General features: G+C 38.1%; 1 protein-coding gene across 1 annotated transcript; it reads right to left on the minus strand.

Annotated features, from left to right (window-relative positions):
* Positions 1-6,193: 6,193 nt before the first annotated feature.
* On the minus strand, positions 6,194-49,070 carry PLA2G4D (phospholipase A2 group IVD). The gene is made up of 20 exons (XM_074289367.1): positions 48,933-49,070; positions 39,018-39,090; positions 36,915-37,051; positions 35,452-35,583; positions 34,644-34,684; positions 33,875-33,917; positions 32,371-32,434; positions 31,213-31,349; positions 30,311-30,418; positions 30,081-30,118; positions 29,736-29,874; positions 26,878-27,014; positions 26,074-26,296; positions 17,751-17,868; positions 16,495-16,632; positions 12,759-12,866; positions 11,870-12,061; positions 11,401-11,567; positions 8,235-8,421; positions 6,194-6,997 (listed from the first exon to the last, which is right to left on the minus strand). The coding sequence occupies exons 1-20, from the start codon at positions 48,975-48,977 to the stop codon at positions 6,789-6,791; spliced, it is 2,436 nt and encodes an 811-aa protein (XP_074145468.1). The 5' UTR covers positions 48,978-49,070; the 3' UTR covers positions 6,194-6,788.
* Between the last annotated feature and the right edge of the window lie 11,878 nt (positions 49,071-60,948).

Below are 60,948 nucleotides of genomic sequence, written 5' to 3' on the forward strand. Positions count from 1 at the left end.
TTTAAAAGGTGTTGTTTGTTCGATTTGCATAACTTTATATTTGGGGATGATTGAGATCTCCATACTCTCCTTACACTCTGTCAAGTTTGAGATTGATTAAGGACTTAACTAAATGCGCTATAGAGATCCTTTACCAGATCCTTAAGTAAGAGGCAATTATAAATTGTGCCACATGATCTCATTAAAACTCTAGCACAAGGAGCTGTAAGATTAATCTAGATTTAGAATTTGCATTCAACAGGCACAGACTTAGAGGATGGGTACAAGTTTATTCCTGTTCAAAACCTTGATTCAAACAAGACATAAGGGAAGAGAAAACTTATAGCTAAAAGTAAATACACAATCAACAACACAGTGATCACCAAAACAATAAAGACATAAGAAATAAACAAAAACAACATACAACATACATCATCACCTTCCAAGAAAGTACCAATCCCTGGGTTGCTTGGTTGGGAGAATCCCAAGTCACAGACATTTGGGTCTCAGAATGGGAGGGTCCCAAGCAAGGTATACATTCTCTCCTGAGTGAGATTCTCAAAACCCCTTTCCCACTAATAGGTTTTTAATAGGCTGAGAACAAAGAAAGTTCTATACTAGTATTCTCATTTAATATGTGAGTCTTGAGATGAAGCAGCTTTCCATTTCAAAGGACCCACCAAGGAGAATATTTTTCATTACTTTGGGATGACTGTTTACTCAGGTTTCCAAGGCAAACATAAGTTACCAATAAAGGAAACTTAATAATCGATGCACAGAGAGGATGGGCTTCCTTTCCTGTAATTCCTGGAATCTCATTAGATAACTACAATCTTCTCAGCAAAAAGTTACACATGGGAAATGGTCAAGACTCACAAGGATTCCCTACTCACTAGGATTCTTTACAGGAACTTGAGAGAAAGCTTTTGGAAGAACAATGCTACAGCCTTCCTGTGATCCCAGAGAACTTTCCAGAACCGGGGATGTAAACAACTGTGCCAAATCACCCCAACTAATTGGCTAATAGTGGGAAATAATGTAAATGGGAACTGAACAGAAAATGTGCAGTTACCCTTCCTGAATCTGGCTAACCAGTAATGCATTAGCTTAGCACTTGAAAACCTTAGAGAATATTCCAAACCAAAAATGACTCAGTACAGCAAGCCTTGAAAGTTGAAATGACAACTCCCTTATTGGCTTCTGTGGACAAAGTCAAAGATTCAGAAGGGAATGACTCTGCCTTGACTTATTTTCCTTCAAGACCTTGCATAAAGGAGCTCTATTAATAATTGATTAATTCATTAAGAAGCTCTATTTTTTTTACTAGACTTCCCTTTTTTGTGAAGAGAAGAGTGAAACACTACCTTCTCTCCTTCTGCTCAACCCTGGGCATCATTGCACTGTTCCCACATGATAGCTAGAATGGGGGAGATGCAAGTAGATGAGCTTGTACGGAGGCCCTGAGCTGCATGTTTCAGAGTGTTACAGAGCATCCTGGGGCAGAATTCCCTTTAGACACCTTTTAGCCTTCCTTCTACCTTAACCCATCATATGCCCTATAGTATATATACTTATACCTTTATATTTAACCAGATATTAAGGCTACTCTGACTTTTGCTGTCAATAAAGGCTTTGAAAATCAAAACAATTTTTTCTTTCCTTTTCTGAAAAAAATGACACCACCAAACTTGTGATAGTTGTGTCCAGATTTGGAGGTGACCTTGTGAATTTAAGAAGTCCAGAGATCTCAAATCAATCTGGTGGAGTTGACCGGTAGTAAAGGAAGTTTCTGCCTCAGAGAAGACCACTGGTAAGAGGAAAAGGCTAAGCCCTGGACTTGGAGAAGAGAGTATAGAACTGAGGGGAAATGTAACAATGCCAATTTAGCCATCTCACAAGCTATTTTATGTTCCAATATTTATAACAGCTATAGAGTAAAAGTTGTTGATCAATGTACATTATGAGTCTCTTGAGCCTTTTAGCATTTCTTTTATGCATAGGAAATAAATACCTATCCCATAATTGATTCATATTGTACAATGAGTACCTTTCCACTTCCTCTTTTTGGAAGAGCTTAGAAAACCCAAGCTTTGAGCAATTCCTGTACCTCTTCTTGGTATCAAAGTAAGGGACAACCAAAGATTGTGAGGAAAAGAGTCTGTTCTTCCTTCTAAGTGATTAGCTCCTCACAAGGACTCCATTCTGATGGTATGTGAGATAGAGGGAAAGTGATGGGAGAGGTCCAGAGTAGAGGAGTCCTTTAGTGGAGGAAGGAGAGGGAGTGAATGCTCTAGAAAGCCTCTCAAGATCCAAGAGTAGCTCTTTTTACTAGGATACTCTAGTGCCCAACTTCTTAAACTGTGGTTCACAATCCCATATGGGGTCTCATAACTGAATGCGAGGGTGATTTATCATCAGTAAATGTCTGATTTGTAAATAGGTATATATATACTCAGGGTCACATAAAAATTTCTCAGGCAAAAAGGGACATGAGTGGAAAAAGTTGAAGAAGTGCTGGCTGGTGTACCTACTCAAAAAGGAAATAAGGTAAATTTGGAATGACTTATTTTAGTGAACCCATGCTAGGTCCCAGTGGTCATTGCCTACATGCCTAAGTGTTCAGAAAGCATACATTTAATAATCTGTTATACAATTTTATAAGGAACCAACATTGTTTTCATAATATGTCACTTTGTTCCTTACTTTTTTTTTTTTTAAGAAAAGTAAGACAGGGGCAGCTAGGTGGCACAGTGGATAGAGAACCAGCCTTGAATTCAGGACGACCCCAGTTCAAATCTTGTCTCAGACACTTAACACTTCCTAGCTGTGTGACCCTGGGCAAGTCACTTAACCCCAGCCTCAAAAAAAAAAAAAAGAAAAAGAAAAAGAAAAGAAAAGAAAAGAAAGACATCTATTCATTTTCTGTTCATGGTAAGCCTTTTATTCCACAAATTTCCTGAAAGATTACAAATAGTAGCTCTAAAGTGACACCTGTAATTTTTGCAAGATAACAGCAAGAGTATCTTTCATTTAGGACAAAACTATTTATCAGGGGCTGCTTAATGGGTAAGTACAACACTGAATTTCAGCATGTCTAAAAATGAGCTTGTCTGCTTATCCAGTGTTGGCATTCTTTCCCAACTGTTTGAATCATATGAATTGGGTACTATCATTTTTCCATTCCCATGGGCTAGCAATCTAGGAATCTTCCCTAGTACCTAACACACTCTTCTGTACATAACAGTTACTTGGCAGATGTTTTAGCCTATTGAATAGATCCCTGATTCTTTCCTATTCTTCATCCCTTAGATTTAAACTGTCACCAACTCTTTCAATTTTTTCCCTTTCAAAATGTCTTTCAGATTTATTTTTTCCTCTTTCAGCTTTCACCAACAGAGAGAATGAAGCTGGTGACTTTGCACAGCTCTCCCTCATTTAAACTCACTTGCATGTTATGGAATCACATCATTAATGCCATGGTCCTCTTCAAGAATAAAGGACAAACAACAACAATAATCTAACTAAACCTGTTTGTTAAGGCTGTCCCCACATGACTGCTGAATTAAAAGGTAATGGTCTCTTGTTCCAGCAAAGATCTCATAATTTTGCTATCCTCCTCAAGAACCCACAATGGCTCCCTTTTGCCTTACACAAATCCAAGCCCCTCTACCTGGCTTTTCCCCCCCCATAATCTGGCACTAATATTCTTATCTTGTCTCATGACCCACTACTTCCCAGCACCCAGTTTTTTTTTTACTCATATCAAGTCCTCCATGCAGGCTATGCTCATCCCCCACCTTTGTGCCTTTACTTATGCTGTTCCATCCATCTGATATGCCCTCTTTTCTCTCCAGTTATACGTATATAAATCCAAACTAATTTTTAAACTCAGTTTCCACTACCTCCATGAAGCTTTCTCTGATAATTTGAACCTACACTAACCTTGTTTCTCTGAATTCCTAACAGCTTTAAAGTTTCTCTACATGAAATAATGTGGGATAGTGAAGAGAGCACAGTGAAAGGTTTCAGGGGGAAGAGGGTCAGATGGTCATAAGACATGGTCCAAGACATTACTGAACTTTTATTCTAGCTGGGATAGATTAAAAACTTTTGAAACAATTAGAAGACAAGTAAGTATTAAACTGTGTGATAATCCTTTAAAGATGTTAGGAATTCAGAGAAAGGAGATTAGTGTAGATTCAACTGCTACTTATTTCTATGCTCTTAGGCAAGTCACTTTTCCTATTGGGACCTCAGTTTCCTCATTTGTAAAATGGGGAGGCTACACTAGCTGATCTGTAAAACTCCTTCCAGCTCCAAATTCTATAATAACCAATTAATCAATAATCAATCAAAATTATATTATCTATAATGTGCCAGAACATAATAGTGCTCAATAAATCCTTGATGGATTGATGGACTATTTCTCCAGTTCTGCTTTTGGAAACCATAGCCCAAAGAACTGGCACAGTAGAGTCAACCAGAAAACACAGCACCTGTTCACCCAGAGGTGGTGATAGAGGTAGTGCTCATCCATCTATCCACCAGGAAGTAATGTGTGCAAGAGGCTGAGAACCTCATCAGCCTGCCAGAAAGGGTTGAACAACCTGTTGGGGCCCCTTCTGTCTCTTCTATAATTATAACTGTTCTAGTTAACTCTGGGCCCCACAGCTGCAGGAAGAACCTTATGCAATCATCTTCAATTCCCCTTAGGGGAGGGCAGGCTCAGTTTGGGACACAGAATAGCAGTCTTCACACTGAACAAAGGAGGGTTTGCAACATCTCACACCCTTCGGTGTGGTTGGGTGGATCCAGGGTGTTTCAGTCAATAGGCTGAAGAAAGAGCCAAGAAACAGAAGTTGGGGGAGTTGGAAAGTTAAGAGAAAGCCCAGGGGAAAAAAAAAAAAAAAAAGATTCCAAGGATCAGTAGTGGATAACGAAAGACAAAAAACAATGCACCAGATTCAGCCCAGAAAAGTTCTCTAGAAAGATCTCTCCAATAACACATCCTCTCTGGAAGTCACTCACCTTTAATGGCAGTCTTGACTCACCTGCTCATGCCCAGAGCCAGCTTTGTTTAGTAGAGGCCTTTAGCCTCAGGCATTGTTCTAAGGGCCCAACCCAAGACTGGGGGCAGTCAAGAACTCCCCCTCCCTGACATAAACACTAGAGATTAGAGATTTTTTTCTTTATACTTCTTTGCTCTCTTACCTTCAGCTTACCTGAAACTTATAATATGGGGCAAATAAGAAACCTATATGTACAGAAAGAAAGAGAAGTTTAAGATGGGAGGGGGAGAATGGGATTTTAAAAAACAGAAACCAAAGGCAAAGGAAAGAGAGACCAAATTTAAAAGAAACCTAGACCCCTATTGACTCTGACAAATATGAAAAAAAATGCTAATGGGCAGCTAAATGGTGCAGCAGATAGAGCATCAGCAAAACAAATTCCTGTGGTAGCCATGTCAAAAAAAAATATCCTTCAAGTTGCACTCTGACCTCATCATCTGTATATGGAAATGAATAACATGGTTTATCGTGAGTCTTCTGGAATTGTGGTCAATCAATGCATAGATCGGTCCTGCTTGTTTTAATTTGCAAATATTGTGTAGTTTCTGATTTATGTATGTTACACACACACACACACACACACAACACATACACACAAATGTATGCTTCTTGAGGACAAGGATTATTTAATTCTTTTCTTCCTTCCTTCTTTCCTTTCTTCCTTTCTTTCTATCTATCTATCTTTCTTTCTTTCTTTCTTTCTTTCTTTCTTTCTTTTTTTTTTTTTTTTGGTTGTTTTTGTATCTCTAATCCTTAAAACAATGTCTGGCACAGAGTAGGCACTTAATAAATGCTTGTTACTTGCTCAAGCACAATAATTAAGAAGTTTTTCTTTGCTTTAAATTGAAATATACTTCTTTATGTATTTGTCTCTCCCCTATTAAAATATAAGCCCATTAGGATTGTTTTATTCATTACGCTGATATTTCCAGCACCTATCTCTAAGACTAGCACATAGTAGATGATTTAAAAATGCTTTTTTATTTGATTGATTAATAGGATCTTCAAGGAAGTCCTGGTGCCTGTCCAACTAGTGTCTCTGACTCAGAGCCATAATAAGGAATTTTTGCAGCTGGGGCTAGTATGAATAATAAATAATCACAAAATATACCCTATGGGCAAGAAGAACAAAATGTACTCAGAAATGACCAGAAAACCATTATATTGTTCCACTGTGGGGAAAAAAGACCAAAGGTAGGGAAGGAAGAAGAGTTCCTATCAGTATACCTCCTGGTACCTTCCTATTTTAATTAGTTAGTCTAAGTAGTTCTTAAACTCTACTTTTCACACAGCTGTGGAAATCCTCTAAATTTAGCACTTTCTAAATTCATTGCCCTGGAACAAAGTGTGGATCTCTTTGCCCTAGTTATAAATCTTCTCCAACCAATACTACAAGCTTATAGTCCCCACATTCATACCAGGCCCAGCTCCTGTCTGTCTATATATAAAGTTCATTCTGCACATGGATGGAAATGAACAGATGAGGACAACAAACTATATTTTTGTCAGCTGCCTCACATGCCAGGTCTATCCAAGAAAAACTGCTTTGGATCCAGGTAGAGATGTCTTTCTGTTCAATGGACCAACTGCAGAACTGACTATGACTCCGTAGACATAGGAGCCTTTGTCAAAGCAAGGCAAGATCGAGGATTTGGGTGTATCCAGCCTATTGGAACTCGAGGGGATGAGATGGAGTCTGAAGGCCTTTGGGTGCTTTCTGACCTCCAGGGAATGTCCCCATCAAGGGCGGCGCTGTTTGCGATGCCTCAGGGAAGCCTTCAGAGCCCTTAGGATCTCCCCGCGGTTGTTCAGAACATTGTAAGCATTGAGATAAAGCAGCCGGTCAAAGTCATCCCCACTGTAAGTCATGTTGGCCAGGGAATACGGTGACAGGTAGCTCGTGAGGTCGACTTGGCCTCCAGCAAGCTCCTCAGGTCTGCGCTTGACACCTGTGCACAGGGGAGAGATGGGGACACGAGAAGCAGGACAGGGAGATTTCCCAAAACCTTGCATGTTAATGGGAAGCTAGTTAGGATAAGACCCCTGAGAATCCAATTAGGGAAATCCAATTAGAACTAATTAGGATTACATCTCTGGGAATTCAATTAGAAACCCCTAAGGAGCAGAGAAACAGAAGATTTCTAGGGACCAGGACTAATGCTGTAGCCATGCTCATTCTTCCCAGTTTTCTATGTCCATGAAAATAATGATTCTGTACTGCTGCTAATAGATCACTAGGTGACACAGGGCATAGAGGACCAGGTAGGAGGACCTGAGTTTAAATTCAGACTCAGACACTTGAGACTTACTGTGTGACCCTTGTCCCCCCACCAAAAAAATAGATCACTATTCCATCAATTTTCTTCTATTTGTAGACTGAATCCATCCTTCACATAAATGCCAAAATGATTTTCCTAAAGGACACATCTGATTTTAATCCTCAGTTAAACCTCAGGGGTATCCTATTATTTCTAGATTCAAATACAACCTCCTCTGTTTGTCAATGACAATGCTTCAAAATTCTGAAAAATGAGAGTTAGGCTCCATGGTCTCCAAGGTCCTTTCTAGGTCTTAATTTTTCCTATAATCCAGTGCTCTACCTCCCCAAATCCCAAATGACCTCATACTTATTTTCTGAATATTTCATTTGTTTATGTGTGTGTGTGTATATATATATACATGCATGTATATAAATATTTATATATGTAGATGCACATATAGATATGCTTAGCAAAGTATAGGTTCTTAATAAATGCTGGTTGATTGATTCATTGCACTCAAACTGCTTACCTAGCCCACCTAGGAAAAAAACAGCGTCTTCCAGAAGGGACAGCCCCTCTCCCCAGAGTAGGATATTATAGTTCTAACCCTTGTTTCCAAACCAAAGTCTTCTGTTCAGCTCAGAAAATTCTAGATTTAGAGTTAGCAGTATTTGATCTAATCCTTTCATTTCAGCTGAGGAAACTGAGACCTAGAGAGCTCATTCGACCACTAGTATCAAAAGCGACATTCAAATCCAGGTCTTCCTGACTCCAGGCCAGTCAGTAATCTCTCTGTTCGGGCAGGCTGCCTCCTCTACTTCATATGAAGGGATAGCTTGCTCTGGGACAAGGACAGATACTTTCCTGGTCAAGGGGGAGACAAGGCTGGGGCCGACAGGGCAGGGAGAGGTTGGGGTTGGCTTACCAGGGGCTGAGTGTTCTCTGAAGGAAAGGTTGACCAAGGGAAAATGCAACACCGTGGGGGCTTCAGGGCAGTCAGGGTCGGAGAAGATGTGGCACTCCTTAGGCTGCAGGCTTTCCTCCTGGCTCAACTCCACTCTAGGGAAAGGGATCCCCTGCCCTCGGCAATATATCTCCATCTGCTCCAGCGTCTGGGGAGAGAGTGGTGTTGGAACAGGGACTGGCTCAGGATTGTAGCACTAGAGCTAAAAGGGACCGCAGAGACCATCTGATCCAAACTTCTCATTTTACAAATAAGGGAACTGAGACCCAGAGAGATGGAGTCGTTTCCCAAAGTAACACAGGTAGGACTTGAACCCAGTTCCTTTGATTTCAGAGCCAGTACTCTTTGCATTATATCACAGAAAATCTAGCCTAATTCCTTCATTGTACCAATAAGGAAATTGAGGTCCAAGAGGAACAGTGGCTTCTCCAAGGTTATAAAAATAAATTATTACTAATTATGATACTAAAAACAATAAATTATTATATATCAATAACCATGACATAATTACCATTATATATTAGAATAATAAATTGTTACATTATATCTATATTATATAATACAAAACATATAATATAAATATATATGCAATAATATACAATTGTATTATACTAAATCATATATTCATATTATAATCATATATTATAATAATTCCAACATATAATACTACATATTATCATATATTATATCTTTACATATTACATATATATTACAATAATAAATTATTACATATAATTACAATGTGAGTTGTATTTATTTATAATTTAATACATTTTGTATTATGTATAATTCATATAATAAATTCATACCTATAAATATTGATAATATATAATTTATATAACAAATAGTAATTTATTACATAACAATTATAATATTTATAATTCATTGCATCAATAGATTATTCTATATAGTAATTAGAATAGAACTGTTTTATTGCAATAATAAATTAGTATATCATAATTACAGTATATAATTACTATTACATATCATAATAATAAATAAATAAAATTAGGAAATAAAAGGCAGAGCCAGAGTTCCTGATTCACATCAGAACTATGAGCCCCATTTTAGGTTGGATTTGGCTACTAATTGAACAAGGACGACTAGTTCAACAATTTTAGAAAACGCCTAGTTTACATTTCAGCTTAAATTGGTTCTCTTGGTTTACAAACAAAAATTACTTTGGTTTGATCCAAGAGTGGGAAAGGAGTATGAGATGTGCACTCAGAAGACCTCAAATCCTCCCTCATTTACCAGTTCTTTAGGACTCCAATAATAGGTATATTAAATAGATATACAAGTCAAACATTTACCAATATTAAATCATAATTTCTGGTCAAGTTTTGGAAGCTTTGCTTTAGCAGAGAATGTGTCATTCACTCTCTCTGAAGCCCTAGAGCCTCTGGATGTGTAACAGGCATTATCATGTGTATTGTCTAATTCCAGAGTTATGGTGAAGATTAAATGAGATGAAGTTAGCTTTATAAGCCCTAAATCCCTCTGTATGTAAAAGATACTGTCATCAAACATGACCCAATTTAAAACAGTGTTGGGGTCTGACCCATTATTCACTCTCTGATGGATTACTTCAGCTTGATTGAGTAATCCATTTCCTTCTTTGGTTAATCTAGCAGTAGTTAATAATAACTCTTTTTTTTTTTTTTTTTTTAATAGACGAAGTTTTGTAAAGAGCTTTCTTCATAGCATACCTCCCTGGGAGGGAGGTATTGTGACTACTATTATCTCTGTTTTATGGATGAGACCTAGAGTGGTTTAAAAACCTGCCCAGCATTACAAAGCTAGTAAGTATGAGAGGCAGGAATCATCCCCAGCCAGATTTTTAGACCACTGTTGCCACTTTGTCACATTCACACCCACCATCTTCCTCAGGGGAAGGGGGAAGGAAAGGGGAAAGGGAAGAAGCATTTATACGTTTCTACTATGTGCCAGGCACTGAGCTGAGCACTTTTTACGAGTATTTGATCTTCACAACACCCCTGGGGGATAGATGCTATTATTACCACCATTATTACCACCATCACCAGACTGAGACAGACAGCAGTGAAGTGATTGACCTGGAGTCATACAACTATTAAATGTCTGAGTCTGGATTTTTAATAAGAATAATAAATCTGGTCGACATTATAAAGCACTTAAGTGTTTTACAAATATTATCTCATTTGGTTTTCACAAGAACCCTGAGATGTAAGTGCTATTATTATATTATCCCCATTTTACAGTGGAGGGAACTGAGACAGACAGAACCCAGTCTCTGCAGAGAATTGAACTCAGTCTTCCTAATCTCAGAACCAACACTTCCTCCCTCTTGCATCTACTCTGATTACAAACAGAATGGGAAGTTAAGTGATTTGCCTCCCCACCAACTCCAACCCTAAGGCTGACATTAAGACATAATGATCCCTGACTTCTTTTCCTAGCTCTGCCTTTGTTGACCTCATGGCTCTTGGAAAAATTCCATTGTCATAGAATCATAACAGAATTGATTTAGTGTTAGAAGAGACTTTAGATGCCAAATCCATTCCCTTTATTTAACAGATGAGAAAAATGAGGGACACAGAAGTTCACTGACTTGTTCAGTCACACAGCTGGTGTCTGAGGTAGGATTGGAACTCTGATCTCCCAGCTCAGCACCCTATTTTCTACACCAAAGATATCAAACTCGTGACCAAATGGTGGCAAAAAGCCTATACAATTCACATGTGTTGTCCCAAACAGATTAAAATGAAATTGGAAAGTGTTTTAACAAAATAAATTATAAAATACAATACAACCTAGAAATGTTAATCCATTATTTTCTAAGTCAATACCCAGTGGGGGCAAGAAATAGTTTCTGATGTAAAATCTGTATCTTGTTGCCTCTCTGGCCCATAGCCATTCCTATAGGTTTAACTACTCACTTTCCCCTCACCCCCAAATTCTCAGCCTGGAGCCCTGACAAAAGAGCTCATGTCAGAGGGTCTAAATGGACCCTCACCCTTCCTGGGGTATCAGGGTAGGTTCTTAGTCAGTGGCACAGCTTCACCTCAGAAATCTAATGTAAGCTGGGAACCCAAAAGGAAAATGGGGGAGTGGTCTCCGGTGGGTCATAGAGACTGAGAGAAAGTACCTCAAAGGGAGAGTTGAGGGAATAGCCAAATGAGAGGATGAGGTCTGGGCTCCGACCTGCCCGCAATAAGAGTGGACAGCTTGTGTTGATGAAGTAGGCAGCATCTACCAGGCAGAGCTGGGGTTGCAGAGGGGTCAGCTGGCTGGGGTCAGCATCTAGGTGGCAGTCTGGGTGGGGGAAGACAATGAAAGTTAGGGATAAAGAAACACGACCCAACTGCCTCAGAGACCGGTCCCCTGCCTACTTCATTCTTATTTTTCCCCAACCTCCTCATTTTGCTTTGGTCTAATATAAGTTCTTATTGACTTGAGGATTACTACAACACTCATAACCCACAAGCAGGAGGCCAGATGCCCCCAGAACTTTCATGACTTGGAAATCCCCAACCCAGAACAGGAGCTTGGACTTTGACCTCCTCCAGCCTATTGGCAGCTTTCCTTAGGTGGCAGGAGAACAGCTGTGTCCTCACCACCCCAGGTGCAGAAGTTTCTCTGGCCAGAGTAGTCCTGGTGCAGATGAAGGCCTCTCAGGAAATTATGACATTGGTGATGAAGAGGCCGCCCAGTCAAGAGGCCCTGAAGAGCCTGGGTGAGAGCAGTTCTAGGTGACAGCCATGACATCTCAATCCAGGAGGTCCTCCGAGAGCCAGGTGGTTCCTTTTCTGCATCCAGAGACACCCAGAAAAAAAGAAATTCCTAATGTTTCTGAGGCTCTTGGGAATCCTGAATACCTAGTTGATTTTTGTTTGTTTGTTTTGCTTTACTTTTTCTCAATAGTATTTTATTTTTCCAAATATAAGTAAAGGTAGTTTTCAACATTCATTTTTTAGCTTTTATTTTTTATTTTTGATAACACATTTGGGATTAAGTAACTTACCCAATATTACATAGATAATAAGTATTAAGTTTTGAGTCTGAATTTGAATTCATATCCTCCTAACTTCAGGACCAGTATTCAATCTAGTTTAACATCTACCTGCCCCCAATATTCTTTTTTGTAAGATTTTGCGTTTCAAATTTTTTCTCTCTCCCTTCCTTACTTTTCCCTCCCCAAGACAGCAAGCAATTTGATATTTGTTATTCATGCACAATACTATTAAATATATTACCATATCTGTCATTTTTCTTGTACAAGAAAAAAAAAATGGACCAAAAGGGTTTTTTCCCCAGAAAAAAAGCAAACAAACAAACAAAAGGTGAAAATAGCATGCTCTGATTCCACCTTTCTTTTTGCCCTGTCTCTTCAGTCCTCTCAGCCCTAACATCCAATGTTTATCAGAAACATGTCACAACAAGCCGCTTATCCCATCAGCATCTACCCAAAGTCCCAGCCTTTCCCTCAATGTCTCTGTTTCTTACCAATGTTTCTGGTCTTATCCCGGATATGCTGCTTCCAGGTTTCTTCCGAGCTGGTGAGATCATACCAGGCATCCATCAAATTCACAGAGAAAATGTTACTCCATATGCCTGAGGAAAGCCCCAGACCCACCCACCCACAGGAGAAAGCAAGGTCAGTTCCAAGCTCTAAGCCTTTCTATCCAGAGCAAGGAAATGGCACCCCTCTCCCCTAACTTCAGCCATTAGGAGTAAGCTCTTAGTGGTCTAATAGGAGACAAATCCATCATTTTGCTTTGGGCTTTCCTCCTCCCAGAAAATAAAAGACCTCCTGGATGTTAAATATTCCCTTTCTGCCTTTGCTGATCTGATCCAAAACAGTTGTAGGATTGGGTCATAGACGTGAGTGTTCTGGAAGGGTTACTCAGAGACTAATCCAAACTTCTTTTTACTAGGAAACTGAGGTTCAGAGAAGATAAATTAGTTGCTTGGGGTCATATGTCAGAGCTGAAATTAGAAACGAGACCATAGGATTTGGAAGGGACTTAAGAAGCCATGTAGTCATACTACACTTATTTTACTGCTGAGGAAACTGAGGCTCTAGGAGGTTGTGACCAGCCCTCGGTGATCCAAATAATAAATTTCAAATGCAGGATTGAACCCAGACTCTGATTCCAGAACCATAGAATCTCAGAGTTGAAAAGAAGAGGGCATCTAATCAACCTAGATTTGATCAAGAAATGTACTCAATCTGCCTCCTTGCTCTTAGTTTCTATGGAACTGTTTGTTTTGGGGTTTTGTTTTTTTTTTGGTCTGATTGTGGATTCCTGTTGCACAAGGTTTAGGGAACCAGGCCTGGAATCAGGAAGAATCATGTGGACAAGTCACCTAACCCTTTTTGCCTCAGTTTCCTCATCTGTAAAGTGAGCTGAAGAAAGAATTTACTAATCACTCCAGTGTATTTGTCAAGAAATCCCCAAATGAGGTCATGAAGAATCATCCATGTTTCCAAAAAGAAAAGAAAAATAAAAACTGAACAAAAGTCATTCCTTTGCCACTTGGCTATGCTATATATTTCTGGCCACAAGCTGCCCATAGATCTCATCTGCCCCTACCCTCCCTTCTACTCCATCATGGGAAAGAAGAAAGTTTTTTTCTTATCTGGGACTGAAAAAGACAGACATCCCCCAGGGCAGGAAAATATAAATGATGTGAAAACAAAATAAATCAATAAAACTTAAAAGATTCTCCTGAGCTACAAGATCCTGTGATTGGTTCTTTCACCCTTTATGAAGGTCTTTATTATGCTGTATTCTTAGAAGTCCTTTTTCCTCCTCCTAGCTCCTCTTTTTTTCTGTCATTTGCTTTGTTTAAAGCATATTTCCTAGCTGGTTGTAAAGCTTGGCTCCATCTTTTGATGAAGTTCCTTTTTCTCTCCTATTATATGCTAGAATCCTGGCTTTGTTGTCCTTAATTGTTCCTTAGCCATCTCTTGAGTTTTACTGCCTCAGCCAATTAGAAACAAAGTTCCTCATCTTTTCCTGTATTAATGTCTATGCTTCTGATAAATATGGAAATATGTTTAGAAGAATTGCACTGTTTAACCTATATTGGATTACTTGCTGTCTAGGGAAGGAGGGGGGGAAGAAAGGGAGAAAAACTTGGAACACAAGGTTTTGCAATTATGAATGTTGAAAACTATCTTTGTATGTATTTTGAAAAATAAAAAGCTATTATTGCATAAAATAATTTTATTATTATTAACTTTATGCTTCTTTCTGGCCCATTCAGTGGAATAGGACATTTTTGTTGTTCAGTTATTTCAGTTGCATCCAATTCTTGTGATCATATTTTGGGGTTTTCTTGGCAAAGATATTGGAATGATTTGATATTTCCTTCTCTAATTCATTTTATAGATGGAGGTATATAGAGCTAAGTGACTAGTATAAAGTCACACAGCTAGTAATTGGGAATTGAACTCAGGAAAATGAGTCATCCTGATTCTAAGTCCAGTATTCTATTCACTGTGCCATCTAGCTGCCCCAGAATAGAACTTAGCACAGTACTTTACCCCTCCCAGTTGTATGCTAGAGCCAGCTCTTGCCAGTTCATGGGAACCAATTATTAAATTGTCAGTGTTAAAATTAATGTATCTCAGAAATCACAATAATATAGATTAAGACTTAATTTATTATTTCATTAATTGATGTAAGAAAGACCTAAAAAAGTAATGGAAAATATTGATAATACAAATTAAACTTAAAAGTATGCCATGCACACATTTGAGGAAAGGAATAAAGCTAATTGTTAAACATTTACCAGCATAACCCTTGCAAAGACTTAACATTTATCGAATGAAAGAAATAAGTAATTGATTGATTAATGAAAGGACTTTCTGTGTGTGTGTGTGTGTGTGTGTGTGTGTGTGTGTGTGTGTGTGTGTGTGTGTGTGTGTGAAAAGAAGTGTCTTGCATGCCCTGGACTTAATGAATAGCCTTTCCTGGCTCAAGGTCATCAGCTCTACTTACTTTTCTAAGTTCTTTCTGATGATGACTGAATCATCAAGATCCAGAGGAAGGTGATTCCTTCCTAGGGCTCCCTATTGCTATAGGATAAAGTCTGTAATCTTTTAAATTGGCATTAAAAGAACTTCATAATTTGACCCCTTATACCCAACATTATCTTCCACTACTTCCCTTCATGTTCAAACCATTCTTTTATAGGAATCTAGAGTGATCTAGTCTGTTTATCATTCCCTGAGCATGTCATACAAATTCCCCCCTCCATCCCTTTGCTCACAGGACTCCCCTCCCCCAATTATTATCTACTTGTCCAAGTCTATTCATGATCCAACAGAAATGCCCTCTCCTTCGGACTTTGCCTAGAAATTCTAGCCTGCAGTGATCTCTTTCTTCTTTGAGCTTCTATAACAAATACTTGCAATAAATATTATTCATAGATATTTTGGATATTTCCTGCTTATTTACTTTTTCTGCACATTTGTTCGTTCATTCAACAAAGGGTTTAAAACACTGTCCCTTCTCTCAAGTGCTTTGTGTATAGCAAGTACTTAATAAAGGACAGTATCTTATATTCTTTCTGTCTCAAGTATCTAATATCTTTTGTATCTTGATCCTCAGTACCTAGGATCCAAGATTTAGAGTTGGAAGGGACATCAGGAGCCATCTCTGACTCTAGAGCCTCTTTCAACTATACTATAGAAACAACCAATAAATGTTAGTCACTAGGCCACCTCTTTTAGGAAGCTTTAACTCCCTCACCTTTCCCTTTAGACTCCATATGTCATTTTGTTTTGTTCATCTTTAATGCACTTAACATGTAATATTGGGTATTGTTAAGTATCTGTATTGATGTCTTATTGCCCTACCAGATGGGAAGCTTGTGGCTTCTCTGACATCTTGTGTTCAGCACACAAAAGGTTTAATAAATGTTCATTGTGTAGATAATAGTAGGGTCATGCATGACTTGAGAGCCAGGATTGGCTCCATCTGTGATCCCCTTCCATTCTCTGTGTTAGAAACTTTGCGAAGGCTAATGGCAAATGAGCCCAGATTTAGCCTTTTCCTTGGAAAAACTCCTTCTCTGACCTGCCCTTTCTACTCCAGCCAATAGCCTTCTTCTCTAGAAGCAATTTTAAAGGTTGGGTTCTGATTCAAAACCAGTAGCTACCTTTTCACCTTATACCTGTAATAAAGAATCTCCCTGACTGGTCCTGAATTCAACTTCCAAGACCCCTTACCTTCTAGGAAGCAGATCCTGGACTCTGGGAGCTTCTTCATCAATCGTCCCATGAAGAACTCGGAACCAAAGAGCTCAGAAGGGATGAAAGCCCCGTATTTCAGGAAACCAATCTCATAAGGGGAGAACTCCACCCATTCTGCATAAGGGGGAAGAGACAGATAAGGAAGCTGAAGAGGGGAAGAGGAAGGAAAGAAAAGGGAGGTGCTGTCCAGAACCGGGCAATGAATGACAAAGGCAACTAACTCTGTAGGACCTACCCTCCAAAGTCTTCTTCCTGCCTCACAGGGGTCAGGTAGCTGGCATTTAAGGATTTAGGACCCCAGAGTAGATCACTTGATCTATTCCCCACATCCATCCCCATGCCCATAGAAAGTCTTATAATCTATTAGCTTACCTTGCAAAATATGTGTGTCTTTGTGTGTGGATGGATTATGAGGGAAGAGGAGTGGCCAAGAAGGGAAAAGATATGTGTATGGGTATGGGTGTGGGTATGGCCATCACCCTGTTCAAGCACTTATCACTTTTCACCTGAACTCTTGCAATAGCTTCCCAATTGGTCTCTTCTTTAAGTCTCCCTTCTAATCTATCCTCCACAAAGCTGGCAAAATTTCTAAAGCACAGGTCTGACTAGGTTACTCCCCTGTTCAATAAACTTCAACAGCTTCCTATTGCATCTAAGATCAAATGTAAACTTCTCTATTTGGTATTTAAGGTTCTTCACAGCCAGGCTCAATCTACCTTTATGGACTGATTATACATTATTCTGTTTCATATATTCTTATAGTTCATCCAAATTAGCCTTCAGGCTATTTCTCACCCCCAGAAATCCTTCTTCTGCCTATTTATACATACACACTGTTCTCCATGATTGGAATGCATTCCCTCCTCACTTCTAATTCTTAAGAATTCCTTGTTTCCTTCTCAAGCTTTGGTTTAGTTGTCTCTTCCTACATGAAACCTTTCCTGATCTTGTTCTCCCTGTCCTCTCCCCCCACTGCTAGTGCTTCCCTTTCAAAATTAATTTGTATTTATTGTATAATTTATATGTATATTATCTCTTGCAATAGAATTTCTAGCATTTCCCTAAGGGCAGACTATTTCTTTTTCTTTTTTTTTTTTTTTTGTCTCCCCAGCACCTGCAAAAGTATGTGGCACATAATAAACATTTGACAGATGCTGGATGATTGAAGGTTTGATTGTGTATTTGTGGGATTGGGGGGGGGGAGGAAAAGATTTTGATTGGTGGTATTTTACCTTTGAAGTCCAGAGTCCCCAAATTGTTCTCTTTGACATTTAGACCAAGGTATAGTGGAAGTGGATTCTGGCCCTGCTCCAGTGAGGCCCTCTGCTCTGACAACTTGTGTTCAGTTACCTATAGAGGGGAGAGTAGCAGAGATGAAAAAATGGCTGGGGAGTCAATCCTATAAGGAAATGAACTCATATCTATGATAGAACCCTTGGTTGGATCTCCTTTCAAACTATTGAGAGGATAAGACTAGAGAGTAGGATCTGGATGGAGGATCCCCTCTATTCTATTAATCTTTCTTCTCCCCTAGTTTGAATAGCAGAATCCCTAGGGTAGAATTGAAATGATAGATACCTATAATCCTTTATCCCAAAATGGACTCTTTCCCCCATCCCCTGGTGTTTGGAGAAAAGCCTCTAATTCAGAATATAAACTCTGTGGAGACATAGGATAGCACTTTTTGATCTAAAAGTATACCATTTTCTTCATCAAATTCTCTTCATCTTCAAATTTTACCTCTTCCAGGAAGCCCTAGGACCCTGAAGTGGGGAAGCCTTTCTCAGCTCCTAATTGCTTTATTCCTTATTTCCAAAGCAGTTTGTAGCAGTATAACAATACTTAGGTACCATCAAAATTTAGACCTAGAAGGGTCTTCAATAGCTTCATTGACTCCCTCATTTTTCAGACAAGGAACCTGATGCCCAAACTAGGAAAGGGATTTGCCCAAATATGTCAAAGAACCAGAGAATCTCAGCATTGGAAAGGACCTCAGAGGCCAATTCATTCAATTCATTTCTAGACAAGATTCCACATTCCAATGTCCTTAACAAGTGGCTATACAGACTGTGCTTGAAGACCTCTAAAGGGGAGAAACATAAGCTACCAAGATAGTCCATTCCATATTTTCGATAGCTGCAATTATTAGGAAGCTTTTCCTGACATCAGTTCTGAATTGCTTTTCTTTCTTTTTTTTATTATAGCTTTTTATTTACAAAACATATCCATGGGTAATTTTTCAACACTAACCCTTGCAAAACCTTCTGTTCCATATTTTCCCCTCCTTCCTCCCATCTCCTCCCCTAGATGACAGGTATTCCAATACATGTTAAAATATATGTTAAATCCAATATATGTATACATATCCATACAATTATCTTGCTACACAAGAAAAATCAGATCTAGAAAGAAAAAGCCTGAGAAGGAAAACAAAAATGCAAGCAAACAACAACAGAAAGAGTGAAAATGCTATGTTGTGGTCCACATTCAGTTCCCACAGTCCTCTCCCTGGGTGTAGATGGCTCTCTTTAGTACTGAATAATTGGAAGTGGTCTGAATCAATTCATTGTTGAAGAGAGCCACATCCATCAGAATTGATCATCATAGTCTTGTTGATGCCATATATTATGATCTCCTGATTTTGCTCCTTTCACTTAGTATCAGCTCATGTAAGTCTCTCCAGGCCTTTCTTAAATTATCCTGTTAGTCATTTCTTACAGAAAAATACTATTCCATAACATTCATATACCATAATTTATTTAGCCATTCTCCAATTGATGGGCATCCATTCAGTTTCAAGTTTCCTGTCACTACAAAAAGGGCTGCCACATTTTTGCATATGTGGGTCCTTTTCCCTCCTTTAAGATCTCTTTGGGATATAAGCCCAGTAGTAACACTGTTGGATCAAAGGATTCACAGTTTGATAACTTTTTGAGCATAGTTCCAAATTGTTCTCCAGAATAGTTAGATTCATTCACAATTCCACCAACAAAGTATTAGTGTCCCGGTTTTCCCACATCCCCCTAACATTCATCATTATCTTTTCCTGTCATCTTCGCCAATTGACAGGTGTGTAGTGATATCTCAGAGTTGTCTTAATTTGCATTTCTCTGATCAATAGTGATTTGGAACACTCATATGAGTGGAAATAGTTTCAATTTCTTCATCTGAAAATTGTCTGTTCATGTCCTTTAACCATTTATCAATTGAAGAATGGCTTGATTTCTTATAAATTTGAGTCTATTCTCTATATATTTTGGAAATGAGACCTTTATCAGAACCTTTGAATGTAAAAATGTTTTCCCAGTTTATTGCTTTCCTTCTAATCTTATCTGCACTAGTTTTGTTTGTAGAAAAAATTTTTAACTTAATATAATAAAAATTATCTAATTTGTGATCAATAATGATCTCTAGTTCTTGTTGGTCACAAATTCCTTCCTCTTCCACAAGTCTGAGAGAGAAACTATCCTATGTTCTAATTTATTTATAATATCATTCTTTATGCCTAGATCATGCCCATTTTGATCTTATCTTGGTGTATGGTGTTAAGTGTGGGTCAATGCCTAGTTTCTGCCATACTAGTTTCCAATTTTCCTAGCAGTTTTTGTCAAATAATGAATTCTTATCACAAAAGTTGGGGTCTTTGGGTTTGTTAAACACTAGATTGCTATAGTTATTGACTATTTTGTCCTGTGAACCTAACCTATTCCACTGATCAACTAGGCTATTTCTTAGCCAGTACCAAATGATTGTTGATGACTGCTGCTTTATAATATAGTTTTAGATCTGGTCACCTTCATTTTATTTTTTTTTTCATTAGTTCCCTTGAAATTCTTGACATTTTGTTCTTCCAGATGAATATTGTTGTTATATTTTCTATGTCAGTAAAATAGTTTCTTGGAGTTTGATTGGCATAACACTAAATAAATAGATTAGTTTAGGCAGTATTGTCATCTTTATTATATTTGCTCAACCTATCCAAAAGCATTTGATATTTTTTCAGTTGTTTAGATCTGATTTTATTTGTGTGGAAAGTGTTTTGTAGTTTTGCTCATATAGTTCCTGACTTTCTCTTGGCAGATAGATTCCCAAATATTTTATACTATCAGCAGTTATTTTAAATAGAATTTTTCTTTGTATCTCTTGCTGTTGGATTTTGTTAGTGATGTATTAAAATGCTGATGATTTATGTGGATTTATTTTGTATTCTGCAACTTTGCTGAAGTTGTGGATTATTTCTAATAGCTTTTTAGTGAATTCTCTGGGGTTCTCTAAGTAAAATCTCATCTGCAAAGAGAGATAATTTGGTTTCTTCATTACCTACTCTAATTCCTTTAATCTCTTTTTCATCTCTTATTGCCAAAGCTAACATTTCTAATACAATAGTGAATAGTAATGGTGATAGTGGGCAACCTTGTTTCACTCCTGATCTTATTGGGAATGGTTCCAGTTTATTCTCATACATATGATGCTTATTGATGGTTTTATATAGATGCTGTTGACTATTTTAAGAAAAAGCCCATTTATTCCTATACTCTCGTGTTTTTAATAGGAATGGGTATTGGATTTTATCAAATGCTTTTTCTACATCTATTGAGATAATCATATGGTTTTTGTTAATTTGGCTATTGATATAGTCAGTTATGCTAATAGTTTTCCTGATATTGAACCAGCACTGCATTCTTGGTATAAATCTTACTTGGTTATGGTGTATTATCCTGGGGAGGATTTTTTGTAATCTCTTTGCTAATATTTTATTTAAGATTTTTGCATCAACATTGTTGGAGGAATTGTGAATTCATCCAGCCATTCTCTAGAGCAATTTGGAACAACGCTCAAAAAATTATCAAACTGTGCTTATCCTTTGATCCAGCAGTGGTACTACTGGGTTTATATCCCAAAGAGATTTTAAAGAAGGGAAAGGGACCTGTATGTGCAAAAATGTTTGTGGCAGCACTCTTTGTAGTGGCAAGGAACTAGAAATTGAGTGGATGCCCATCAATTGGGGAAAGGCTGAATAAACTGTGATATATGAATGTTATGGAATATTATTGTTCTGTAAAAAATTACCAGCAGGAGGATTCCAGAAAGACCTGGAGAGACTTACATGAACTGATGATAAATGAAAAGAGCAGGACCAGGAAATCATTGTATACTTCAACAACAATACTATATGATGATCAGTGTGGCTCTCTTCAACAATAAGATGAACCAAATCAATTCCATTTGTTCAATAATGAATAGAACCAGCTACACCCAGTGAAAAAACTCTGGGAAATGAGTGTGAACCACTACATAGCACTTCCAATGCCTCTGTTTTTGTCCACTTGCATTTTTGATTTCCTTCACAGGTTATTTGTACATTACTTCAAAGTCTGATTCTTCTTGTGCAGCAAAATAACTGTATGGATATGTATACATATATTGTATTTAACATATACTTTAGCATATTTAATATGCATTGGTCAACCTGCCTTCTGGGGGAGGGGGTGGGGAGAAGGAGGGGGAAAATTGAACAAAAGGTTTGGCAATTGTCAATGCTGAAATCTGGAATTATGCCCAAAAAGTTATCAAAATGTGCATATCCTTTGACCCAGCAGTGCTACTACTGGGCTTATATCCCAAGGAAATACTAAAGAAGAGAAAGGGACCTGTATGTGCCAAAATGTTTGTGGCAGCCCTTTTCATAGTGGCTAGAAACTGGAAAACGAATGGATGTCCATCAATTGGAGAATGGTTGGTAAATTATGGTATATGAATGTTATGGAATATTATTGTTCTGTAAGAAATGACCAACAGGAGGAATACAGAGAGGCTTGGAGAGACTTACACCAACTGATGCTGAGTGAAACGAGCAGAACTAGGGGATCATTATACACTTCAACAATGATACCGTATGAGGATGTATTCTTATGGAAGTGGATATCTTCAACATAGAGAAGAGCTAATCCAATTCCAATTGATCAATGATGGACAAGAATCAGCTACATCCAGAAAAGGAACACTGGGAAATGAGTGTGAACTGTGAGCATTGTTTTTTTTTGTTTTGTTTCTCTTCCCAGATTATTTTTACCTTGAGAATACAATCCTTCCTTTGCAACAACAACAACAACAAAATTCGGTTCTGCACATATATATTGTACCTAGTATATACTATAAGATATTTAATATGTATGGGAATGCCTGCCATCTAGGGAAGGGGGTGGAGGGAAGGAGGGGAAAAACTCAGAACAGAAGGGAGTACAAGAGATAATGTTGTAAAAAAAAAAAATTACCTATGCATATGTACTGTCAAAGAAAATGTTATAATTATAAAAATTAATAAAAAAATTTAAATTAAAAAATTGTCAATGCTGAAAAAAATTACCCATGCATATATCTTGTAAATAAAAAGCTATATTAAAAATATTTTTGCATCAATATTCATTAGGAAGATTGGTCTATAGTTATCTTTCTCTGTTTTTGTCCTACCTGGTTTAGGTATCAGTACCATATTTGTGTCATAAAAGGAATTTGGTAGGAGTCCTTCATTCCCTATTTTTTCAAATAGTTTATATAATATTGGAGTTAATTGTTCTTTAAATGTTTGGTAGAACTCACATGTAAACCCATCTGGTCCTGGGGATTTTTTCTTAGGAAGTTGATTAATAGCTTGTTCTATTTCTTTTTCTGAAATAGGACTATTTAAGCAATTTACTTCCTCCTCTGTTAATCTGGAAAGCCTATATTTTTGAAGGTAGTTATCCATTTCACTAGGTTATCAAATTTATTGGCATAAAGTTGGGCAAAGTAACTCCTAATTATTGCTCTAATTTCCTCTTCATTGGTGGAAAGTTCTCCCTTTTCATTTTTAAGACTAATAATTTGATTTTCCTCTTTCCTTTTTCTAGTCAAATTTTCTAAAGGTTTATCTATTTTGTTGGTTTTTTCATAAAACTAACTCTTACTTTTATTTATTAATTCAATAGTTTTTTTTAGTTTCAATTTTATTAATATCTCCTTTTATTTTTAGAATTTCAAATTTGGTATTTGATTGGGGTTTTTTAATTTGCTCTTTTTCTAGCTTTTTTAGTTGCAAGCCCAATTCACTGATCTTCTCTTTCTCTATTTTATGCAAGTAAGCATCTAGAGATATAAAATTTCCCCTATTTACCGGTTTGGCTGCATCCCACTGAATTTCTTTCTTGATAAAAATTTCTATCCAATGTTCTAGTTCTATCCTCTGGGACAAAGGACAAATCTATCTAGTTCATTTTCCATGTGATTACATTTCAAATATTTCAAGGCAGCTATCTTATATTTCCCCAGGGACTTATCTTTTGTAAGTTAAACACTTTCATTTCCTTTAACAATCCACACAGAAAGAACCTGTGACTCTTCACCATGTTGATTGCCCTCTTCTAGATGTTCTCCACCTCCAATGTCCTTGGGGAGAGCTAAGATAAAAAGACTCATCTAGTCTTGAATTATAGCTCATTCGTGAGATGAACTCAAATCTAATTGAGTTCATGAGACCCTGGTTCATTGAATAATCTCCTCACTGCAACACGATTCAGGAATCAACTGTCATTTCATGCCCATGATTGCTAGTCTTTCATTCGCAGCTAGAACCTTTGAGAGTAAATGTATCTTGTATTTATTTTGTATCTTTTCTCCTTATACCTAACACAACATAAGGCACACAGCATGAATTGAAGCTTTTTTAAAAGATGGACATTAAAGTGGATTTAATTTTTTAAAAGACCTCCAAATGCAAAAGAGCTTAAAATGTATTTTAAAATAATTTTTAAAAAATGTTGTATCAAGCTCCTGAGCTCTGGCTCCATTTTCTAAGTTTTATTATTTTGGTGCAAATTCTTTTTTCAGATTCTTCTCATGCCCTTCTAAAGGATTATCTTGTGTAGTTCGAAAGAAACATTAGACATGCTAATTTAGAGATGTCTCCACTCTAAATATTCATATATTTGCACCTGACTTACAGTATAGTGTTCTGAGCTCATATTAGTCTGATTAGCCACAATCAGATACATTGTAAGTTGACTGTAACCTAGTAACGTCATTTTAGTCCTCTTTAAAAACAAAGGACAACCACCACCACCATCAAGGGATTATTCAGGATCACCATTTTCCTATTCTTCATCACTATCAAATTTTGTTTTCTTTACCTGGAATGGCATTTTTCATTTCTCAAGTTTACTCTTGGGAGTTTTACATCCTCTTCATTCCTTTAAATTTACAACTTTTAAACTTCAACTTATTTAGAAATTCCTAAAGATCTTCAATGATTTTTTTCAAAACTTCGTTCTCTGTTTCTCCTCCTTTCCATTCTACATCTGTTTCTTAATGTTAAGTTTCTGTTATTTACTTCATTCACTTTGTCCAATGCTTCGTCTTTTCTTTTTAAAAAAAATTCACATTAATTTTTTTTCATTTTTAGTTCCAAAATTTCTCCTTCCCTTCCATCTAAAACGTAGTTCCATATTAGCCATGTTGGGGGGGGGGGGGGGAATCAAGAAAAATAAAGCCAGAAAAGCCCTGCTTTAATCTGCACTTAAAGTTCATCTATACTTTTCTCTGGAGGTGGATAGCATTTTCATCGTGAGACCTTTAGAACTGATGTGGATTATATTTAACAAAGTAACTAAATCTTTCATAGTTGATTACAAAATTACTGTTACTATGTACAATGTTCTACTGATTTTTTTCTAAATTCACTTTGTATCAATTCATGTTAATCTTTTCTGAATTCATCCTCTTAATCATTTCTTGTATTCTACTACAATCATATAATACAAGTTGTTCGGTCATTCTGTTTGATGGGCATCCCCTTCATTTCCAGCTCTTTGCCACTACAAAAAAAGAACTATTTTAAACATTTTCATACTTATACACCCTCTTATTTTTCCTTTGATCTCTTTGGGATACAGATCTAGTAATAGTTTCACTGGGCCAAAGGATGTACACAGTTTTATAGCCCTTTGGGCATTTCTCTTTCCTTAAATAGGATTATTCTTTATTTTGCTACTCTTATGAAGTCTATACACTTTATTTCTCCATGATCAGAGAAAGGTGGATAGATATCTTCCCTACAGTTTTGATCATTTAAATCACCCAAACATTCTTTTCATTCAGGGATTTCAATTTATCATCTTAAAACATAATCCTGTTTTTCTTCTTCTACCTTTAGCTTCTATTTCCTTTCTTCTTTCTCTAGTGTCTTCCTTCCATAAATCATTTCCTATTTATTCTGTACATAGCTTGCTTTCATGTTGTCTCTCCCATTAGATTGCCATCTGGCTAGTTCATAAGCCAGTTTGAGTGTATACATGGTATTTCCCCTGATAGATCATAAGTGCTGTGAGCAAGGCTTCTGTTTTCACTCTTGTTTTTGTATCTCCTGCAATACTTAGCATAGTATCTGACATGTAGTAAGAGCTTAATAAATATTTAATAATTGATAGACTGGTTATTTCATTAAAACATGCAATTATACACCTATGAATATGCACATCCCAGTATATGCATGCATATATATAATCCACAGCTAGACCTCACCTTGCCATGTAATAAGAACTCCAGGACTAGGGCCCACAGATCAACAAAGGAAGGAGGACGGCCCTCCTCAGCCCGCCGTCTTAGCTCCTGATGGAACCCTTTCATGCTTCCTGGAGAGAAGGCACCCAGCTTGCTCTTGGTCATGTGCTCTCGGGCATGGAGGATGGGCTTCTCTAGGTCTTGCTGTGACCAGTCAGGATCTCCATACAAGCTAGCTAAAGTCCTAATAGATGGGAGGAGAGGGACATCTTCAAGCAGAGAGATTGATTTCACTGAACTTCTCCTCTTTCCAGATCTCTCATTGAGGATTCTAGCCTGAGGGGAACAGCAAAGTATCCCCAATTGATGGCTCTCCTGCATCATAACTGGACTGTTATTTTCCTCTTTGCTCTCCTATTTTCTCTCTCCTCACATTACAGGTGACTTACCCTGTATTCTATTCTCCCAGAATCTTGCTCTTAGCTAATTGTCAATTAATCTCCATTTAGATACTAACTGTAATTTTAACATAAATCCCTTAATATTTGTGTTTTTAAAAGGCACTTAAAGTGCTGTAGGAATCCATTAGGGATTTCCTGTCAAAGAAATGAATCTCTAAACAAAATTTCAGACCCTATGACAGCAAAGAGAGAAAGAGAAATATATGGGTAAGGATCTGGGGAGTAGTTTTCTCCCAATATCCTTCAAATCATACTATTTGTACCCATTCCTTCTATGACATCCCCTTAGACCTGCCATTAATATCTTCACACTACATGCTACCCTTCTACATGTGGCTTTCCAGTTTCCCTGCAGGGACCTCACCAAGTAGATCCTGAAGTTCCACTTATGTAGGTTACACAGTCCAGGAGATCCAGTTGCTTGAGGGCAGAGAGATGGCCATACAGAGATGTCATTGCCCGAGCCCCTCCACCAATGGCCATGACCCCAATGACTGGAACCTGTCATTAAGAACAGAAACAATACAGTCAGAAACTGAGGTTCACAGAGAATAGGTGATTTCACATATATTGTATCTAGGTTATATTGTAACACATGTAAAATGTATGGGATTGCCTGTCATCTAGGGGAGGGAGTAGAAGGAGGGAGGGGATAATTTGGAAAAATTAATACAAGGGATAATGTTATAAAAAAATTACTCATGCATATATACTATAAAAAATTATAAATAAATAAAAAAAAGAGAATAGGTGATTTGCTCATAGTCACACAGGTGGTTAGGTATCAGAGATGGTCATTAAGGTATGATGATCATGGAATCATTTTGCATATGAGGAAATTGAGACAGAAGAAAGTTTAAGTGATTTTGCCCAAGGCCACACAAGTATTAAAATATCAGGTAGGATTTGAACTCAGATCCTCTGACTCCAAATCAGTAATCTTTCCACAATACCACACAATAAAAGTCAGAGATCCAAGAGAATCTCAAAGATTCACCTGAGAAAAAGGAAAATCTTTTAGGTTGCTCAATCATTCACTAGGGTTTGGATTCATCACCCTGTTTTGGAGTTGCTCTAGTACTCAAAGGAATGGGAGACAGTGTGGATCTAGCAGAATTTGGAATAGAATCCAGGCATCTAGGATCCTAATCTTGAGAGCTTTCTTTCAATTACTCCTTAGCCCTCCACTTAAGGAAATCACAGAAAGATTTTAAAATGAACAGCCCAAGAGGCACCTCTGGCAATGATTAGCAGATTTTTAGAGTTGATCATGTCATCTCTCACATTGCCAATGAAGAAACTAAGACCCAAAAGGATTTGCCCATATTTATGGAATAAGTTAATGAGGCTCATCAGAAAGTCTATTAGAACCAAAATCAAAGGATGTGAGTTCAAATCCCAGCTCTGCTGCCTATCCCATTTAACTTCTCTGGGTCTATGTCAGTTCATATATAAGTTCCCAGGTTCTTCTAAAACGATTCCTTTTTCAGTTGGAGAATGGCTGAATAAGTTATGATATATGAATGTTATGGAATATTATTGTTCTATAAGAAACGATTAGCAGGATAATTTTAGAGAGACCTGGAGAGATTTACATGAACTGATGGTAAGTGAAGTTAGCAGAACCAGATCATCATTGTACATGGCACAACAAGATTATATGACAATCAAATCTGATGGATGTGGCTCTTTCCAACACTGAGATTATTGAGGCCAGTTTCTGTGATCTTGTGATGAAGAGAGCTCTCTATACCCAGAGAGAGGACTGTAGGAACTGTGTGTGAATCACAACATAACATTCTCACTCTTTGTTGTTATTCACTCACATTTTATTTTCTTATTCATTTTCTTTTCTTTTTGGTATAATTTTTCTTATGTAATAAGATAATTGCATAAATATGTTTACATATATGAGATTTAACATATATTTTAACATGTATAACATATATTGGAATGTTTGCCATCTAGGGGAGGGAGAGGGGAAAGAAGGGAAAATTCGGAACAAAAGGCTATGCAAGGGTCAATATTGAAAAATTATCTGTGCATATATTTTGAAAATTAAAAGCTTTAATTAAAAAAATAATAATGGCACAAGGAATAAAAGAAAGGATTCCTTTTATCATGTTTTATGTCACAACAATATTACATTCATATACTAAGATGCATAATGAGACATACATTTTTGAACATGGTCCATGTGCAAATTTGTTTTGTTTGACTATGTATATCTATTCCAAGGATAGTGGCTGCATGTGTGTATGTGTGTGTGTGTGTGTGTGTGTGTGTGTGTGTGTGTGTTTCTCTCCCTCTCAGGGTTGGGGGAAAGTGAAAGGGAGAAAAAATGCTCAATGATTTTTAAAAATTTAATACAAAAATAATCTCAGTTTTTCATTAGGTCTCCCACCCTCACCTCCAGCTGCTGGTACTTCATCTGCCAAATTATTTCACATACATTTCAGTTTACTCATAAGTATACAATGATGTTTTCCCTGTTTTTATCATCTGTTTTGTTTTTTACACACACATCCCTAGGGGATGAGGGGGAAGTTAGCCTAGAAATTAAGAAATAAGCATTCATTAAATTCACATTTTACTTTGTAGAAAAGAAATTATGGAGTGGAAAAAAACAAGATCAGGAGTTAAAACATGGCTCTAACATTTATTGGCCATGTCAAAACAATAAACATTTCTAAGTCAATTAACTTTTCTGTGCCTCAGTTTCCCTATCTGAAATGAAAGTAATACTACTTGATATATGTGTATGTATATTATGTATAATATACATATATATTATATATCTCACCATGTGTATATATTCTACATGTATTTGTATATATCACAGGCATGTGGTAAGAATGAAGTGAGAAAATGAGATAGTGTAAAAAGCTGGTAGAATGTAAATTTCTTGAGAACAAAGACTTTAATTTTTGTCTTCCTAGCAGCTAGGACAATGCCTGAAAGCATTTAATGAATGCCTTTTGACTAATAGATTGATCTTTAGGATAAAAGGTTTGACTTAGATGACTTTATAAAGCTCTTTCCAATTTTAAATCCAAGCTCCCATAATAATATGAGCAGGGCCAAAATTTGAACCCAGGCCTTCTATCCCTTAATGGGTATCTTCTACCCACAGATACTACCCACAGATACTTCTACCCACTTGGGATACTGGGAGAAAAGCAGAAGCCCCTTCCCAAAGCCACCCCACATCATCCCTCAAACCTCATCTTCCTGTAGCTCATGCTCCAGCTGCAGAACCCGTTTCAGAGCCTTGGCTACCACCTGCTTCCTCTTCTTCAGGAATGCTTGTTCCTCATCACACAGCCCAAAGCCCAGGCGAACATCCAGCTTCTCAGAGCTGCTACAAGGATGAAGAGGAGAAAATGGATCATGAGGCCCCTTAGAAATCCAGGGGCCCTCTGAGCCCCTACTGAAGGGAGCTCGTGTGTCCATCCTCCTACTAACCACTCTCTCCTACCTAATTCTCCCAATATTTATCCTTTGCTAGCCAAAACCCCTTCCCCACCTCCTCCACTGGCCTCTACACAACTAAAGTTGGTTTCTTACCAAGAATTGGCCCTGAGCTTCAACCTCAGTTCTGTGGCCTATAAACAAAGGGAAGAACAGTATTCATATATAAACATCATCCCACTGTACCATCAATCTACTCCAACAATTCTATTTTTCTTGGAGCTAAAAGCCAAGGATTCCCTCCACATCCTCTTAATACCGGTCTTTCCATGGTCACCCCAGGAATAGGTAGCCAGCAAGAGAATCACATCCTGAAAGCTGCTTACATCTGGGGCAGGAACACTGACTGCCACCTCCTCTCCCATAGGCAGGGACTTCAAGGGCACAATGAGGTTCTCATCAGGGATGCCCTTGCTCTCTCCAACTGCAAGGCTCTGTAAAGAAAAGGGACTTTTGAGCAGCGGCCAAGAAGAGACAAGACCCTATCTATTTCAGATTGCTAAGGAGGTCTTCTTAACCATAATTACCATTCAAGCAGGGCTATAAGGTATCACCATCACCTTGGTCACTTTTAGTATGTTTTTAAAATTTTATTATTCATTTGTTTTTAGCATTTTTTTTTTTTTGCTAAGGCAATTCGGGTTAAGTGACTTTCCTGGCTTCACATAAGTATTAAGTGTCTGAGATCAGATTTGAACTCAGGTGCCCCTGTGATGTGAGGGCAAGAGAGAGTGGAGAATCATAGATTTAGAGCTGGAAAGTAAGTAGTTTGGTATTGAAACACCACTAGACTTAAAGACAGTTTAAATCCTACCTCAGGAACTATGTAACATGAGCAAGCTACTTAATCTCTCTATACCTCAATTTCTTCAACTGTAAAATGGGGACAATTCTAGAACCCATCTCTCATGGTTGTGATGAGAATCAAATGAGATAATACATTTAAAGCATTTTGTAAATCTTAAGCACTATATATACATTTTAGTTATCATTTACAGATGTGGTCAGGAAAATCTGAGTTTGAATCCTTCCTCATATTCTAACTACATGGCCATAGTTTTTTCATCTGTAAATAATAAATAAACACTATGGCCATGTAGTTAGATTATGACTGAGAAATGAGAAATGATAACTAAAATGTATATAGTGCTTAAGATTTACAAAATGTTCTCTTCTAAAAAATTAGGTGCTGGAGGCAGGGGAGACATTCCAAACCACTAAGACCTACCTTCAGGCAACCTTTCATCTCTGTCTCTTGAGTGGTTATATAATGGAAAAGGAAGGAGTCAGCCATGTCAGAGCCCAGAGCAGAGATCTGTGTGTCCTCATAGGATCCCTTCACTGCCAGTTCCAGCTTATCCTCCTCTGAGGAAGGAAGGTGGGGAAGTTCAGATATTGGGTCTGTAATACTTCTTATCTTAAATAAGGTACCAGAGTCTTATCCCCGTCTTGCCCAGATATTTGGGACCTTTTTCTCAATCCAGCTCCCCCATGATATACAAAGACACAGCATGTCTCAGATATTAACTGTGTGACCTTGGGCAGGTCATTTAACCCCTATTTGTCTCTGTTCCTCATCTGTAATATGGGGACACATTGGAGAAGGAAATGGTGAACCAGTCTAGTATCTTTGCCAAGAAAAGCCAATGAGGTCATGAAAAGTTGGATGCAACTGAGTGACTGAACAATAACAGTGTTGTCTCGAGGACCATGTTCTCTCCTTCAGCGCCTAGAAAAACTGTATTACTATATGCTTTAATTCTGTGAGGGGTGAGTAAAACTAGGGGCAGAAATCTATCCCAAAACAGAACTCAGAGAGACCCTTTAGCAATGTCCTTGTCCCCAGGCCAGGCTGGCTCTGTTTCTCCGGAATGACAGATTCACACAATCTCAATGTTAAAAGAAGGAACCTCACCACCAATAATATTCCTAAAGTATAGATCCAACCATCTTGCTCTCCTACTAGAAGTAGAGTGGCTCCCTATATTGCCTCAAGGGAGAAATACAAACTCCTTTGGCTACACCTTTAGCAGCCTTTCCCAATTTCTCCTAATTCTAGGGCTTTCCCTCTATTGATTGTTTGTACACAATAGTTGGTATGTTGCCTCTCCCCTCACACTGTGAGTTCCTTGAAATAGGGACTGTTTCTTACCTTTCTTTGTGTGCCCAGCACTTATCACAAATCCTGGCATATAGTAGGCTCTTAATAAATGTTTGTTGACTAATTGATTACAGATCACTTTCCTTTGAGCACACGAGTTTATCAATGGCCTCCCTAAAATGTGTTTGCCTTAGCTCTACTCCAATATTCTATATAAGGTGGATGATGGCAGGACTATTCCTTGCCACGTTCTGGGTTTGGTTCTGATTGTGACTTGGGGCTTACCTGTGACCTTTGCGGTGCTCCCCATCTTGTCCACCTGCACAGTCAGGCAGGATAGCTCTCGAGCCTAGAACAGATAGTTTAAAAGGAGAGGAGGATGGTGAGGTACAGGCTGGATTATCCCTATTACCCAACTCTAAGGACTATATACTTCCCCTCCCTTTCCCAAATTCAGGTTATGAAAATGAGAATGGATGCAAGCCTTGCAAGAATTTTGGGATATTCTTCAAGTTTCTCCTCAGGGCTTGAGGGAAAAAACATCCAAAAGCTTCATTATTCTAGACACCAAAATAATGGTCTTGTTGATTCAAGAAGTCTTTTAGAATATCTACCCTGTCCCCAGTTGTCAAGCAATCAGCTCCCAAAGCACTTATAGATGGAATCACACTCCCACCTGGTGGCCAAGTCTAGAAGTGAATCTTGCAGAAATCTGTCCTTCCTGCCCTAAATCCAAACTAGTATGGACCCGAGTTAGGTTACCACCCCAATCTCCAAGTTCTTGGAATGGAAGTACAATAGAATTTAAAATTCAAAACTTAAAAAAAAGTTTTAAAATTGTTTTAACATGTAATTGGGGTAAATATGTTAAGTCAAAATCTTTCTAACAATAAAGAGAAAAAAGAATGGAAGGATAGTAGGTTAATAAGTCAATGACACTTCTCTGGGCCTCAACTGGCTTAAAAGCAAGATGGGGATAAAATATCCTGTGATTCCATGATGTCATGTTCCTGAAGGAAGAGGTCCAAAGCAAATTATCTCTTGAAGCCCTTTATCGTTCTAATTGTTTAAGCCTAAGCTTATTCAGGAAGTATAGAGACTTATAAACCACTTGGAATTCCCAGTTCCATTTCCTACTGCTCTCAAAGGAATATACCTAAGCATCACAACCTCCTCCCTCTATCCCTGCCCCAGATACTAATGCCAAACAGGGTGTATAAATAACTGATTTTCACATTTTCATTGTGAGCATTTCACCTCAGAAACTGGCAAACACAACACATCAAGATTTGATGTGTTCTGCTGATTGTCTAAACCTAAGAAAGAGTTAATAATTCAGATTCAACTTAAAATTTTATAAAAGGCACATTTCCCCCCACCCCAGAGAGTTGGTTGTTAAATATTTACCAGCATGTCCCTGGTGTCAAATGAACAGGCCTGCTTAGGCCCTGATAATTTTTCCCCCCCCCCCCCCCGAGGCTGGGGTTAAGTGACTTGCCCAGGGTCACACAGCTAGGAAGTGTTAAGTGTCTGAGACCAGATTTGAACTCTGGTCCTCCTGAATTCAGGGCTGGTGCTCTATCCACTGCACCACCTAGCGGCCCTGGCCCTGACAATTTGAAGCCCTGTCTGGCCTCAGGAATGGATGGCATAGAGAATATTTTAGATACCAGTTTCACTCCCCTGCCTTAAGTACCTGTCCTGACCCTCTAGCCCCCTTATTCTGACATTTCAGCCCCCCAGTTCTGATTCCTGCTCTTCCTACAGAAAGCTCCCACCATCTTGTTACCACGAGAACGTTGTTGGTGATGAGGTTTTCTGGAGAATTCGATCTGTAGAAATCAAAGCATTTAGAATCAGAAAAGGAAATGGGAATGGGAAGCAAAGTAAACCCCCCTGGTCCTGGCCTGAGTCATAAATTTTCCAGAAGTTGAGGGAGCTCAGAGATTCAGCCCTTTCTACAAACACACACACACACATATACATATACATATTCATACATACACATACATGCGCGCACACACACACGCACACATACACACACACTTCCCACTGCCAAGTATACTTGGAAGAGTCTCTGTCCCTTTGAGATTTCCTAGCTAGATTACATTTATATAGCACCTTTTACATGCTATTTCATTATGTCCTATGAGGCAAATGATGTTATTATGCCCATTTTAGAGATGAGGAAATGAAGGCTGAGAGAAGCTCAAGACACACAGCTAGTGAGTATCTTAGGAAGGACAAAAAAACTTGGTTCTCCCGACACCAAATCCAATGCCCCAAGTACTATACCATCTAATCTTTGCATTCCCTCCCATCCCCACTCCTACTCCCTCAAAAAAAAAAACAAAACACTTTTTGGTATAGCCAGGAATTCCAAGGGAAAAAGATCTTTGGAAAATTCCAAATTTACTGGACAGATGCCCTTCAGTGTCCAACAGGAAGCTGAAGACCTGAGGCAGGACCTGGGTGATCCCCAATCAGAAATAGGCTCTGTCTATGTTCCATTACACACAAGTGACTTTCCACCCAATTTGTTTTCCACATGTACTCACATTTCCTCTATCTGGAACTCCACATCCAGCTCCTCCTGACCCTGAAATTTCAAGAGAAAAGGAATAGATGAAGGAATCCTCCTTCTCTCTCCCTGGAAGCTCCACCCCTATCTAGCAATCAATAAATATTTATTACTTGTCAATTATGTGCCAGGTGCTGGGTGGTATCCCCTAGTGCCAAGAAAAGGACAATGAGAAGGACCCACATATAAGGACCTCAGGTTATGCACCTAGATAATTTAATTTTTTTTAATTAAGATGAATATTTATTGAATGTTTAGTAATAGGAAAGAAGTTAGACCTATGATTTTATTGATATAGAGAACTCTCAGATAAGGAAATTCATACTATAAAGATAGGTCAACATCTTCTCTGAAACTTCTAATCTTAGAGAGTTTTCTAGAACACTGAGATATTAATGACCTGCCCAGGGTGCCATACAGAGTATGTGTCAGAGGCAGGGCTTAAATTCAGTTTTTCCTAGATCTAAAGCACAGTTCTGCACTACAACTGCCTCTTAATTCAAATATAAAATAATCTTTATTTGTCAAACTTTAAAAAAAAATACATGATTAGATAATTTCTAGAAATTAATAACTAAACTTTAAAAATAGAAAAAAATGAGTCACCTAGTACTAACTCATTTGAAACATTAGAAGGGTCCTTGCACACATTAGATACACTATAATGTATAGTGTATAAACATGTCTTTGGAAAGCTACTGCATGATTCCATAGCTCCCCTTTCCCCATGGTACATGGAGAAAAGCCTAACTTGCCCTCCCCTCCTAGAAATTCTTTCCCTTTACCTGTGGATTCAGAGTAAAAGTCTTTCGCATAGGCTTGCCAGGGTTGACTTCAATGGTATCAAAAAAGACAGTGAAGAGGATATCATCTTCTGTGACTAAATCTGCATCATAGACTTTCAGCTCCAGGATATTCTGGAGACCCAGGAGCAAATATATGGAAAGTATAGATGATAGAAATAGATAGAAAGATAGATAGATAGATAGAAACAGATGGATAGATGGATGGATTGATAGACAAATAGATAATTATGCATACTGATATACATATGTATACAGATACACACAACACAACTAGCTGGATGATCTTGGCCAAATATAGGAGCAGGAACAAGGACAGGGACAGGGACAGGGACAGGATTTCCCTTACAGAATCATTGGTTCAGCCATGTACAATGGTAGTAACATTTACTTTGAATCCCGAGTGTCTAACTTAACCAGAGTTATAATGCTGATAGTCTGCTTGTCCATTTGAGGCTAAGTCCCTAGACTCAGGCTTATGGGCTAACAGAGCTCATTTCCTGGCTTCTAATTGGATTCTAGAGGGAGGAAGACTGAATGGGAACTGAGGTAAATTGGTTGGGAAAAGCATTACAGTAACCACTGGGAATTAGCATAATGTAGAGGAATGAGCCCTGGCTCTTGAGTCAAGTCCTGAGTTCTAACCTTCAGCAGTCATATCACTGTGCCTCAGTTTCCTTATCTGTAATAAGAGGGTGATGGACTAGTCTCTCAAGTTTCTTCCAGTTCTTACATCCATCCCATAAGCCATTGTAACTCTTAGGTTTACATCCAAAAGGGATTTTAAAGGGCATCAAATCCCACTCTTTATATTCTATAGATGAGGAAATTGAGGCACAGATAGTTAAATTATTTTTCCAGAGTCACAATCTAACAATAAATGTATGAAACAGGATCTTAAGTCCTGATTTTCCTGACATCAAATCCAGCAGTCTATAAAAATGTAAGGATTGGAGTAAATGATCTTTTATATAAAATCTATAACTCTAAGTGCAAAGATGAATCCATGAATATAAACATGGGCATCCAGATGCAGACATACATATGTTGCTCCTCACCTTTCTCACCTTCAGTTTCCTCATCTGGAAAATGGGACAATAATAACTATATCTCTTATCTCATTGGGGTTTCGTGAGAATCAAAAGAGGAAATATACATTAACACTCTCAAAAAAACGTAAAGTATTTTTTGACACTATTACATACAAATGGCAACTACATTCTCCTTTTAAAAGGAGTCATTTTCTGGCAGATTTCTGGCAGATTTCTACAGGGAGGTTCTCTCCATCCCTGAGAAGCCTCCTTCTCAGAAAATAAGAAAGCCTTTCTTTCACCCCCAGTAAGGTCTACCTGTCCCCACCCTGGCGGTGTGATGTTGAAGGGAGTATGTGCACTTTTTGGGAAAAGTCTACAGGCCAATTCCCTCTTTTGGGGTCTGGTCTTTACCTTGACTTGCCTCTGAATCTGGAAGTTGAAGGTCTCATTCCAAATGGGGTGATTTGAATTGGAGATAATTTTGGTCTTAAATGTGGTACTTGATGCTGTTGGCAGCTGTAGGACCACATATGGATCAGCTTCACTTACTGCCACAAAGGGAGAGAGAAGGACGTCAAGGTTTTTTAGTCATGTCAAACGCTCTGTGACCCCATTTGGATACTTTCCCAGCAAAGATACCAGAATGGTTTGCCATTTCTTTCTCCAGCTAATTTTATATATGAGGAAACTGAGGCAAACAGGGTTAAGTAACATGTCCAGAATCACACAATGGGAACATGTTTAAGGCTGATTTGAACTCAGGAATAGGAGTCTTCCTGATTCTAAGCCTATAACTATAATTACTGTCTCACCTTGATGTCCCCACTATGCTCATATTCTACTGTCTTGAGGGTAGTCCCTTTGCAGGTTTCATTTTAAGATCCCATTACTTATCATTCAGTGACTATTATCTCACTAGACAGGAAGCTTCCTTCAATCAAGGACCTCAACTTTGTATCTTCTTTCTTCCTAGAAAAAGGGAGGCAACATGGTAGAATGGAAAAGTATGATGGATTTGGGTTCAAATCACTTCAAGTCTCTGAGTCTATTTTCCTTATCTATAAAATGTGGGAGTGCACCAGGATTATCCCAAGATCCCTTCTGGCTTTAATCCTATGCTTTCTCCTTAATCCTTGGCTTTAATCAAGATCTGGCACTTATAAAATGAATAATTTATGATCTTATTGGGATGCCAATTGTTATTTAGATAGTCTGATCTTACTGTGAAGTTTCACTGTGGCACAGAAAAGAGAGTGGCTTCCCAAAGTCTGTCTCAGAAGAGAGAAAGTGCTGTCATCCATTTGGGAAGGCTTGGAGAACATGCCCAACAATAGATTGTGCCTCCTGTCTGACCCCCAGCTTGGGAAAGAGCAGAGAAATGTATTGCCAGAAAGATTCAGGAAGATAATTTTTTTAATCCATTTTTAAAAATTATTTATTTATTTATAATAACATTTCTTTATGAATCATGTTGAGCGAGAAAAATCAGAAGGGAAAAAAAAAAAAAACAGAAAAAGAAGTGAACATAGCATATGTTGATTTACATTCAATCTCCATAGTTCTTTTTCTGGATGCTGATGGCATATTCTATCCAAAATTTATTGGGATTACTTTGGAAGGAAAATAACTTTCTCCATTGGCAGTGCCCCACAAAGCTGTCTGCTGAGACAAAGAAGGATCATGACTGAAGCTATGGAGGGAACATTTATACTGGTAAAACCACAAATCCCTAAAGTATCCTAGTGCAAACTTCTCCCAAAAGGGAAAAGAAAATGCACCTCTCTGGGGCAGCTAGATGGCATAGTAAACTGGCCCTGAAGTCAAAAGATCCTCAGATTCAGCATCAGATATTTAACACTAACTATGTGATCCTAAGTAAGTCATTTAACCCCAATTGCCTTGAAAAGAAAAAAGAAAAAAAAATTCACCTCTCTCCCTTCTTGGAAGAAGTAGTAGAGACTATGGGTATGGAAAACTGTATAGATTGACCAATTCACTTGTGTGTTGGTTAGTTTTGCTGAACCAAATTTTCCCCTTCTCTTGTCTTAATTAAGGGAGGGTCCTTGAGGGCAGAGTACATGTTTTTGACTTTCTTTGTAACCTCCACTTCTACTCCTGTACTTAGCACAAGGACTAAAATATATTATTCTTTTTGTGGTTTAATCATGTCTGATTCTTCATGACCCCACTTTGGGTTTTCTTGGCAAAGATATTAGAGTGATTTGTCATTTTCTTCTTAAGCTCATTTTACAGATGATGAAACTGAAGCAATAGGGGTTAAGTGACTTGCCCAAGAATCTGAGGCCAGATCTTAATAAATGTTTGTTGACTGACAACAGATGGTTTGCTAGATAGAGGAGGAAAAAGGCATATAGTCGGAAATGAAAATGATGGACAAAAGTTAACAAAATAATTAAGGAAAATGAACTATCTCTGAAGGGGAAAAAATAGGACAGGGTGGACCCAGAGATATCCTGCTAGATCCTTTCTATGAATTGCGAGTGAGCTACTCACGTAGGTCAGTCTTGGACAAGTTCCTCGCTTCCAGGATCTTCACAGAGAGCTGGCAGCAGGTAGAGGCTTGACTCTGAAGGGAAAACAATGTGAACAAGTGTCTCAATTGAACATTCAAAGCCAAGCTAAGAGAGCAGTAAAGTTTCCTGGAGACATCCTGCTCTCTGTGGAGCCCTCATGGGAAGAGAATTGTTGCAGCCTCTCCAGGTCTGAGAGATCTCCTGAGATTTCTATTCTGAGGCCTCTTGGGTGGCTTGTTATGTAGTGTTGAGCCTACTTCTAATTGACTGCACCTCCTTACTAGCTATGTAACCCTGCCTCAGTTTCCTCAAATGTACAAGGGGAGTACTAAAAAACTAGTGGTGATTAGAAACTACATACATATATGGGAGTATATAAGGCTCCCATCTGGGAATTAGCCTAGAATGCTGCTTCTACTCAACTCTACTACTGACTTCCCTGGGTCCTTTTAAATTCCAGTTGAAATTCTATCTCTTTTATAGAAGGTCTTTCACCACCTTCTCTTAATTCCAGTGCTTTCCTTCTGCTAATAATTCCCTATTTATCCTTTATATAGCTTGATCTTTATACATTTGTTTGTATGTTGTATTCCCATCTCCCATTAGATTGTAAACCCCTTGAGGGCAGGAACTGTCTTTTGCCTATTTTTGTATCCCTACCACTTAGCACAGAGCCTGATGCATAAGCATTTTACATGTTACCAAATCTGATTCTCACAACCACTTTACCTTGTGAGATAGGTGCAATTATCAGCCCCAATTTAGCAATGAGGAAACAGGCTGAGAGATGCCCAAAGTCACACAGCTAGGAAGTATCTGTGGCAAGATTTACATTCATGTCTGGCAGTCTATTCACAGTGGTCCTCAAACTTTTTAAATAGGGGCCCAGTTCACTGTCCCTCAGACTGTTAGAGGGCCGGACTATAGTAAAAACAAAAACTTACACTCTGACTCCGCTCCTCAGCCCATTTGACATAACCCTGGCCGGCTGCATAAACGTCCTCTGCGACCGCATTTGAGAACCCCTGCTACACCACCTAACTACCTAATATATGCTCTTATCACTGGTGAAGAGGTCCCAATTCTCCATCCACCTTTGCTGGTCTTCACAGTATACTCAGACACTCAGATCTGTTTATATCACCCCCCCCTTGTGTGCTGTGTCCTCATTAACCTGTATTTCAAATGTGTCAGCTTTTCTCCTCACCTACCTGTCAGACAATCATGCCCAGACAAGACTGTCATTGTCCCAGCGCAAGACATATACTGCTGCTGCTGCTGCCTCCACCCTCCTCTGGGCACATTGCATCCTCCTCTTTGCAAATACAATAGAAAAGACTCACTTTGTGGTTCATGGATCAATATGCAGAAGAGCCTCTGGCTGGTGAGACCAAAATCAGGTGAACTTGGGAGTGTCCCTATTAGCTTCCTGGTCCATTAGGGTGGACATGTGAACACCCTAATGAGTAGGTTTCTTCCTCAATTTGTGGTGATTAACGATCCAGAAAGACACTTAGCAAAATTTCCTGTTAATGAGCCCTCACCCAAAGGTGGTAACTGGTCCAGCTTTCTTGGTTTCAAAAAATACTTAATTTGATCCCCTCCCAGTGTTATAGATTCTCAAGGCCAAACTCATCAGGAAGAAGTTGGTTCCAAGAGTTCATGAGAGCTCATGGGAATAAAAAATCATTAAGGATAATGAGGTAGAAACCCTATCCCTATGTAGAACTTGGTCAGAGGTGCTGACCACACTTAGAGGAACTTGTCTTAGAAGGACAGGATCACAACCATTCTGGAAAACAATTCGGAATTGTGGCCAAAGGGCTAGAAAACTGTGCATGCTTTTTGATCCAGCAATCTCGGTACTGGGTCAGCATACCAAAGAGATCATAAAAGAGGGAAAAGGGACCCACATGTGCAAAAATATTTGTAGCAGCTTTTTTTGTGGTGGCAAGGAACTGGAAATTGAGTGGATGCCCATCAATTGGGGAATAAATTATAGTATATGAAGATAATGGAATATTATTGTAGAAGAAATGACAAGCAAGCTGATTTCAGAAACTCCTGGAAAGGCTTACGTGAACTGACGCTAAGTGAAGTAAGCAGAATCAAGAGAACATTATACATAGTAATGAGAGAGATATGCGATGATCAACTGTGATGGACTTAGCTCTTTTCAACAATGAGGTGATTCAAGACAATTCCAACAGACTTGTGCTGGAAAGTGCCATCCTCATCCAGAGAGAGAACTATAGAGACTGAATGTGTATCAAAACATAGCTTTTTCACCTTTGTTGTTTGCTTGGGTTTTTTCTTTTCTCATGTTTTTTTCTCTTTTGATCATATTTTTCTTGTGCAGCATGATGAATATGGATAAATGTTTAGAAGAATTGTACACGTTTAATCTATATCAGATTGCTTGCTGTCTTGAAAAAATTGGAATACAAAGTTTTGCAAAGGTGAATGTTGAAAACTATCTTTGCATGTATTTTGGAAAAAAATAAATACTGTTAAAAAAAAAAAGGACAAGATTAAAAAAAAAAAAACTAATTTCTTTTAGAGAAGAAACAAGATGACAAGAAGATGGATAAGGTCAGGAATACCCAGGTTCATTTGGGGAGAAAGAACATAGAAAAGTCCAGCCCCATTCAGAGAGCAGCTCTGCAGTCAGAGATAGTCCAATCTGACAGCCCATACTCTTACTATACAGGGTTCATAGTTCCCTTTCCTGCTGGATAGCCAATTGCCCCTCTAGGAATGCTGGAACAATATAGAGTCAACTCCTGGTGTCCCTTACTAACACATCCATTTATGCATCATAGTTTGGGGCTGCTTAGCTCTGATAGTCTTTCTTTGTTCTTCATTTCTGCTCTGCCTCAGAAGCCTGTCATTTCCTTGGAAAGATTTTTTTTTTTTTTTTTCTGAAGTGAAACCCCAGCTGTCCTAAACCAATCACTTGCTCTCCCCAGCATTCTCCCAGTCCTAGGGTTTTAACAATCAGATCAGAACTTTGCCTCTGTAACTATTTCTTCTTCCATTTTTGTTATTGTTCAGTCCTTTCTGACTTTTCGTAACCCCTCTTGGGATTTTCTTGGCAGAGATACTGGAATGTTTTACCATTTTCTTCTCAAGCTCATTTTATAGTTGAGGAAATTGAGACAAACAGGATTAAATGACTTGCCCAGGATTACACAGCTAGTAAGTATTTGAAGTCACATTTGAATTCACTTCTGCCTGAAAGCATCTGTCACTCTATCCATTGCTCTACCTAGCTGCCCAGCTATGAATTTTTCTCCTCCAGGATTCTAATAAATGGCTAAGGACCAAACTGTTTTCTTTCCATACCCTGAGGGAGGTACCTGATTTCTCAGGATGATCCCCACCAAATTAAATTGTTGGGCCAATCAATGGTAGATCATTGATGCTGACTTCTTTGAGAGGGAAAGTTCACTGATTAGCTTTCTCCCTTTCTCCCTTAGAAATAAGAGCTAACATTTATATAGGCCTTGAAGATTTGCAAAACACTTTAATACATTTTCTCATTAGAGCTTTTATCCCCATTTTATAAATGGGCTTGAAAAAGATAAGTGCCTGAGGTGGCACACAGTGGAGAGAGAGGGGGTAAGTCAAGAAGACTCCTCATTCCTGAGTGCAAATTACAGCCCTCAGACACACTAGCTGTGTGATCCTGGGCAAGTCACTTTACCCTTTTTGCCTCAGTTTCCTCACCTGCAAAATGAGCAGGAGAAGGAAGTGGTGAATCACTCCAGTCTCTTTGCCAAGAAAGCCCCCAAAAATGAAGTCATAACGAATCGGAAAATGACTAGATTAAACTGAAGAACAACAAATGATTTGCCCCAGGATACACAGATAATCATCTCTGAGGCAAGATAAGGCTGTTTCCATACATAAGGCTAGCACTCTATCCACTGTGCCAACTATAAACTAAGAGACAGAGGACAGAGAGAGGACAGAGAGACACAGAGAAAGAGAGGACAAAGATACAGAGACAGAGAGAGAGAGACAGAGAGAGAGAGAGACAGAGACAGAGACAGAGAGAGACAGAGACAGAGAGAGAGAGAGAGAGAGAGAGAGAGAGAGAGAGAGAGAGAGAGAGAGAGAGAGAGAGAGAGAGAGAGGGGAGGTGAGAGAGAAAGGTGGAGAGAGGACAGATAAGAGAGAAGACAGTGGGGACAGAGAGGAGAGGACAGAAAGACAGACAGATACTCATAATCCTGGTACACTAGCTATTTTCACAATCTTGGCTCTACAAAAAAAACTGATGCTTTTATCACATACAACTCAAAGGCTAACCTTTTTTTTTTTTTTTTTTTTTTTTTTCCAGAGTCAGGAAAGGCAAGGAAAGGCCTGAGTCCAAGTGCAGAGAGAAGCCTGAAAACCTAATAGGGTGGGAATCCTGGAGTCTGTGATAATAATAATAACTGATGTTTACTTTATGTTAAATTTCGCAAAAGGGTTAATCCAAAGTACTAAGCTAAAGTGGCATCTCCTACATAAAGTCTTTCCTCACTGATGTCCTCTCTCTTCATCCCTCCCTCCATGATATTTGTAAAGCCCTCAGAACAGTGTTTGCCCCATGGTGAGCACTTAATAAATGTTTATTCCCCAGTCTGCCCCAAATTTTGTATTTATTTATACATGCACATTATTTCCTCTCTTTTTATCTTTAAATCCCCAGAGCCTAGTACAATAGTACAATACTTGGCACAAATAACAGGTGTTTAATAAATGCCTGTTGATTTATTGATTACATCCATTATTTAGGATCCTACAATCATAGATCTAGGGCTAGAAAACCAAAGTGGTTCCTCTGACCATAGAGGCAGTGTAACAGGATGCTTCCCCTTCATTAAGTCCTTATACAACCTGGTGAAGTAGGGGACTACTGATCTTATAATACTCATTTCACAGATAAGAAAACTGAGACTTAGAGAGACCAACTAGTCAGCCAGCTAATAAGTGTTAGAAGTAAGTTTTGAACTCAGATTTTCATGACTGCAGGTCCGGCATTCTGTCCACACTACCCATTCTATCCATTCTACCACACTGTCTCTTCCCAGCAAGGGGCTGAGACCCAGCAATATGTCTGCCTGGACCTACCATGACTACTACTCTACCTGACTAGTCTCTCTAAGAATATTTGAATAATTGGAGAGGCAAGACCATGGATAAAGCTATTGTTCCTAATGAACTGGGAAAGAAGTAATTGAAGTTGGGCAGAGCAGACATCCTGTATAATAATCCACTGCAGAGCCAGTTCTGGGTTTCCTCCCTGATTCTCCAGCTCTTCTTCTGCCTCCTGGGGCAAGATCCCATCACCCCTTTCCAGCAGGAAGGAGTTGAATGAAACCACCAAGACACCTCAACTCATAGCAGAAACCAGTCTAGGGGCTAGGAAATGCTAAATGAATTGATTGTGTAATTTCCCATAAATGCAATATTATATGACAGTCAGGTTAGTTCATTTAACAAAAAATATACCTTAGTAATACTATAGAACCCAACCGAAATCTTCAAGATGTCTTACAAGTCTAAAAATGTTCCCTCTGGTAACCACTGGAATGTCAGTGGATCTGGGTTTTCTGGCTCTGCAACCACCCTTTCATCTTTATTCTTAAGTCTTGCTCAACATACAAGCTTTCCTTCAGATTCCAGGTGCTATAGAGTTTAATCACAAGACCTGTGATGGGATCACAACACCTGTGTTCAAATGCTGCTTCAGATACATAATAACCATGTGATCCTGGGCAAATCACTTCACCTCCATCTAACTAATTTTCTTCAACTGTAAAATGGGGATAATAATAACACCTACCTCCCAGGGATGTTGCGAGGATCAAATGAGATAACATTTGTAAAGTACTCAGACCAGTGTCTGGCACATAGTAGGTACATTATACATGCTTGTTCCATTTCCCCTATCATGTAGAAAATATCTGGAAACTTTAAGATATTATAGAAATGGGAATAGTTGTCCTTGTTTTTTACTAGATCTGGGATTTTATTGGGAAGTCTAGGGGAAGAAATCTCTCTACCATTGTAGACAGCACTATTCTGCAATTTATAGTCTGATCAAGTTCCCTTAATTGTGGTTCATGACCCCATATAGAGTCTCACAACTTAATGTGGAAGTTGTGAAATTATGATTGCCAGTGTTTGATTTGTAGACTATTTTATATATCTATATATCCAGGTCACATAAAATTTTCTTGACCAAAAAGGGACGTTAAGAAAAGATTAAAAAATTCTGCCCTAGAGAACAGAGTAGGGAAGGTAGGTGTACAGTGGACAACACATTGGCCCCGGGATCAGGAAGACTCATCTTCCTGAGTTCAAATCCAGTCACAGGCACACACTACCTGTGTGACTCTGAGTAAGTCACTTAACATTATTTGCCTCTGTTTCCTCATCTGTAAAGTGAGTTGAATAGCAAACCACTCCAGTATCTCTGCCAAGAAAACCTAAATGAAGTTTTGACAAGTCAGACATGACTGAACAACTGAACAATCAGAATAAAGAAAACTGAGTGGTTACAAACTTGTCCAGGATCTTGCCCACCGATATGCATCAGGGGTGGGACTTGAACCAAGTTTCCCTTGTTCCAAGACCAGCTTTCTACTTTGCTAGTACAGCTGTTATTAATCATAGGGCTGCTATAATTGGAGAGCAGCATGGCACACCATAGAAGAAGGCTGAATTCCATTCTCCAACTGATAAATAATCAAAAGTTATAAACAGTTTTCAAATGAAGTAATAAAAGTTGTCTATAGCCATATAAAAGGATGTTCTAACTCACGATTGGAGAAATGAAAATTAAAATAATTCTGAAGTAGTAGCTGTTAAATTGGCTAATGATTCAGAAATGGTAAATGACAAAGATTGGAGGGAATGTGGGGAAAATGAGACATGAATACACTGTTGGTGAAATTATGAATTGATTCAACCATTCTAAAGAGCAATTTGGAACTATGTCCAAAGGGCTACAAAACCATGCATGCCCTTTTACCTAGTAATATCCCTACAAAGTATGTATCCCCCCAAAAAAAAAGATAAAAAAGAAAAAGGATGCATATGGACAAAAATATTTATGGCATCTCTTTTTTAGGGGCAAAGAAATGGACATTGAGGGAATGCTCATTAATTGGGAAATGACTGAACAGATTATGGTGTGTGATTACGATGGAATACTATTGTGCTATAAGAAATGATGAGCAGATTCTCAGAAAAACCTGGAAAGACTTCCATGAGTTTGTGTAAAGTGAAACATATTGTATACAAAGTAATAGCAATATTGTAAGATGATCAGCTATGAGTGACTTGGTTATTCTCAGCAATACAATATTCTAAGACAAATATGAAGAATTTAGCATGAAAACTGTTATCCATCATTGAAGCCTACTTTTTTTTTTACTTTTTTTTCTTGAGGGTGTTTTTTGGGGGTAATCTATATTTTCTTTTACCACATGGCTTTTATGGAAATGTTTTACAAGATTTCACATTGCTTTTTCAATGAGTGGAGATAGGGAGGGAGAAAAGGAGAAAATCTGGAACTCAAAAAGTTTTGAAAACAAATGTTAAAATTAGTTTTACAAGTAACTGGAGAAAAAAAAAACTAAATGATTAAAAGAAAATGCTATCTATCCCCCGAGAAACAATTGATAATGTCTGGGTACAGATTGAAACATACATTTTTTTTTACTTTCTTCATTTTTCTTGAGGTTTTGTGGGGGAATGGGGTTCTCTTTTCATCCATAACATGGATTTTATGGAACATATGGAAATGTTTTGCATGGCTACAAATGTATGACCTACATCAAGCTGCTTGCCTTCTCAATGGAGGAAGGGGTGGGAAGAGAGACAGGGAGAGAATCTAGAATTCAAGACTTAAAAAACAAATATTTAAAATTGTTTTACATGTAACTGGGGGAAAATAAAATGCAAATTTTTTAATGATGTAAAATAAGGAGGAGGAGGCTGAATTTATGGGCCTAGGTTCTGGGATTCCAAGATTGTTCCAAGTATCAAATAAGATGATATTTGTAAAGTATTTTCCAAACCTTAAAACATTTTATAAATGCCAGCTGTTGTTATTATATGTATCCTCAGTCTCAGCAGCCTCTAGAAACTGGGAATGGAGTGAGAAACATTCAATGAAAGAAGGTGAGTTAGACTGGTTGTTCTGAGGCAGAGGTAGGACACAGAGGGAGCCGTTGTGGCAGGAAGTTATTTCAGTCATATCTGGGGGAGGCCACAACCCCCTCCTTCCTTTGACTTTTTTCTGGAGTCTTAATTGGGAAGGGGTGGAATCAGGGATCAAGTTCACCACAGATACAACGTTTAAAATTCTAATATTAATGAATGGTGCTACCTCATATCTGCTTAATAGAAGGATCTAGTCTAGGATGGGATGAATCCTAGGGGGAATCTTATTATAGTAGAACAATAGTAGAATAGTAGAAGCCCCGGTTCTGAAGTCATAAATCCTGAGTTCAAATCCATTCTCTAATGTTTATTTGCTTCTGGGGTGATAGACAAACTACTTAATTTCTGCAGATCTCAGTTTCCTTTCCTATAAAATGAGTCAGATGAAATGTCTAAAGTTCTTTCGAGCTCTAAATTTCTCTTCTGAGAGAGAAAGACTACACATTACAGAAAGAAATCCTCACCTATTACTCTTTATGAAATGTCCCTATGGCTCCTACTAGACCAAAGAAATTTGTCTGTAATTAGTTCAGTTCCATCCCCAGATCCCCGAAACACAATCTCCATGGTTCCAAAGGCACAGAATGAAAGAATGAGACAGAATACACCATGATCATTGATTTCACATAGATCTTGAGCTCTGAGTCAATTTAATCCAACATCTACATTTTACAGATAAGGAAACAGACTCAGTATACTCAATGGCTCATCCAAGATCATAAATAATCATCAGAAATAAGATTTGAAGCCGAATTCTCTGATTCTGGAGTTGATGCTAGTTTCCCCATACAATACTGCTTCACCTGCCATTGAATTTTGATTGCCCACCAGCCTACTCAGGGTTTGGCACAAACAGGGATATGGGAGGGTCTTCTCAGGAGGGAATTAGACCTGGAGCATCATGGAGAGTTAGGGAGTCTTCTCCCTGCCTGACTCTCCAGTTTCAGTTCCATTAATTATAACGATAACTGACATTTATAGCATGTATTAAAGTTTGCAAAAAGCTTTATACACATTTTCCTATTGAAGTTTCACAATGCCCAATATTTAGTTATTATTATTATATTCCTGTTCCATAAATAAGGAAAAAATCTCAGATTGGCTGAGTGACTTGTCCATAATTACCTTCCTGTTAAGTGTGAGAGCTGGAATTTGAACCCATTTCTCCTTGACTTCAACTCTCAAAGTCTGTCCACTACTCAAAAGTAGGGTGATTTACATGGAATGTCACACAGAATTCTAGGGCCCCTTGGCAAGGACTGAGAGACCCATGGGCTATTGGCCTGTTACCTATTTTACTCCAGTGGGAGAGGCTAATCTCCCATCCTGAGGGAAATCCCCCTCATTTTCTCTCTCAGGGAGGAGATATCTCAAATGAGTGTGATTATCAGGCAAACTATAATGAAGAAGAAAGGCTGTGCTAGCCAAAACTTAATACTGCTCCATCTCTGATTCTCTTGCTTCAGTTTTTTTGGACATAGTCCCTCCAATAACTATGACTACATCCAAACCAGGTCAGAGTCCAGTTGATCCCACGTCCCATATCTCCCCTCAGCCCAAAGACACATGTTCTACTTTCTCCAGACAGTTGAAAATTCTACCCAGTCTAAGCTGAGCCTAGACTTCTAGAACCTACACTGGGTCTGTCCATTAGCTCAGTGGGCACTATTACCTGGTGAGGATGGAAGGACAGTCCCTCAGACACCAGGTTCTCCATGCCACAATAATCCCTCTGGTTGAAAACACTCTTCAATCAGTTTCTGACATGGACAGCTGCTCCCCAAGTAGGTGGCTTGCTGTGACAGCTCTGGTAGGGATGGTGCCTTTAATCTGACGGTCTCAGCGGATCAAGAGTCCTATAAACAAGTTTGGGGCTCCACCCTCTGGGTGACTCCCACATTTGAGAGCCTTTCCCCTTGCTTCACTACATAGTACTATTCATTTACCTGCACTTCAAGGTACCACCCTAGGGCACCAGGGTGGAGCACCACTTCCCAAGCCAAGCTGACAAGGGAAATATATACAGATAGAAAACTGATCACATTAGGTACCTTAGAAGGAGGTAAGTAAAGACCATATGTTGGGATGAGCTGGAGAGCAAAGATCACTCTGTTACCAGCCTCTGAAGCAATTTACTAAACTGAGGCTCTTAATGTGAGACATTCTGGGCATCTCTATACCATAGATCTCACTGTGACACCAAAATCATAATTGCCCTCAGACCAGTTGAGACACTGTTTTATCCAACTGTGACCAAATGGTTAGTTAGCCCTTGTCCTGAGTTTGGTAAACTAAAAATAGAGTAGTTCTTTATCATTCTAACTGCACTGTTCTCTTGGGTTTGTTCCCATTAGGGCCAATCCACCTTGGAATTCACCCAGGGGGACTGTTTCCATCAGCTGTGGTCCAGAGGGTCTAGGTCAATCCTAAATGAATCCAGAGTTCTTGGAAGTCTTGAATAGGGACCCAAATATAAAGAGCCCAAAATAATACTTTTTCTCCATGGTTCTAAGGAACTGTTGTCAATCTGGCCCTGCCAATGGAAGTAACTATTTGAAAAAATATTCTAAATCACTATTGATTAGAAAAATGTACATTAAAACAACTCTGAGGTACCACTCCACACCTATCAGATTGGCTAAGATAACAGAAAATCAAAATGACAAATGTTGGAGGGGATGTGGAAAAATTAGGATACTAATACACTGTTAATAGAGTTGTGAACTACTAAGATTCTGGAGAACAATTTGGAACTGTGCTCAAAGGAACTATAAGACTATGCATACTTTGACCTAACGATGCTCCTACTAGCTCCATATCCTAAAGAGATTTAAGAAAGAAAAAAGAGAATATAGTGGTATAGTGGATAGAATGCCAGCCCTGGAGTTAGGAGGACCTGAGTTTAAATCTAGCCTCAGACATTTAATACTTCCTAGCTGTGTGACCCTGGGCAAGTCACTTAATCCCAATTGAGGAAGGAAGAAAGGAAGGAAAGAAGGAAGGAAGGAAGGAAGGAAGGAAGGAAGGAAGGAAGGAAGGAAGGAAGGAAGGAAGGAAGGAAGGAAGGAAGGAAGGAAGGAAGGAAGGAAGGAAGGAAGGAAAAGGAAGGAAGGAAAAGAAAAAAGGAAGAATACATATAAACTTATGGCAATGTTTTTCATGATATCAAAGAATTGGAAATTGAGAGGATTTTCATCAATTGGGGAATGGATGAACAAATTGTGGTACTTAAATGTAATGGAATACTATTTGTGCTATAAGAAATTTCAAGGATTCTTTCAGGAAAACATGGAAACACTTAGATAACCTGATGCAAAGTGAAATGAACAAAACCAGAACAGTGTGCATAGTAACAGTAATATCATACTATGATCATTTGTGAATAACTTATCAATACAATGATCCAAGACAATTCTGAAGGACTTAAGATAAAAATGTTGTGGATAATTTAGCAATACAACAATCAAGATAATTCTAAAGGACTTAGGATAAAAATGCTATCCACTTCCAGAGAAAGAATGATGGAATCTCAATGCAGATCAAAGCATACTTAAAAAAACCAAACAAACAAAAAACTTTATTTTTCTTGATCTTTTTTCTGGTCTGTGTTTTCTCTTACAACATGACTAATATGGAAATATGCTTTACATGATTGCACATGTATAACCTACATCAAATTGTTTGCCTTAAGAAGGGAAGAGAGGGAAAGAAAGTTTGAAATTCAAATTTTTAAAAAAGAAATGTTAAAAATTGTTTTAAAATATAATTGAGAAATAAAATATTTAAATTGAGAAAATAAAAATAAACAGGTAAAAATTGCTTTTAAAAGGAAGTAACTATCTGCTTCTCTCCAAAATTTCTTTATGAAGAAATGACTTTCTAAGACCTTTTTTTAACTGTGTCTTATATTAATGGTCAGTCAATAATCATTCATTAAGCATGGACTATGTGCAGAGCATTGTGCTAAGTGCTGGGAAAACAGAGAAAGGCAAAATATATTCCCTACTCTAAAGAAGTGCACAGTGTAATAATGGTGGGGGGAGAAATTTGCAAATACATGTGCATAGGCAAGCTATATTTAGGATAAATTGGGAGACAACTTGAAAGGGAAAGCACTAAAATTAAGGAAGATTGGAAATAACGTCTTGCAAAAGGCAAGATTTTATCTGAGATTAAAAAAAAAAAAAAGGCAAAGGAAGCTGAGAAGCAGAGATGAAGGAGGAGAGAATTCCAGGGTTGGGGGATAGCCAATGAAAGTACTTCATCAGGACATGCTTGAAAAATGACAAAGAAGCCCATGTTATAAAATCACAGACTTCAGCTAAGGTGTAAGAAGACTGGAAAGGAGCAAGGAACCACATTATGAAGGGCTTAAAGAGCCAAACAAGCATGCCAAACAAATATTTGGAACTGGATATAGCAGAAGCCATAATTTATTTAATTTGCTCTCTTACCCTAGTCTGAGAAACTGGTCCCATTAATATGAAAAAAATAAGGAGATTGAAACTTAACAACCTGTGCCTACTCTCCCATATAGAAAAGTGCTCTAGTCTGTTGACATTAAGTCTTGTGGTAGTTGTCTTGGGACTTCCACTTTTGTTGAATGAAAATATTTTGCTTGGAAAAGCTGTCTTTGATTAGTCCAGCACTCTGAGCCACACACCCTATTTTTGACTTTCACATCCTATCTATCTCCTCTCCTCACAATGCCATAGTCTAATAAATGTCAATGTTTGGTGCAAGGGTGCATTCATGAAGTTATATTGAGTTCAGATAAATGAAAGACAGTATAGGTGATGAGGTCATGAGTTGCATGAGTATTCAATATTAAGTAATCAGTACTATTGCCATTTCCAATTCCATTCCTCCTAAGGACTCCTTGCCATGCCTGATAATCTGTACCTACTCTGGCATTAAAGTCAGCCAGAATTATAAGCTTGTCCTCTTTTGGCGCATCGGTGATGAAGTTCTCCAAGTCATTTTTCTTTGACTCATCAGGGTTCATTATGGTGGGAGAATATGCACTGGTGATGGTATCATGGTACAAGTCACACTGTCATGATCCTGTCATTTACTCCTTTGGGGAAGCATTCAAGTTTATCAACATTTATCATTATCTTTTCCTGCCATTTTAATAGTAGATTGTTTTGATTGTCAAACCTATGCCAACTTCATAGTGCTCCCCATTATTATAGCCACTCCAGAAAAACACATATATATAGTCCAACTTTGTAAGCTGGCCCTTATTTGCCAGTCTTGTTTTATTCAGGGTTGCTATTTGGATGTCAAACACCTAAATTCTCTCACAGAAAGAGCTGTTCATCTTTTGCATCTCCTGGATTTCTTATTCATAAGTATGCATGCATTTCATGTACCAATGGCGAGTGGAGTTATCTTCACAAAAGTTTTTGTATATTTTGGGGGGTTTCAATTCACTGCTTCAGTAAACAGGCTGTGACTGGGTGAAAAAGACAATTTTTAGGACACTTATTCCTTTCTTTTTTCTCAAAAGTATTTTATTTTTCCAAATACATATAAAGATAGTTTTCAACATTCACTTTTTAAAGATTTGATGTTTCAAAGTTTTCTCCTTTCTCCCTTTCCTTCTTCCCCAAGAGAGCAGGCAATTTGATATAAATTAAATATATGCAGTCCTTTTAAACATATTTCCTCATTTGTCATGTTGTACAAGAAAAATCAGACCAAAAGGGAGAAAAAGCAAACAAACAAATAAAAAAGAAGGATGCTTCCATCCACGTTCAGTCTCCATAGTCCTCGGTCTAGATGCAGATGGCATTTTTCATCCCAAGTCTATGTCTTGGATTACTGCATTGCTGAGAAAAGCCACATCCATCACAGCCGATCATCACATAATCTTGTTGTTACTATATACAATGTTTTCTTGGTTCAGCTCATTTCACTCAGAATCAGTTCATGTAAGTCTTTCCAGGCTTTTCTGAAATCAGCCTGCTCATCATTTCTTCTAGAACAATAATATACCATTACATTTATACACCCATAACTTATTCAGTCATTCCCCAACTGAAGAGTATCGACTCAATTTCCAATTCCTTGTCACTACAAAAAGGCTGTAACATTTTGCATATATGAGTCCTTTCCCCCTTTTATGGTCTCTTTGGGATACAGATACAGTAGTGAGACTGCTGGATCAAAGAGTATGTATAGTTTTATAGCTCTTTGAACATAGTTCCAAATTGATCTCCAGAATGGTAAGATCATTTAGTGACTTCACCAACAATATATTAATTAGTGTCCCAACTACATTCCATCCAACATTTATCATTAACTTTTCCTGCTATTTTAATAGGACACCTTTTCTAGTCTCTTCCTCACACTAGGAGGCGAGCAGTGCAGTTCTTTAAAAAGGACACTGAGATACTCAGGGGGCTGCTTCACTGCTGCTTCAGTCCAGTGAGAAGATGACCCTATGATCTGGGCCACCTCTGTGCAGAGTTGTGACTACAGCTCCCAGTGTGCTGCATCTGATGCTTCATCACTTGTCTGTTGCACCAGACATGGTGAGTAAAAATGGTATGAGTAATGTCTTTTAACTCATAAATAAATTCGATTTAAGTGAGGCAGAATTATGCAGTAATCAGCCTCACTCTCTCTTCCAGAGTTAGCAGAGTCTAGTGATAGGACAAAAGTCCTATTACCTGGGATGCAGTGGATGACCTTGGCATCTTCCATGTCTGATCAAGTCGACTTCATGGCCACTGGAATAAATTGTTCACATCTGCCCATTCTGCCAGAGGAAGTCCTTTCATATGCTTGGGATAAACACCCTAGTAACTCACCAACAAATTTGTGAGTCATGGGTTAACCTTAATCTGGCTTAATCTGTCTGCTGAGACAGATTTACCAAATTGTGACCACTCTTCTTGTTACAGCTTCTTGGAGCTGAAGATGAGAGTTGAGTGCCGGGTAGATACCAAAGGTGGAAGAGCAGCCCTGAAAATGGTTTGGCAAGCCCTCACACCAAAGTACCAGTTCTCTGGTACACTCCACTAGCCATGTAACAAAGCTACCTTTGTCTTGCTCTGCTACATTTATTTTATTTTTGTTTCTGTTCTGGATATGCCTAGGAGACTAGCAAAATTTCCTTTTATATAGTGTTAGGTAGTTAGCAAAGATGGGTTCTGCCCTCAAGAATTTTACAGCTTACATTAATATAGAGAAAGACTCATGAAAGAGGTGCCATCTGAAAGATGAACAGAAATTCCACAAATAAAGAAGAGGAAGAATATTGCAGGCTTGAGACACAGGGTGAGCAAAGACACAGCATATATTTAGGAATAGAAAACTAATTTGGCTGGAACACATAGTGCACTTTTTTGGTTTTCAGATGTAATCTCTTCATGATCCCATTCGGAGTTTTCTTGGCAAAGATACTGAAGCGTTTTGCCATTTCCCTTTCCAGATCATTTTACAGATAAAGAAACTGAGACAAATAGATTAAGTGACTTGCCCAGGGTCATGCAGCTAGTTAAGTGTCTGAAGCCAGATTTTAACTCAAGAAGATGAGCCGTTCTGACTCCAGAGCCAAGCACCCTATCCACTGCACCAGCTGTTCCAAATAGTGCCCAGGTGTGTAATATGAAGTAATGCTTGAAAGGCCAAAGAAATTAAAACCATTTCTATGGTTTTAAAGCATATGAAAAAAATGTTCTAAATCACTATTGATCAGAGAAATGCAAATTAGGACAACTCTGAGGTACCACTACATACCTCTCAGATTGACTAAGATGACAGGAAAAGATAATGATGAATGTTGGAGGGGATGTGGGAAAACTGGAACACTGATACATTGTTGGTGGAATTGTGAACTGATCCAACCATTTTGGAGAGCAATCTGGAACTATGCTCAAAGGGCTAGCAAACTGTGCATACCCTTTGACCCATCAGTGTTTCTACTGGGCTTATATCCCAAAGAGCCCTTAAACGAGGGAAAAAATGTGCAAAAATGTGCAGCCCTTTTTGTAGTGGCAAGAAATTAGAAACTGAGTGGAGGCCCATCAGTTGGAGAATGCTGAATAAATTGTGGTGTATGACTGTTATGGAATATTATTGTTCTATAGGAAGTGATCAGCAGGATGATTTCGGAAAGGCCTGGAGAGACTTCCATGAACTGATGCTGAGTGAAGTGAGTAGAACCAAAAGAACATTATACACAGTTACAACAAGATTATGTGATGATTAACTGTGATAGACTTGGCTCTTTTCAACAATGAGGTGATTTAGATCAATTCAATAGACTTGTGATGGAGAGAGCCATCTGTATCCAGAGAGAGGACTATGGGGACTGAATGTAGATTACAACATAATATTTTCACCTTTGTTGTTTGCTTGCTTTTTTCCTTTCTCATTTTTTTTTCCTTTTTAATCTGATTTTTCTTGTGCAGCATGATAAAGTGGAAATATGTCTAGAAGAACTGCACATGTTTAACATATACTGGATTACTTGCTATCTAGAAGAAGCGCTGCGGGAAAAGGTGGGAAAATTTTTGGAACACAAGATTTTGCAAGGGTGAATGCTAAAAACTATCTTTGCATATATTTTAATAAAAAATGCTATTTTAAAAAAGAAAGAAAGGCAAGGTCAAAGTGATTCCAGGTGATAGAGGATTCTGAATGAATGGTAAAAGAATTTGATCTCAGTAATAGGAAATCACTAAAGGAGTGACACAAATAGATTAATGTATAAGATTATTTTGACATTGAATGAAGGATAGGATGGAAAGAAGAAAAGAATAGAGGCAGGAAAATGCCTTTGGCTCTATTGTGTTATTGCCTTGGGAAGGACAAATTCATTTCCAGGATATGATAAAAGAACAATTTCTCAAAAGCTGCAAGGTGGAAAACAGGGTCTATTTAAATATCCATTTATCATTTTGCCCTTTGAGGCAGTCATCATTTACAATTTACCTTTGCTTCAAATATTCAAAGCAATGCCAATTGGGAATCAGGGATGGAAATGGTTCTCCAGTGAAGAGAATTCAAGTACCCAGCCCAAGGTTTTGGCTCCAAATAATAGCATTAATTCCCTAGACTCAAATGAGATCTGGTCAGGAGTGTACAATTTTCATCCCTTTGACTAGGACCAAAAAGTCTGTAAAGTGATATAGCCACTTCAACCCTATGAAATCAGAATGTTCTGATGGATCAGCTTGGTTACAAGTCAGGATTTCTGGGTTCTAGACTTTACTGTATCCCTCAATGTCTGGAAGGATTATCTGGTCTTACCAGGGCCCACTTTTCCTTAGCTGGGATGAGGCTGAGCTAGGAGATGAGCTGGAAGAAGCTGAGGCTAAAAAAATATGAAAGCACCAAGAAAAGTTCTAATTTCAGACTTATTAGCCACAAAATTTATAAGTCCACAGGAAAAGCTCTGGGCTATCCTTGTTAGCTAGGGACTGTGCCTTTTAATCTGATCTGTACAAAGCTGTTGAACTTATACTATTCAATTTACCTATTTACTTAGAAGCTTTTCCTAGCTAAATGTGTGTGTGTGTGTGTATGCTATACATATAGCTTAGACCTCAATTGGAATATAGTAGGTGACATATGAAACCAAGGTCCACAGAAGTCAAGCAATATTCCCAACGTCATAAAGTTAGTAGGTGACAGGGTTCAAAACTTTAACCTCTAAATCCAGCTTACTTCTTATTACAACATGCTGCCTACTAAGAGAAATACTGAAATTGTAAATTAGGCAGGGACTCCCAGTGTGTTAGAGTCAGCCATGAAAAACCCCAGTCACAATTAAGGAAAAGAGTTGAGAAAGAGGAGAAGGGAGTCTATAAAATTGAGATTCATAATCTGGAGTCTGTAAACCTGGTTTTTATAAATATTTTGATAACTAAATATAATTGGTTTCCTTTGTAATTCTACGTATTCTTTAATACATTAAAAACATTATTCTGATAATCAACAGGATTTCAGAAAGACCTGGAGAGACTTACATGAACTGATACTAAGTGAAGTGAGTAGAACTAAGAGAACATTGTACACAGCAACAAGATTATACAGTGTTCAATTCTAATGGACGGGACTCTTTTCAACAGTGAGGTGATTCAAGCCAGTTCCAATGGCTATTCACTGTATGACCCTGGTAAATTCCTTAATCTCTGTGTGGGGGTGGGGGAGTTGGTCTGATGACTTTGCCCTTTTGTTCTGATTTTTCTCTCCCAACATGATTCATAAAGAAATGTGTATTTTAAAAAATGAATGTACATGGAACAACCAGAAAAAATAAAATAAAAGGCATTTTTATTAAAGCTTTTAATTTTCAAAGCATATACATAGATAATTTTCAACATTCACCCTTGCAAAATCTTGTATTCCAAAATTTTCCCTCCCTTCCCCCCACTCCCTCCCCTAGATGGCAAGTTATACAATATATATATATATATATATATTTTGATATTTTATTTTTCTATATTTTAATTCATTAAAAGAATTCATGTTCTAATTTTTTTCCCTCCCTCTCCATTCTTCTCACTGAGAAAGGCAAGCAATTTGCTATCAGTTATACATGTGCAGTCAGGCAAAACATATTTCCATATTAATCATGTTGTAAAAGACAACACACCAAAAATAACAAAAAAACCAAAATACAAACCAAGTTTAAAGAGGGGAAAGTATGTTTCAATCTGCATTTAGGCACCGTAAGTTCATTCTCTGAAGATGAAAAGTCCTTCAGAATTGTTTAAAATAATTGCAGATATTAAATAACTCATTCAAAGTTGATCATCATACAAGATTGTTGTTTCTGTGTGCAATGTTCTCCTGGTTCTGCTTACTTCACTTTGCATCAGTTCACATTTAGTCTTTGTAGGTTTTTCTGAAGATGTCCTGTTCGTCATTTCTTATAGCACAATAGTATTCCATCATAATCATAAATCACACCTTGTTCAATCATTCCCAAATTAATGGGCATTCCCTTAACTTACAATTCTTTGCTGCTACTAAAAGATACGTAATATATATTAAACATCTACAATTCTTCTATATATATTTCCACAATTATTGTTCTGCATAAGAAAAATTCGATCAAAAAAGAAAAAATGAGAAAGAAAATTAAATGAAGCAAACAATAAAAAAGTTTAAATTGTTTTGATCCATATTCAGCCCCCACAGTTTTTGCTCTAAGTGCAGATGGCTCCCTTCATCACAAGATCTTTGGAACTTGCCTGAATTACTTCATTGTTGAAGTCAAGCCCATCAGAAGTGATCATCACATAATCTTGGCATTGCTGTGCACAGCATTCTCCTGGTTCTACTTACTTCACTCGGCACCAATTCATGTCTCTCCAGGCCTCTCAGAAATCATTCTGCTGGTCATTTCTTACAGAATAATAATATTCCATAACATTCATTTACTATAACTTATTCAGCCATTCTCCAACTCATGGGCATCCAGTCAGCCACTATAAGAAGGGCTGCTTACTAACATCCTAAAAAAGGAATTTTTAAAAAAATAATGAGTAGGCTGATTTCAGAAAAGTCTGCAAGGACTTATATGAACTGATTCTGAGTAAAGTGAGCAGAACTAGGAGAACACTGTGCACAACAATAAAATTACGGAATGATCAACTGTGATGGATTTGGCTCTTCTCAGCAGTGCTTGTTTGCTTGCTTGCTTTTTCTTATGTTTTTTTTTCTATTATTCTGATTTTTTCTGATAAACTTTGATAAATATGGAAAAACATTTAAAAGAATTGCATATATTTAGCTTATATCAAATTGCTTGCTGTCTTGGGGAGGGGGGAAATAAGGGAGAGCTAGAAAAAAATTTAGAGCACCAGGATTTTGTAAAGGTGAATGTTGAAAATTATCTTTGCATGTGTTTGGAAAAATAAAATACTATTGAGAGAAAAAAAAGAACAACAATTGTAATATTTAAAATTTTAAAAAGTCTTTTACCTACAACCACTCTGGGGAAATGGAACAAATATTTTTACATCCATTTGCCAGATGGGGAAATTGAGGTTCTGCTCCAAGTACCAGTGGACAGGGAAAAGGGTTATTATATGTTAGAGTACTTTCCTACCTCTTCCTCTCTCTCTCTCTTCTTTCTCTCGTAATCTGAACTTTAACATTCTTCCAAACAGGGTTAAATGACTTGCTCAGGGCCATACAACTCATAGTGTTTGAGGCCAGATTTGAACTCAGAAAGATGAGTATCCCTGACTCTAGACCCAGTATTCCATGTATTGTACCCCCTAACTGCATTCAACAAATTATTAACTTGAGATAGAGGGAAGGGTTCTTCATAGAGAATGTGGTTATCTGAACTAGATTTTAATGAATAAATGAGGAAAAGCATTCATTAAATATTTACTATGTGCCAGTCATTATGTTAAGAATGTATTTTATATTATTGTTCTGTGAGAAATGACCAACAGGATGATTTCAGAAAGGTCTGGAGAGATTTACATGAATTGATGCTGAGTGAAATGAGCAGAACCAGGAGATCATTATATACTTCAACAACAATACTGTATGATGATCAATTCTGATGGAGATGGCCCTTGTCAACAATGAGATAAACCTAATCAGTTCCAATAGAGCAGTAATGAACTGAACCAGCTACACCCAGCGAGAGAACTCTGGGAGATGATGATGAACCCCTACATAGAATTCCCAATCCCTCTATTTTTGTCTGCCTGCATTTTTCATTTCCTTCACAGGCTAATTGTACACTATTTCAAAGTCCGATTCTTTTTATACAGCAAAACAACTGTTTGGACATGTATACATGTATTGTATTTAATTTATACTTTAACATTTTTAACATGTATTGGTCAACCTGCCACGTGCAGGGAAAAATTGGAACAAAAGGTTTGGCAATTGTCAATGTTGTAAAATCTGGTAAATAAAAATTATAATTAATAATAAAAAAGAATGTATTTTAAAAGATAGAAATTCAACATATGAAGAGAGGGAAGGAAAGAGAACATTTGGAGCATAAAGCATGGTAGTGGGAAGATATATGGTATATCAAAATGTTTTGGAGAAACCCTTTTTCTCAGAGATAAGGCCTAGCAAGTAGGCTATGCCCTGAGTTTGGCAAAGCAACAATCCTCTGCACTCTGGATCTTACCCTCTGGCAAAGTGTATTGCTTTGCCATGGAATCATTGAAAGTTTTATGATTTCAGCTTCCTCTATTTTCAAGGGACCTGAGAGCCAATATCTATCACATCTCTTGAAATGCTTACAATCTCTGTTCCTTGTAATTGCCAAGTGAACCAAACCAGGTATTTTACTCCCGCTCCTTCTGGTTCTGTACCTTGCTGTTAGACAATCAACTTGGAGACTGTTCCCACAGGAGGAGGTATGCCTGTGTTGTCCATGCATGAGCTTGCCATGAAAAATACTACTGTGAGGACCTGAGAATGATTATGTCATGGCTTAGGCCGCTTGTATTTTTTTTTAAGTATATAAAGTACTGCCCTGCCTCATGATATTAAGCCTGCCCTTTTAGGAGGGAAAATGCTTTCCTCTTTTTGAAATTAATTAAACTTCTGTTTGTGTCCTGATTCTCCTATCTCTTGCTTGTTCTGTTCTGCTCCAGCCATTTCCAGGTTAGAGGCTGGTTCTAGTCTACTGGAGAGGTATATTCCAAGAGAAAAGATTAGTAATTTTTTTTTAAATGAGTGTACAT

This window comes from Sminthopsis crassicaudata, chromosome 2, assembly GCF_048593235.1.
Source record: "Sminthopsis crassicaudata isolate SCR6 chromosome 2, ASM4859323v1, whole genome shotgun sequence".
In the NCBI taxonomy this organism is placed as follows: domain Eukaryota; kingdom Metazoa; phylum Chordata; class Mammalia; order Dasyuromorphia; family Dasyuridae; genus Sminthopsis; species Sminthopsis crassicaudata.

Excerpts from the sequence above, each read along its gene's own strand:
- PLA2G4D (XM_074289367.1), bottom strand. The coding sequence starts at position 48,977 with ATGGAGAACCTGGTGTCTGAGGGACTGTCCTTCCATCCTCACCAG. Across the intron at positions 37,052-39,017 it reads CTTGTCCAAGACTGACCTAC|TAAGTGAAGCTGATCCATAT; the intron begins GTGAGTAGCTCA and ends CCTTTGTGGCAG. Across the intron at positions 17,869-26,073 it reads AGTTCTTATTACATGGCAAG|GTAACTGAACACAAGTTGTC; the intron begins GTGAGGTCTAGC and ends TCCCCTCTATAG.